Raw genomic sequence first — 72,089 nt, forward strand, 5'->3', positions numbered from 1 at the left:
TGTCAACCTTAAAATGACTCCCTTAATTAAGATATATACTTCCCTGCTCCCATATCCACCCTTCCTCCATCCCAACCACCTCATTCTCCCAATCTCTCCCCATGCTCTCCACACTTCTCTCTCTCCATCTCCCTTTAGTCCCACCCCACCCCACCCCCAAGCTCCCATATTTTGCCTGGCATTCTTATCTTAATAGCCTGATCTCACCCTGTCTAAGATTCAGTCAGTAACACGTCACAGCACAGACATGAATGCTACCTCTCAGCTTTTGGTGTTCTTGCTGTTCTGGATTCCAGGTAAGGAGAGACAATGATAATTTGTTTGTCCCTTTGTATTCAGTGAAATGGGAACTTCAGAGAAGACATTTCTATCATGCCTAACCAAGAATATTGATTGTCTGTTTTTGAACACAGGCATGATATGTGACATCCAGATGACCCAGTCTTCATCCTTGTCTGCATCTCTAGGAGACAGAGCCAGCATTACTTGCAGGGCAAGTGAAAACATTATATTTGGTTAGCCTGGCATCAACAGAAACCAGGCAACTCTCCTAAACTCCTCATAAACAATGCAGTCAGTTTGGAATCTGGGGTTCCTTCAAGGTTCAGTGGCAGTGGATGTGGAATAGATTTATTCTCACCATTAGCAGCCTGTAGCCTGAAGATGTTGCTCCTTATTACTGTCAAAAGTATTGAAGTACCCCTCCCACAGTTAAACAAGCCATGACATAAACTCATGACATCCTGAAGGATGTAGCAGAGGTACCAGTTGGCCCTCTGGTTACTTCCATTTGTTAATATATTTTTGAAAAGACAATCAGACTGAGAAAGTCACAGTGACAATAAGGTACAGCTGACTATAGAGTTTTTTCCCAAATGTCTTTCTTCCTCTTTATTTTAAGCTGTACATATTTTAATGAAATTCTCATATATTTAAGATCAATATGTTGAAAATTATAAAATAAAACAGAAAAGTCTATAGAGATCCCTAGTAGCTGTTTCATATACAGATTTGTCTTCAGAATTATATATTCTGACCCAGAACCATAAAGACAAATACAATATGTACTCATTCAAAAGTGGCTTTTAGACATAAAGCAAAGAAAAATCAGCTGACATTTCACAATCCCTGGTAATCTAGACAGCAAAGAGGACCTTAGGAGAAACATATATGCATCCAATCTACATGGGAAATCGAAAAAGACAAGGTTTCCTGAGTAAATTGGGAGCATGTGGATCATAGAAGAGGGTAGAAGGGAAGTGGGAGGAAGGGAGGAGAGTGGGGAATAATACATAGCTAAATAAATAATTTTTAAAAAAAAAGATCTATAGTTTCTGGGTGGTTTGTCAGGTGCCTAGTTTGAGACTGAAATATCTGCTAAGGCTCCAATGTTTAGTAATTGTTTCTCAGTTTTTGAAAATAATTTTGGACCTTTGGGAAACTTTTGTATTTATACTAAGTATAACAGTTCTCAACAGGCAGAATTTGGTAAGTATGTTGTCACCTCCTTTCATACTTTTGTTTACTTTTCTCATCATACTACGTTCACTAGGTATTCTTGACATGATTCTCATTACATTATGAACTGTAAGTCCTGAAAACATGAGCCAAAATAAATATGCCATTTCTCACATTCCATCCATCAGATATTTGTCACAGCTGTACAGAAATAACTAAGGAAAGAAGTTTGCTATTTCAAAGAAGTTGATGATAGATATAGGGGATTTTCTGATGCTTCTTCAGAGTAGATCTACCCCAAACCAGAGGCTGCAGTGCCTACTTTCCTAGAGCACTTGGAATTGAACAATCCAAAATACAGTAAGGAAAAAAAAAACAACTACACTAAAGGATATTCTGGATAGCAGGTGGTAGGGATCTTCAACATGTTGATATTTATAATTTTAGTTAGAAAGAGACTAATATCTGTTATAGATTACAATGGGGAGTATATAATATTTTAGTATGAAAATCAGTATGTGGTCAGTAGATCCAATTCAAAATGTATGTGAAGATTAATGGAAAAAATAATGCTGATGTTCAAGTTCTATTTGATTGGTTGTTTGAAGATGTAGAAAAAATGACTTTTGGAGTAAACTTAAATAGTATGAAGGGTGTGGCCATCACATCCTTATATTATTCTCAGATGATTCCAGTTGATATAACAGATTTGTGTTATTTAATTTATAAGAATGTAAATCTTTATAAATGATAATGATATGAGGTTAACTGTAGCTTCATAAAAAGAATTTGGCAATGACCTTCCTGTTTCTATATTGTGAAATACATTAAGGAGTATAGGTATTAGCTCTCCTTGGAAGTTCTGTTATGGTATGTACTCACTCATGAGTGGATTCTAGCCATAATTAAAGGTCTTTGAGCCTATGGTTCATGATCCTAGAGAAGCTAAATAAGAAGGTGAACCTGAAGAAAATCATATAGTTATCCCCCTGGATATTAGAAGTAGACAAGATTGCCAGCAAACCAGGGTGCATGGGGGGTGGGGGGTGGAAGTAAGGGGAGATGGTTAGAGAGAAGGGAGAAGGGAAGGATGGGGAATAGCTTGGGGGAATGGGATGGAGAGAGGAAGGATGGATATGGGAACAGGGAAGTATATATCTCAACTAGGGGAGCTATTTTGGGGTTTGCAGGAGAGTTGATTCTGGAGGGGTTCCCAGGCCCAAGAAGAGGTACCCAGATTGTTCCCTGGGCAGCAGAGGGCTGAACTGGCCTTGGCCCATAACCATACTAATGAATATTTTGCATATCAGCATCCAACCTTCATCTGGTGATGGATGGAGATAGAGACAGGGACCCACATTGGAACACAGGACTTCACTCCCTAGGTCCAAATGAGAAGCAGAAGAAGGGGAACGTGAGCAAGAAAGTCAGGATCAGAGGAAACCTTCATCTGATGATGGATGGAGATTGAGACAGAGACCCACATTGGAGCACTGGACTGAGCCCCCAAGGTCCAAATGAGGAGCAGAAGGAGGGAGAACATGAACAAGGAAGTCAGGACCGCGAGGGGTCCTTTCACCCACTCATACAAGGGGACTGATCTAATGAGAGCACACCAAGGCCAGCTGGACTGGGACTAAACGAGCATGTCATCTAACTGGATTCTCTGAATGTGGCTGACATGGGGGCTGTCTGAGAAGCCATTGATGATGGCACTGGGACTTGTTTTGTCTGCATGTACTGGCTTTTTGGGATCCTAGTCTGTTTGGATGCTCACCTTCCTGGACCTGGAGGGAGGGGAGAGGAACTTGAACTTCCCACAGGGCAGGAAACCCTGACTGCTCTTAGGACTGGAGAGGGAGGAGGAGAGGGAGTGGGGGGACTGGAAAAGTATTGGGAGGAGGGGAGGAAGTGGAAATTTTTATATATTAATTAAAAAAACAATCAAGAGTGCTCACTTCGGCAGAACATATACTAAAATTGGAACGATACAGAGAAGATTAGCATGGCCCCTGCGCAAGGATGACACACAAATTCGTGAAGCGTTCCATATTTTTAAACACACAAACTCTACTACACACACAGACACACAAAAAAAATAATAACCGGAATCAACAACCACTGGTCATTAATATCACTTAATAGTAATGGACTCAACTCACCTATAAAAAGGCACAGACTAAGAGAATGGATACGAAAACAGGATCCAACATTCTGCTGTTTAGAAGAAACACACCTCAACCACAAAGATAGACATCTACTCAGAGTAAAGGGTTGGGAAAAGGTTTTCCAAGCAAACGGACCTAAGAAACAAGCTGGTATGGCCATTCTAATATCTAACAAAATTGACTTCAAACTAAAATCAATCAGAAGAGATGGAGATGGACATTTTGTACTCATAACAGGAACAATTCATCAGGAGGAAGTCTCAATCCTGAATATCTACGCCCCTAATATAAAAGCACCCACTTATGTAAAAGAAAAACTTTTAGAACTCAAGGCAGTCATCAAACCACACACACTAATAGCAGGAGACTTCAACACACCTCTCTCACCAATGGACAGGTCAATCAGGCAGAAACTCAACAGAGAAATAAGAGAATTACTAGAGGTAATGAATCAAATGGACTTAACAGACATCTATAGAACATTGTACCCAAAAAGGAAAGAATATACCTTCTTCTCTGCAGCTCATGGAACCTTCTAGAAAATTGAACACATACTGGGTAACAAAGCAAACTTCCACAGATACAAAAAAAATATTAGTAACCACCTGTGTCTTGTCGGATCACCATGGAATAAAGTTAGAATTCAATAACAATTCGAACAACAGAAAGCCTACAAATGCGTGGAAGTTGAACAGTCAACTACTGAATCATCACTAGATAAAGGAAGAAATAAAGAAAGAAATTAAAGTCTTCCTTGAATTTAATGAAAATAAAGACACAACATACTCAAACTTATGGGACACAATGAAAGCAATGCGAAGAGGAAAGTTCATAGCACTAAGTGCCCACATAAAGAAAATGGAGAAAGCACATATTGGAGACTTAACAGCACACCTGAAAGCTCTGGAAAAAAAAGAAACAGACCCTCCCAGGAGGAGTAAAAGATGGGAAATAATCAAACTGAGGGCTGAAATCAACAAAATAGAAACACGGAAAACAATCAAAAAAATCAACGAAACAAAAAGTTGGTTCTTGGAGAAAATCAACAAGATGGACAAATCTCTAGCCAAACTAATCAAACGGCAGAGAGAGAACACTAAAATTAATAAGAATTTGAAGCTGTTATCAAAAGTCTCCATACCAAAAAAAGCCCAGGACCAGATGGTTTCAATGCAGAATTCTACCAGAACTTCCAGGAAGAGCTAATATCTATAATCCTTAATGTATTTCACAAAAGAGAAACAGAAGAGTCATTGCCCATCTCTTTTTGTGAAGCTACAGTTACCCTGATACCAAAACCACATAAAGACACAACCAAGAAAGAGAATTACAGGCCAATCTCACTCATGAACATTGACGCAAAATTCTCCACAAAATACTGGCAAACCGATTTCAAGAACACATTAGAAAAATTATCCACTATGATCAAGTAGGCTTCATTCCAGAGATGCAGGGCTGGTTCAAAATATGCAAATCTAGCAATGTAATCCATCATATAAATAAACTGAAAGAAAAAAAAACCATATGATCATTTCAATAGATGTTGAAAAAGCATTTGACAAAATCCAACATCCCTTTATGATAAAGGTGTTGGAGAGATTGGGGATACAAGGATCATACCTAAATATATAATAAAAAGGTACTTACAGCAAGCCAACAGCTAACATCAAACTGAACGGAGAGAAACTCAAAGCCATTCCATTGAAATCAGGAACAAGACAAGGCTGTCCACTCACCCCATACCTCTTCAATATAATGCTAGAAGTTCTAGCAGTAGCAATAAGACAACATAAGGAGATCAAGGGGATTCGAATTGGAAAGGATGAAGTTAAACTTTCGTTATTTGCTGACGATATGATAGTATACATGAGCGACCCCAAAAACTCTACCAAAGAACACCTACAGCTGATAAACACATTTAGTAATGTGGCAGGATACAAGATCAACTCCAAAAAACCAGTTGCCCACCTATACACAAAGGATAAAGAAGCAGGGAGCGAAATCAGAGTAACTTCACCTTTCACGACAGCCACAAATAGCAAAAAATAATAGCCAAAATAGAATGAATCAAACATATTTGGATCATGTTTTTTAAACAAAATAACCATAGTAATAGACATGAAACACATCATTGCAATACTTGTGATTAAAATTTCATTACCTAACTTTATACAATATAGAATTATTATTATTTCAAAAGGTGTTATATGTGGGTATCAAAACTGAACGCTTTAATTTAAGATATACACAGAGAAATCTGTAAATTAATTTTGAATATGGAACATACAACTGGATAATCTACATGACAAAATAAAAAGCCTGTATTAGGATAGGCTAACAATTTTTGAGATGTTGGCCAATATCACATAATGTGAGTATCATAAACATCTTGGATATGGCTAAAGTGATAAATCACATTGATATTTTATTTAATTAATTAATCCCAACTGCAGTTTCCCCTCTCTCTCTCCTCCCCCACCTTCTCTCTGCATTCACATTTTTAATAAATTCATTGATTTAGTAAAAAAAAAAATGGGGTACTGATCTGAAAAGAAAATTCTCAACAGAAGAACTTTGAATGGCCAAAAGACACTTAAGGTCATGCTCAACATCCTTAGCGATCTGGGAAATGCAAATCAAAACAACTATGAGATACCATTTTACACTGGTCAGATTAGATAAAGTCAAAAACACCAATGATAGCCTATGCTGGAGAGGATGTGGATAGAGGGGAACTCTCATCCATTGTTGGTGGGAATGCAAACTTGTGCAGCCACTGTGGAAATCAGTGTGGCGGTTTCTCAGGAAACTTGGAGTCAACCTCCCTCAAGACCCAGCAATTCCACTCTTGGGAATATACCCAAGAGATGCCCTATCATACCACAAAAGCATTTGTTCAACTATGTTCATAGCAGCACTATTCGTAATAGCCAGAACCTGGAAACAACCTAGGTGCCCCTCAATAGAAGAATGGTTAAAAAAGGTGTGGAACACATATACATTAGAGTTTTACTCAGCGGTAAAAAACAATGACATCTTGAATTTTGCATGCAAATGGATGGACATAGAAAACGCTTTACTGAGTGAGGTAAGCCAGATCCAAAAAGAAGAATATGGTATGTAATCACTCATAAGTGGATTCTAGCCATAATTAAAGGTCTTTGAGCCTATTATTTGTGATCCTAGAGAAGCTAAATAAGAAGGTGAACCTGAAGAAAATCATGTAGTTATCCTGCTGGAGATTGGAAATAGACAAGAGTGCCAAAAACTTCATCCGACGATGAATGGCGATACAGACGGAGTCCGATATTGGAGCACCGGACTGAGCCACCCCCAAGGTCCAAATGAGGAGCAGAAGGAGGAAGAACATGAAAAAGGCAATCAGGACCTCGAGGGGTGCGATCACCCACTGATACAAGGGGACTGATCTAATGAGAATTCACCAAGGCCAGTTGGACTGGGACTGAACGAGCACGTGATCCAACCAGATTCTCTGAATGTGGCTGGCCAGGCGTCTTTCTGAAAAGCCATTGACAATGACACTGGGACTTGTTTCCTCTGTATATACTGGATTTTGGGGATCCAGTCTGTTTGGATACTCACCTTCCTGGACCTGGAGGGACAGGGGAGGAACTTGAACTTCCCACAGGGCAGGAAACACTGACTGCTCTTAGGGATAGAGAGGGTGGAGGAAAGGGAGTGGGGGGAGTGGGAGGGTGTTGGGAGGAGGGGCGGAAATGTAAACTTTTATAATTTAATAAACTCTGAAAATAAATAAATAAATAAATGGAATGTAAGTGGGAAAAAATAAAATGTAGATTACCTTTAAAAAAGTCAAGAAAAAAGATAATGATAAATCAGTTTGAAAAGCAAACTTAAAGATATGCTTAGCATTTTAATGTAGCTGAAACATTCATTTTGTTTCCTATTGTCATTTGTAAATGATAATGGGCTGGATACAAGCTCTCTATTATGGTTTATTAGGAGTTGGGTGAGTCTGGTATGTGTATACATTTGGTATCCGTATGAGAAGATGATACTGTGACTTTTCTGTGAGCCGATTCATAGGAAGCACAGAATCAACCAGGGGTAGCTCAATATACTCCTGCGTTTGCCTATAGCTGTGTAAAAATTTCCCTTATGTTACTGTACTATAATCTGCATGGCTATGACAACTATTAAGAAATGATTTGCTTAGCTCCAAGATTTAGAGGATGAGTAAACAATATTTTAGGTAACCCCAATACAGAAAAACAATTATCACATGTACTCATTCATAAGTCTTTTTTAAACAACCTACAAATCACAATCCCAGAGAACATAGACAACAATGAGGACACTAAGAGAGACATACATATATCTAATCTAAATAGGAAGTAGAAAAAGACAAAATCTTCTGTGTAAATTTGGAGCATGGGAACCTTGGAGGAGGATTGAAGGGGTTAGGAGAGAAGTAGGGGGGAGTGGAGAAAAATAAATATAGCTCAATAAAAATCAAGTAGAAAAAGAAGAAAAATAAATAATGTTTATGGTCATGAAGTTTACTTAAGAGAAGAAGAATAACACATTTCCACATCAAAATTTATGATGATGAGATGCCATTTCTAACGACTCTACACACATTTTCCAAAGGATGTGGAGAAATCAATTCACTATTGACTAGGGAGAAGGAAGACCCTGAAGACTGAAAGGTGTTATGTGAGCAGCTGAGAAGTAATAAATATGAAAAGTCTTACAAGACTTTAAACTATGTGACGCACAGCAGTGACCTTGAATGTAGTATAAGATTATGTGACACAGATTGGCACAGATGTTATGGAGTTAAAAAATAGCTTTTCAAAATTAAGTTTAGTGAGAGCTTCAAAGGATGGAACTCATTCCTCATCCTGCTGGTAAGACTGAAAACCAAAGTTTGAGAAGTTGATAGACCCTAGAAGTGAACCTACTATTACTATCTATCTAAATGAATTCATTGTCTAACTAGTCTCTAAGTTAGTTTCCTTTTAAACATAGATTAGTACAGCTCACAGTTCACATTAGTTTGTGCAATGCATCATGGCTAGTACAGAGACTCAAATACTCAAGTGCTGAGAATACGTATGAGTGCTGTGTTCAGCCATAAATCAGGCATGTAGAACGCATCTCATTTCCAAAGTTCAGATGTCTTTATAGTAGAGGAGGCAGAAATATTCTAAGAGTCAGAGGTTGTTTAATCTTCTATGGTATTTTATTCTGTGAGAGCTACTTGTCATTTTATTAGCCCATTTATAGATTTCATTAGATTACTTGTTTAGTTTGACTATACTTTTTGTTCTATATGTATTATAGGTAATAATCCTCATGGAATGCATAGGTGCCACTTCTTCTGAGAACTGAGTTCTTCATCATTGCCAAATTTTCAACATCTTTTTACAGAGCCTGAGGAAATCTCCCATTCTACATTTCTTGAGGTCACATAATGTCCCCCAATCTAGGCTAGGAAACATGTTCTCAATCAGCCAATTTGACAGGAAAAAATCAAAAATAGAAATTTTATTTAAAGTTGTCACATTGAAAAGTGACAAATATATACAGAGAACTATCTGAGTCTTCTGTGGTCCTGGAATGAGATTAAATATTTAATACATAAATATGTACATAGAAACATCCCTGTTCAAGATGTGGATATGCCTAAAATTAACCATAGTTTGCTGTACTTTTTCCAACCTGTATGTCACCATGAAATCTCCTTCCAGAAGAGGAGGTTAAGGTCAGAGAGAATAAGTGTCTCTTAAGAATATATTCATTTGCCACACAAGTTGAACTCATGTTGAACTCAAAACAGGGAATTAATATGGTTGCTTTGATTCCTCAAGCAATGAAGCTTTTGTTTGATTGTATCACTTTGGGAGAATACGCTATGTATTTCTGACAGTAATAAACCCTATCTATATCCTCAGACTTTGTTCTACTGATTTTCATTATGAAATCTGTTCCTTTCCAACAGCTGTTGAAAGTGTCCGGGACTTTATTAAATCATTTAGAAATCAAATAGATCAGAAGCTCTGGATTCTTGGCTGATCTCTGTGTGAATGAATGCAAGTAAGTATTCGCATAATTGTGTAGTAGACTCTTACTAGACCTGCAGGAAATAAAAGCTGACTCTTCAAGAGTGACAGGAATGGAGAATGCAGCCTGGGTGATCACAATATACCTAATAGCACCTTAAATAACAGAAAGAAAAGGTTATGCAAAAACTTAATTCATATAGATATTAATAATTTGCATTGGTATGGATTTTGCTTTATTGATATAAATTTAAGGTCAATTTTGTTATATGTATATTTATGCTCTTGATTAAGGTATTGTAATTGTGTAGTTCAATTAAAAATAATGTGTAATTAGAAAATATAGGTTGTTAACAGATAATCATCGACAATAATCAAGATTATAGTTATGTTAGTTACATTTTCTAGAAATATAGAGATATATTTCAGTTAGATAGGCATTCTTCATATCTTTAAAACAGTATAGAATATGGCATTTAAAATGTTTTAATAACTTAGGGTTTTTCATGACAATGAGACATGTCTGCTCCTGGCAGCACCAGCTACTTCAAGAGGAAAATGGGCATCAAAGAGGCTCCTTAAGGAGTTTGATAGCCATTTGGGCAAGAAACTACTCTTGCTTGGACTGTTACATAAACTGGACACACAGTATCCACAGAGAGCTGACTGTTGTACTTGCCTAAAGGTAAGATGGTCCTTTAGGGTTCCTGCTGCATGAAAGAGTCTGCAAGACATTTTGCATTACACAGAAAAAAGTGACTGAACTGTCTTTAAAATTTCCTGCTTCATGGAATTGTTTGCTGCATACTATGGGCCTGTAGGCTGAAGATGGAGGCCCCAACAATACATCCACTTGGGTGACTGTCCAGGCAGCAAGATGTCTCTGTCATTTCTAGAGTTTTGGAAGTTGCTTGCTTCTTGTTTACTTAGGTAATATTATATCCTTCTGGAGTTTTTGATGAAGTTAAAGAATAGATAATTTTAGCTATAGTTTTCATTGATTATGATAAAAATAAAGTAAATATAAATATTATATCTGTAATACTTGCTTGATAACTGTTTTGTTACATGTAATTTTAGTATGTTAAAGTTAAGGCCTTAGTTTTTGTTTAAACAGAAAAAGGGGAATTGATGTAGGAGGTTTTTCTGTCTATGTGTTGCTTCCATTGATTAAATAAAGAAACTGCCTTGGCCTTTTGATAGGGCAGAACTTTGATAGGTGGGGAAAAGAGAACTGAATGCTGGGAGAAAGAAGGCAGGCAGAGAGAACTGTCATGGAACCTCCAGGTAAGACATGCTGAATCTTTCCCGGTCAGCCACAACCTAGCGGTGACACACAGATTATTAGAAATGGGTTGAATCAAGATGTGAGAGTTAGCCAATAATAGGCTAGAGATAATGGGCCAGGCAGTAATTTAATTAATACAATTTCTGTGTGATTATTCCGGGTGTAAACTAGCCAGGCGAGATGCAACAAAGGGGCTCTGTGTGCAGGGCGGCTGGGACCAAAAGCAGGCCCTCTCCAATAACAGAATGGCTGCCCAATGTGGCCACCTCATTCCATGTAAAACCTGAGAGGGCTTGAAAAGACATTCTAGACACAGAAATATAGTTTAACATAGCTTTTGCTGTTTGCTGGTGGGGTGCCGCAGAGAAAATTTGCTCACTCAACAGCCACAGGGAAAAAAGAAAGTGGTGGTTTTAAAACACAGGCTTTCTGGGCTTTTCCTCCATTGCAATTTCTGACTCTTCTGGGAGATGGAATATTTGGACTAAAGTGCTACGGTTTGCTTGATGGCAACTGGATTGGCTGTGTGCCTAAAACTGGGCACTACTCATGGCTCAGAGGCACAAGTGATTCATAGGCACAAGCAGTTCTGCCATGCTAGTGGTGTGGTGCACACAGCTCGAGCAGCTCTGCCACGCTGGACTGATAAGGACATAGCCTGCTCTTCTTACAACACTCAATAATACTTTAAACAATTGGTCTTTATCATTTATTTCATACTTATCCTATTCATGACTTTCCTTCATAATGTAAAATGTTCAACATGAAAGACATATGTAAAGAGAAGATGGAGCCTCCCTAGAAATCACCTAGACAGTCCATTTTGGTACTGTCAGAGTTGGACAAGAGCATGATTTTTCTTCCTTTCGCCCACTAAAGCTCACAGGCCTATTCCTGAAGAAGAAGATTAGTAGTCTCACATGTGAAAAGAACAAGTGCATGAATCAGCGGGACTCCAGGAAACCCTATCCCTCCACATTCTTCTTCATCATAGTTTCTATGCATATCAATAATCCAAATAAAAATCAGCCCCAAGAACTAAGCAGAGAACCTCATTCTGAAAACTCCATATGAAGAGTCCTGTGTACTCAAGAGAAAAAGAAGGGTTAGTTTTGTCCTGGACTTAGACGAGGTCCTCCGTAGAGAGCATAGCAATATGTAAACCCTGTACTTGGTACAGCTATGTGTAAAATACTATGGGGTGTCTTTAAAGTCTAATCTTAAAAATCAAATGACATAAAGTGTTTCCTCTGATTGTAATAAATTGGCTACAGTTCACGCTTTCTATAGCAGGTTGCAGTTGGGCTTCTACGTGAAAGGCTTTTTCTCTGTGAATGGACACATACATGATCTGTGAAGCCAGGATATGCTTTCTTATGAGCTCAATAAGTTCATATTCTTAGTTATTAAATAGTCCCTTCTGACAGTGAGGTTACAACCAGCTGAAATGATATATATCTTAATAATGGCAACAAGATAGCAATAAAGGTAGCAAGTCATTTACATAAATTCTTAAAAAACAATTTTAAATATATTACATAGTTTTTTTAAAAAAAGATTTATTTATTTATTATGTATACAGCATTCTATCTGCAGGTCAGAAGAAGGCACCAGATCTCATTACAGATGGTTTTGAGCCACCATGTGGTTGTTAGTAATTGAACTCAGGACCTCTGGAAGAACAGCCAGTGCTCTTAACCTCTGAGCCATCTCTCCAACCCCTTATTACTTAGTTTTAAAAGAATGGCACAATAGGGGTGTTGTTGTTTCTTCTTATGATCAAGAAACTCACATAAACATGTGAGTTTAAGATGCTGCTGTTCAACATCAAGGGAAAATACTGATGTCACACCACTTTGTATAACAAACAAATACTTATAGTACAAAATCAAGTTTCCATTGAAAATGCAGGATTTTAGGCACTTTATGAGGGCAAAGTTACTTAGCTGAATCATTTATTATAGAACCACATTACATGCATAGCATGAAATTCAACAGGACAACAAGACTCATACTGTTGTTGTTTAAATGTTGACAACCTTTATAGAAAATGGAATCTGAATTGCATAGTATCTTCATTCTAAGGTATTCATAGATGGATAAATCGATGACACTAAAGAGGTTCAGGTGTGTGTATCATCTGGCTAATCAATATGGCATCCTGACTTTCAGTGGTACTCAATTCTCTGTAGCTTGTATTAGAAGGAAACATCCATCCTATTGACTTTACTGTTTTGCTTTGGTCATCTTGATGTCACATCTCGTTCCTTAGTTTAGAAATACACATCAAACACAAAGCATATAATATTAAGCCATAACTTTCCTGAAATGCCAGACCCAAAGCTACGAATATTTCTGATATTGTCTCCCTTAAATGGAAGGCAGAGCATCAGCAGTTACAAAAGCTCAACTGGAACCATCTATCCTATATCCTGACAGACTCAGTATCATAGTCTCATAAGAAGTCACAGGAACATGAGCTGTTTTTAAAATTATGTGGGGTCTGGTATTCAGCAGAGCCGATTTGACTCAGTAATTTAATATGAACTCATGTTTCTTCCAGTCTCAGTACTAAGGTGGGCTGTACACATTTTGTGTTTTGCTGGAGAAGCAGAAAAATGTTAACCAAGTGCCCATGTGAATAGTGCATTGTTTTGAGTATCAGTTTTTGCAATATTTTTCTCAGTGTAGATCCAAATAATACAAGAACTTTCCACTATGGCATAGCCTTAGACCTAAAAGACATGAAAGATTGAACATACGCTCCACTTTAGGGATATCTGGCAATAATGTTGGTATCAGAGTGTCTTCCTTTTTCTACCATTTCCACAATCTTCTTCCTATGAATTAGAAGAGATACCACAAAGCAACTACACATCATACACAGTTTTGACATATAAAGAACAGACTAACAATCATTGAATTTTTATCAGTATGTAGTAGATGTGACTTACTGTATTCATGACTGATCTGCAACATTAGATGACTCTTTTTCCCATGTAAGAACCATGAAGTTAAATCCTACCTCTTCTTTTGGCAATATATATCTGGGCCTGAAGTTTTCAAGATCACTAATGTAGCTATTCCTATTCCCTCTCTAGTAAGAACCCTAAGCAGTATCATACGTAGAGTCCCTGTCTCTACTATGTGGTCATTCATACCCTTGAATGTTTTATGATCCTTACATACCTTAAACATGAACATTCTTTTTATTTCCTTCTCTTCCTGTATTTTTAAAAGCATTTTTTATTTTATGCATAGCAATATAAGTCATATTAAATAACATATAATAGAGTGATTAGAAATAGTTTTAAGCAGAAGAAAAGGGGGAAATCCCATGTTAAAGAAACCTTCTCATTGCTCACAAATAAAACCTCCTTAATGAGTCAGTGCAGCAAATGAATTCATGTGACTAGTAAATGTCTAATTATTCAAATACATGACAAATGTATAAAAATAGCAAAAATAGTTCTTGCTACTTCCATATGCCAAATTATGAGTTAACTTATCTAAGCTACTGTAGTCTAAACATGTTATATAGAATGTTGTAAATTTTTCAAATGAGAAAGGGGAATGAGAGAACTCAGATCATAATAATCCACCTTTTTGTTTAGAGCTCATTTTATTGCAGACTGCATTAACATAGAACAAATGAACAGAGGAACACATGAACAGAGCAAAGACTCGGTGAACTGAAGATTGAACAGCTATGGAAAACCCGATGCTCATTTGAAATAAACAAAGAAAGATCTGTAGGTAAGAGAATATATTCAGTGAAGGAAGTTTACTACAGGTCAACTAAAGTGAGTTGTCCTAAAGATCTCTAGATTGTGTTTGTGTTTTTGTTGTTTCTTTTTTTTTTAGCTGTATACCACTGAAAGGCTCACACATAACTCTTCAAAAGCTGGGGAGCAGGAGGAGACCAGTACCTCCACTGGAGTCAGATATATTATGTGACAGTGGGTAATGAGATCCTCACCTGCCCCTCTTGAAACCCCTACTTAAAGAAGTCAGAAGAACCTCTAGATTTGTTCTTTCTCTGACCTGTAAGTGAAGTTTTTTGTTTTTTTTTTCTCTTCTTGCTCTGAGGGAGCAAGAATGGTTAAGAAAAATCCAAAGAAACAGTTGTATTTTTAGTAACATCAAAATTGGAATAAATATAAAATACTTTGTCATTTTCCTACGTAAAATTTAAAAAATGTATATGAAATATGAAAATAGACCATATGAGTTTCTTGAACACCAAAAAATATTGGGCTGGAGACATCCTTCAGTAGTTAAAGACCTTTGTTTCTTTTACATAGGAACTGGAGTGGTTTCCAGCACCCAAATGTGGTTGACAACCAACTATAATTCAAGTTCCAGAGTTTTGAAACCCTCTTCTGACTTCCACTGGCATCAGACATGCACTTGGTGTACTAGCACATATGCAGTCAAAATATTCATACGTATAAACTGAAAATAAAATAAAACAAATCATGAGTCAGAGGTTTAAGACAGAATGTGGACTGATGATATACTTGATTATTGCTGATTATTATTGGTTTGTGAGCAGGTTGGACTTTCAACAAAACTGTCTTTCATCATAGGTGTGAAAGTGAGATAAGAAGGAGATATTATTGATGTAGACAAAACCAACAGTCCAAACAGGATCAATAACTAACAAGAATAACAAAAAAGTGAGAGAAACTTATTTTCACCAGAGAACTAATGCACAATTTTTAGTTGTGAAGAACGAGGAAATAGACAGTTATATATTAAATTTAGAGTTTATAAAAATTGCCCCCTCTCTGTCTTTTTTTTTGTTCCAATCATGTGTTCATTCACAATAATTTTCATTATTTATAGACATCAGAATAATGATAGCTATGTGGAATGAATATATTTTTCATATAAAGTCTTGTTTTATGTTTTTCCCAAAATTGAAGTGGATAACCTTGATTTTATCAACATTATAAGCATTCTGCATTTTTTCAAGTACTACTCAGAGAAAAGAACAACAACCTAAATGCTACATGTTAATATTTAAAATTGTAGAGTGTTTGATAAACTTCATATGGTAGACCCAAAAGAAATGTAATGAGCATGTGCCCAGCAGGAACATGGGTCCTGGAATGATTACAATGAATTAAATAGCATGATTAACTATGCTATTTAAATTTAAAATGTGATATGACCATGATGAATTAATCTTAATAAGCAAGAATGGGTGAGGGTAGAGGCAAGTGGTGACATGGGCTACTCCTCTGACCGAACACCACAAATGTGGGAAGAAATATTATGTAAGACAGTGCTTGTCAAGTAAAGAATGATAATGATGAAAAATCCAGTTATGAAATAAAGACCCACAGTAAAAATGAAGAAAGTCTGAGTGAGGTGCAATCACCAGAAAAGGAAGTTTGAGTAGTGAATGAATTCAAGAAATTGTTTTGCATCAAACATTGAGGAGTTGGAAAGCAAGCATCTGAATACTAAATCTTGAGACTGGCAAAGTGCTCAACATATATGATCATGGTAAATTAATCAGCAGGGAAGAGTTTGTTAATCTGTGAAGGAGTCATAGCCCTATACACATTACTGGTGCAACCATTTGCCAGGTAGTGTGCATCTATTCCTGTCAGAAACCAATTCAGTGATGCAGAAATTCATATACAAAGAAAAGCAGGTCCACGACAGTAGAACACCTACTAGCCACGTCTCTTTTATTAGATGGCTGTGGACAGGCTCTTCTAGTATTCACTGTCTCTGAAGTAGTCACAAACACTACATAGAATGGGGCATACCCAGGAGTTAATAGACTTTAAAATGGATCCCTGATTCTGCTGGCATCAAGGGAACAAATTCTGGTTAGATCGTCATAAAATATGAACTGATAGGTTTATATATTCTCCAGACCATACTGGTCAATTTTGGGGCTCCATAGACACTATCAATTTGACATGGACATTGATCATATACTGCAATATTCACTGAAAAATATGAAACAAACATTTTTCTCACTTATTCAGAGTCACACTGGTTGATACCACTTTATATTAATTGTGTTAAAGTCATTCCACTAATAAAAATGTTCATTTGTGACCATAAAATCAGCAATAGAGTGCTAAATCTCAGGAAGAAATATCACCAAGAATCAAGTACATTACATAATCTGTTCACAGGTTTTAAAATAATTCCTTAAGGTGGAACCTTCTAGATGAGTAGCAGGTGCAAAGAAAGCAAAAGTTGAGCATATAACTTTCAAAATTGTATGCACACTTTTTATAAATGAACTTCTGTTTCTGAAGACATTAGCCCTTATTAGAAGGGATAGAGATTTTAAACAGTCTTGATCTCGTAGGGGAGGGGTATATGTAACTACAGCTGCTATGTTTCTATGAATGAAGCATCTATGTATTGTCCAGAAGAAAGCATTTCATAGTTCTTCTCCTCATTTTGGCCCCAAACTTCTTTCTTCACACTAGGTTGAGATACATCCTGAACCTTGTAAAGAGTTGGGTGACAGAAGACTCTCATAATGTCCCATCCATTGAGAAGGAACTACTGCTGTTGATGGCTATTAAGTGAATGATAGTCTTTTACTTTTGGAGCTATAGATACTTGTGGGTTACTTAAACTCCAAGGTATCACTTTTATGCAGCAATAAATGGATAGTGAAAACTATAAGTGTAAAAAAAAAGGCAACTTCATGATAGAGACCTGGGGAGATGGTTTATTAGTAAAAAGCACACACTGCTCTAGCAGAAAGCTCAAGTTTTTTCTAAACACCACACTGGGTAGCTCACAACTTGCCACAACTTTGGCTCTTATGAACTGATTCCTCTCGCTCCTCTAGGCACCTCCATTCACATCTACCTACCATCAAACTCACACTTACACGCACATGCATAATTAAACAAAAATAAATGAACCAAACAAAAAGACTTAAAATTTTGAATGAGGATATGCTTTATGATATTCAGTGTGGGGGTTCCATACATGATAGGGGTGTGTAGGAGCATAATATGTTGTAAACATGTGTGCAATTCAAAATCAGTAAATATAATTGTTTTGTAACAGAGAGACACAGAGCATGAACTCTTGGTAGAAGCATATAAGTAACACCAGGTACGGGTAGTTACTATTACAAAAATGTCCAGGGGCATTCACACTATTCTAACGAATAGAAAATTGTTTGATATTGGTTTAACTAATTTGGAAAAGCTTTGATAAATTCAGAAATAAAGACAATTTATCTAGAGGTAATTTCTATACTTCTTGTAAACCACTTTGCCCAGGTAATGATTAACCTGTGAAAAGAAAAAAGAATCATTTTCCTTGTGTAAAAAAAAATAAAAGACTGAAATTTGAATCTCAGGGAATAAGAACCAGAAGAAGAACTTGTCCTGCTTCTGATAGCCTGTCAGCTTGCATCAGAATCCTGTGATCATGTCTTCCAGACATCCCAGATTGGAGATCCACTTCTCTGCTGAGGCTGGCCCCCAGCTGTCAGGAAAAGACCTTGGTAGACAGTTCTGTTCCATAGCACACCTCTTCCCTTTAACTAGAATGTTCACCTGAACTTCCAGAATTGGAATGTCCTTTAAAAATGAGAAAGGACTTGTCAGGGTTTCCTGCCCAGTGGGAAGATCAAGTTCCTCCTGCCTCCCTCCAGGTCCAGGAAGGTGAGTGTCCAGACGGACTGGATCCGCAAAATCCAGTATATGCAGAGGAAACATGCTCTTAGGGATGGAGAGGGAGGAGGAGAGGGCGTGGGGGAGTGGGAGGGTGGTGGGAGGAGGGGCGGAAATGGAAACTTTTATAATTTAATAAAATTGCAAAAAATACATAATTAATCCTTTGAAATGTAAAAAAAAGGAGAAAGGACAAACTGTTGCAATCATTGAGTGGTTAGATTTCTGGGTAAATTTCTAGAGGACGTGAAATTGTCTGTTCTCTTATTGAAACAATTGACAGAGAAACCTAAAACATTTCCTTAATTATTTTCACTAACTGTCCCAATCACCTGTATCTTTTAAGATGACTCAGAAAGTTTAATCAAAACATAGATTTAAACAAACATCATTGCTCTTAAAAAATTATCTTGCACAGGAAGGAGATGCCATTTTCCATGAAATAACCACACTCTATTAGATACAGTGGTAGTCTTTAACAATATAATGATGCCAAGCCAAATACAGCAGGAATGTGGCAGGAGGAAGCACTTTGATTCAAATGGAATAATTCTGTATTGATGTGACATGAATACAGAAACAAAGGACTATACATTTGTGTTTATATCCAATGTATTGCTGAAACTATTCATCAAAATACTTTTTGTAATAAAGTATAAAATTAGCACAGTGTTCAACAAAATCTAAAACATTCTGGTTTAGTTTGGGACACCTGCACATCAACCAGCTAAGTGACAAACATAAAGCATCCCTGCATCTTTGTCCAGCTCTGCCCAGTTCCTGGTTATATGCATGTGTTCACTCACTTCACTCACATGTTCCTCAGAAATTTAGTTTGAAAAGACTTTTTAAGTGATAGCTTGGCCTCTGGTGTTTTGGCAAGTGGCATGCCACATGTCAATTACAACTCAATTGATTTATATGAATTAAATATGTATAATATTTCATGTAGTGACTATAGTGAATTGATCTATTAATACTTATTAGTTAAATGGTGTGGGGGTTATATTTAATCAATTCCTTTCTATGGCACACCTGTGAATTACAGAGGAAAAATTGAATATCAGTACTCTCCTAACAATGATGCTCAGGAAAAGCTTTTAATTCATGCAAATAATGAAAGAATTGCTGTGTTTTTAATGCTTGTGTTTGGAATGAGGACAGATTTATAACATAAAATTTCTTCTGATCTCTGTACAAGACATCACATTGATTTTTATATCTTCACAATGTAAAACTGTCCAAGCAGCTGGAGATTACAGAATGAACAGTTAGAGCAGACTTGACTCTCACTTGTGCTTACAGCAGTAGTTTTGTCATGGCTTGCATCACTGTTTGAGGAGTACTGATATACTATCTTCAGTATACAGGCCAACGATCTTCAGAGAAAACTGTGTGCCAGAACCACTGCCACTGAACCTTGATGGTACCTCATTTGCCAAGTTGCTTGCAGCATAAATCAGGAGCTTGGGAGATTTCCCTGGTTTCTGCAGATACTACGCTATAACATTGTATATGTTCTGACTTGCATGTCATGTGATGGTGACATTGTCTCCCAGAGATGCAGACAGGGATGCTGGAGATTGGGTCATTTGGATTTTACATCTGGCACATGAGGATGGAAAATTGAAAACAAATTTCCACACAATTAATTACATTAAGAGAACTTTCCTTGAGACCAGGCATGACCAACCATACTAAACTGTATACATTTACAATGATGACTTCCTTACCTGTTAGCCATAGCAGAAGCAACCCAAGGAGATGAGTGGATGGCCTCATTTCTGTGCTGTTATCTGTACAAGACTGACTCCAACACAGGGTTTGACCAGTCAATGAAGAAGTCCTCAGGACAGTGGGCTATTCTTTGGGCATATGCAAATCAGCAATGGCTTGGCACAGTCAGGACTGCTCAAATGATTCCTTATAGGAATGTGGTCCTCAAATGTCTTATATCAGACAGGGAGTCTAAATTTATTTGGAGGAATTATGTTCCTCTACATAGTGCTACTAGGGATAGCTCTAGTCTATGAAGTGCAACTTTCCTTTGATGCTTGTTATGTATAATGTAGAATTTCCTTTTTATGTTTCCCTCAATGGCAAGGACTGTCATTTATAATATAATTCTAGGAAGTACATAAATCATTACAACATTCTTTTACAGGTAGCTATACTTGTAATTGTGGACAAGCAGCTTCTTTTTTCTACTTATTTGCAAGATTCTATTTACAATAAGGCATTTTCTCTTCCTTTCTGCCCTTTAAATCCTCCCATATACCCCACTTCTCTCTACTTCAAATTCATGATTTATTTTTTCATTACTTTACTATTTTATGCATTTATCTATTTGTATATACACATATATCTCTATATATCTCTAAATACAAGCTGTGAAGTTCTTACAATGATACTTGTATATTTATTTTCAGGGATAATCCTTTGGTCATGAGTAATTAATTGATGTGCTTTCTTGGGGAGGAGTACCTCACCTGCTTAAAGTGTGACTAGGTTATTTTAATTTTTTTTCCAGAGATTTGAGGTCTTGTGGGCTTTCCCCTGTCTGTTTGATATGTTCTTGGTGTTTTCCCTGTTCAGCTCACATTTAGTTGAAAATGTTGGTGAGACTTTACATTTGTATCTGCTAATATTACTAGGAGGCAAAAAAATCTCACGGCAAAATCCTTTTTTTCTATGGCTCTTACAATAATTTAACCCCATTTTCAAAATGTTATCTATGTCTTGGGTGTTGGCATGTTGTGTCGATGTATCCATTGGGACTCAACTTCTCACTCACCATGCATTCTCTTCCTCATAATTAATACCAAAAGACCAAGAAAATTCTACTAGAAGAAATAATTTGTAAGGAAAAAAAGGACCTCATGTAACAAACAAATATTTTCAGGTAAACTATATAACTTTATTTATTTATGATTGATTAGTTACATAAGAGCTACATCTCTCTAGAGAAGACAAAGTCATGGAGTTTCTCCCTTTTCATCTATGCATATGAATTTCCTTCCTAGATTCTGCTGGGATTATATCTATGCTCTATGTTTCCTTGAGACTTCAGATTATTGTACATGACTTCAATCCCCCTTAACAGAAGTAACTGTATTTAAGGAAAGTGAGATTTCTCTCAGAAAGCTTCATTGTTTGTCCTTAAACGTACAGGCTTCTTAAAGTTGGAAATACTATGATCACTATATCTTCTAGATACTAAGAAGATATGTACCTTAGTTTAGTTTAAAGGCAGCAAGATGAAAACTCTTTGGTAAGAGAAACATGGTAAGAAAGTGAAATTGGAAGCCACACATGGGTATTTAGAACCATAATGATATTCAGAGTATATAAACTCATTGGAAATAATGATATTATGGACTTGGTGTGAGTTTCCATGAGGGATTAAATGATGGAGTTTTACATATGCAAACAACCATTCTGTATGAGATAGAGATCAGACTGGATGAGAAAGTCACACACTCAGAGCCTGAAAATCATGATGAAGATGGAGACAGGAGAGTTGTTAGAAATAACAAGTAGATGCAGACATTAAGAAACTGATTACCCTGACATTCAATGACTAATGTGACCTTGAAGTTTGTGTGATAAATTTTTTTTGAGGGGTCCATCATAGAGACTACAATAGACATAAAAAGTATGAACTATGCTCTAATTCTGGTAAGTAATATTGATGTATTACATGTACTAACAAGATATATGTATGTTTTCATTAAGGAAAAAATGTATGCTTACAAAGAGTTTATCAAAATGTTAATTTATTAAACAAATGACAACACTGCCTTGAAAAATACATTTGACATGCAAATGTTTATTATTTATGTACTATTCTGTATATTATTGAAAATTATAATTAAGGTTTTTTTTAAAGTTTTCTTTTAATCGATGTGACTGGTGTGCCTGCATGTGCAGCACATGTGTGGTTGTACTTATATTTGAGTTCTTTGGTTCCACCCCTGTAACTTGTTTGATTTAAAGTCACCATGTAGAAGCTGATATAGATCCAGAATCCTTTACAAGCTTAAGAAAAAATATGAACAGCTGAGCCACCTAAAATCCAACCACAGAATATTTTATTTTTAGGGGGTTATGGTCACCTATATAATTTCATTTATAATTTCTCCACTTTCCATTAAGTGTCTGTAACACTCACACCAACCACATACTGACTTTCACATGTTCTAATGCATTGCAGAGAAACAGAACATTCACATGGACAGTGATTATATGAAGTGCATTTGTTCTCTACAGACATGCAGAAGTGAATTCATTGTTACCCAGGTTCCAGATTAAGAAAGTTTCTGGTAGAAGATAGTCTTCATGTGATCTGTACCTGCCTCATACCTGGGAAAATCAACAGAAAATTTCTTAATCTCCAGAAAGTAAGACTTCACTTATAATACATTGATTTTACTGTTGGAGTGACAACGTCTGGACTTTTCAGCTGGCTATCACTGTTTCACTTTCTTCATTAAGAATTATTCTCAGAACATTCTACAGTCATTAACACAACATATGTCAATTTCATGTCAGCCTAAATCACTTATCCCTCACAGTACTATACAAGCCCTTTTTCCAATACACTTCATTGTCTTAAATCAAATAGCACTACAACTCTTTTTCATGGAATGTTCATTAAATCTTCATAGGATCTGCAAAGTTCTATGCATAGATCTGGAGGAAATGATAGGATTACTCACAAAAAAGCACATTTTCAAGAAAAAGAATGACCTAATTTTAATATTGTGGGTTAGTACCCTTGAGAGTGGTATACAAACTGACTCCTGATGAACACAAGAAAACTACACATTAAGGTGCTGCACATTTGAAGTAGAAGTTGTACAGAACCTCAGATCTTTTACACAACTATTGAAAAAGGATTTGAGATATGAACTTTTTAAACTAACATTGGCTTACAACCCGTTTGTTTTAGGTCTCACATATAGGATTGTTGTGATCTGGTATCTCAATAAGTGGTTTTCATTCGTTCATGTCATTACCAATATTCAAGATTAAATAAAATGAAAAAAAGAAATGGACTCCTTTACAGTCGACGTATATTGCTTTTGCTGTTTTATTTTTTTACTTTCTAAAATGACTCTGAGATCAGACTGCAGTTGTCAATGTCAGATTTACTAGATAAAATATTTCTTCTCAGAATTACTGTTCTGATTTCTTCATTTGGCCTTTATGTTTTCTTTTTGTTTTTTCTTTTAATCAATATTACATTTTATTTATATCCTCAGCCTGCTTTATTTACTCGAACTCTGCACTGTGGCTCAGTTATGACCATATTATCCATATTAAATTGTTTCATGCTTCGTAATTTCAAAATGTATCTGTAAATACAAAATAAAACTTGCTATTGATATAGTAAAACATGAAATCCAAACAATCATTTCTATTGATAAAAAAAGTGGATATGAATCACATATAAGAACTCGTAAGTCTTTGATAACTCTTGAGTCTTATATCTGTCAATCCCAGTTTGAGTTTCAACAACATAAGACCAGAGTCAGTTTTACAAACATAGGGGTTCAATATATTCAAAAATTGTTAAACGGAAGCTTGTTTGACTTCAGTAGGTTATCGTCATGGAGTAGTAGCATACTTCATATAATGTCACAAATTAAACTTGTAAAAAGTTCTTATTAAATTTTATCTGTTAAATTATTCTTTATTTTGAAAATAGTTACATTAAGAAATATGAAAAGGTTCCATGAGCTGCAGAGAAAAAGGTATATTCTTTCCTATTTGGGTGGAGTGTTCTATAGATGTCTGTTAAGTCCATTTGATTCAATACCTCCAATAGGTCTCTCAATTCTCTGTTTGGTTTCTGTCTGATTGACCTGTCCATTGGTGAGAGAGGAGTGTTGAAGTATCCTACTATTAGTGTGTGTGGTTTGATGACCGCCTTGAGTTCTAGAAGAGTTTCTTTTAAATATGTGGGTGCCTTTATATTAGGAGCATAGATATTCAGGATTGAGACTTCCTCCTGATGAATTGTTCCAGTTATGAGTATGAAATGTCCATCTCCATTTCTTCTGATTGATTTTAGTTTGAAGTCGATTTTGTTAGATATTAGAATGGCCACACCCGCTTGTTTCTTAGGTCCATTTGCTTGGAAAACCTTTTCCCAACCCTTTACTCTGAGTAAGTGTCTGTCTTTGTGGTTGAGGTGTGTTTCTTGTAAACAGCAGAATGTTGGATCCTGTTTTCGTATCCAATCTCTAAGTCTGTGCCTCTTTCTTCAAACTTTTTGTTATACTTCTCGACCAGTTCCTTAAGGGAGTTATTCATATCCTGTTTAAGGGACTCTATTGCTTTCATGATGGCACTTTTTTCCACTTCATCTGGGTTAGAGTGTTCAAATCCTTCTGTTGTAGGGTCATTGGGATCTGATATTTTCATGTTGTTTTTCAGATTGTTGGAGGAGGTCTTGCCTTGGCGTCTGCCCATCTCTTCGATCAAATGCTCTCTATTGGAGCTTCTGGTATCGGGTCAGGTTCCCTTGTTGGGCAGGGAGTTCACTGATAGAATGCCTACCTTTCCCCAAGCAGGGTATTGAACCACAGGCACTGCCTCTTTCCGGGATGCCCCTATAGAGCAGGCCCAGTGTGCAAGGCAGCTGAGCTGGGGAAATTTTATGGGCTCAGTGGGAGGGGAGAAATATAGAAAAATATTAGTAACTACCTGTGTCTTGTCAGATCACCATGGACTAAAATTAGAATTCAACAACAATGCTCCCCCCAGGAAGCCAACAAACTCATGGAAACTGAACAGTCAACTACTAAATCACCCCTGGGTCAAGGAAGAAATAAAGAAAGAAATTAATCTCTTCCTTGAATTTAATGAAAACAAAGACACAACATACTCAAACCTATGGGACACTATGAAAGCAGTGCTAAGAGGAAAGTTCATAGCACTAAGTGCCCAATTAAAGAAAGCGGAGAAAGCACACATTGGAGACTTAACAGCACTCTTGAAAGATCTAGAAAAAAAAGAAGCTGATTCACCCAGGAGGTCTAGAAGACTGGAAATAATCAAACTGAGGGCTGAAATCAACAAAATAGAAACAGAGAAAACAATCCAAAGAATCAATGAATCAAAAAGCTGGTTCTTGGAGAAAATCAACAAGATTGACAAACCCCTATCCAAGTTAATCAAACGGCAGAGAGAGAACATGCAAATTAATAAGATCAGAAATGAAAAGGGGGACATAACCACAGACACAGAGGAAATTCAGAGAATCATTAGATCTTACTATGAAAGTTTATATGCCACAAAGTTGGAAAATGTAAAAGAAATGGACATTTTTTTAGATAAATACCATATACCAAAGTTGAACCAAGAACAGGTGAACAATCTAAATAGACCTGTTAGTCGCGAAGAGTTAGAAGCTGTTATCAAAAATCTCCCTACCAAAAAAAGCCCAGGACCAGATGGTTTCAATGCAGAATTCTACCAGAACTTCCAGGAAGAGCTAATACCTATACTCCTTAACGTATTCCACAATATAGAAACAGAAGAGTCACTGCCTAACTCCTTTTATGAAGCTACAGTTACCCTAATACCAAAACCACACAAAGACACAACCAAGAAAGAGAATTACAGGCCAATCTCACTCATGAACATCGACGCGAAAATTCTCAATAAAATACTGGCAAACCGAATCCAAGAGCACATTAGAAAAATTATCCATTATGATCAAGTCGGCTTCATTCCAGAGATGCAGGGCTGGTTCAACATACGCAAATCTATCAATGTAATCCATCATATAAATAAACTGAAAGAAAAAAACCATATGATCATCTCACTAGATGCTGAAAAAGCATTTGACAAAATTCAACACCCATTTATGATAAAGGTGTTGGAGAGACTGGGGATACAAGGATCATACCTAAATATAATAAAAGCAATATACACCAAGCCGACAGCTAACATCAAACTGAATGGAGAGAAACTCAAAGCCTTTCCACTAAAATCAGGAACGCGACAAGGCTGTCCACTCTCTCCATACCTCTTCAATATAGTGCTTGAAGTTCTAGCAATAGCAATAAGACAACATAAGGGGATCACGGGGATTCGAATTGGAAAGGATGAAGTTAAACTTTCGTTATTTGCAGACGATATGATAGTGTACATAAGCGACCCCAAAAACTCTTCCAAAGAACTCCTACAGCTGATAAACACCTTTAGTAACGTGGCAGGATACAAGATCAACTCCAAAAAATCAGTGGTCCTCCTATACACAAAGGATAAAGAAGCAGAGAGGGAAATCAGAGAAGCATCACCTTTCATGATAGCCACAAATAGCATAAAATATCTTGGGGTTACTCTAACCAAGGAAGTGAAAGACCTATTTGACAAAAACTTTAAGTCTTTGAAGAAAGAAATTGAGGAGGATACCAGAAAATGGAAAGACCTCCCCTGCTCTTGGATTGGGAGAATCAACATAGTAAAAATGGCAATTCTACCAAAAGCAATCTATAGATTCAATGCAATCCCCATCAAAATCCCATCAAACTTCTTCACAGACCTTGAGAGAACAATAATCAAGTTTATATGGCAAAACAAAAAACCCAGGATAGCCAAAACAATCTTATACAATAAAAGAACTTCTGGAGGCATTACCATCCCTGACTTCAAACTCTATTATAGAGCTACAGTATTGAAAACAGCTTGGTATTGGCATAAGAACAGAGAAGTCGATCTATGGAATCGAATAGAAGACCCAGATATTAACCCACAAACTTATGAACACCTAATTTTCGACAAGGGAGCTAAAGGTATACAATGGAAGAAGGAAAGCATCTTTAACAAATGGTGCTGGCATAACTGGATGTCAACCTGTAAAAAAATGAAAGTAGATCCATATCTATCACCATGCACAAAAATCAAGTCCAAATGGATTAAAGACATCAACATTAATCCGTCCACTTTGAACCTGATAGAAGAGAAAGTGGGAAGTAGTCTACAAGATATAGGCACAGGAGGCCTCTTCCTAAGTAGGACCCCAGCAGCACAGACAATAAGAGAAACAATGAATAAATGGGATCTACTGAAACTGGGAAGCTTCTGTAAAGCAAAGGACACTGTCAGTAGGACAAAAAGGCTGCCTTCTGACTGGGAGAAGATCTTCACCAGCCCCTCATCAGACAAAGGTCTGATCTCCAAAATATACAAAGAACTCAAGAAACTAGGCACTAAAACTCTAATTAACCCAATTAAAAAATGGGGTACTGATCTTAACAGAGAATTCACAACAGATGAACTTCGAATGGCCAGAAGACACTTAAGGTCATGCTCAACCTCCTTAGCGATCAGGGAAATGCAAATCAAAACCACTTTGAGATACCATCTTACACCTGTCAGAATAGCTAAAGTCAAAAACACCAACGATAGCCTATGCTGGAGAGGATGTGGGGTGAGGGGAACACTCATCCATTGTTGGTGGGAATGCAAACTCGTGCAGCCACTGTGGAAATCAGTGTGGCGGTTTCTCAGGAAACTGGGAGTCAACCTCCCTCAGGACCCAGCAATACCACTCTTGGGAATATACCCTAAAGATTCCCTAACATACTACAAAAGCATTTGTTCAACTATGTTCATAGCTGCACTATTTGTAATAGCCAGAACATGGAAACAACCTAGGTGCCCCTCAATAGAAGAATGGTTAAAAAAGGTGTGGAACATATATACATTAGAGTTTTACTCGGCGGTTAAAAACAATGACATCTTGAATTTTGCATGCAAATGGATGGAAATAGAAAACGCTTTACTGAGTGAGGTAAGCCAGACCCAAAAAGAGGAACACGGTATGTATTCACTCATAAGTGGATTCTAACCATAATTAAAGGTCTTTGAGCCTATTATTCGTGATCCTAGAGAAGCTAAATAAGAAGATGAACCTGATGAAGATTATTTAGCTATCCACCAGGAGGTAGGAAATAGACAAGAGTCCCAGGTAACCTCGGGTGCATGGGGGGGTGGGAGGGTCGATGGAGGGGGAGAGGGCTAGAGAGAAGGGAGTAGGGGAGGAACGGGGAAAGCTTGGTGGCCGGGGATGGGGGGGGAGGGAGGTAGGATGAATATGGGATCAGGGAACAATATATTTCAACTAAGGGAGCCATTTTAGGGTTTACAGGAGACTTGATTATATATGGGATCCCAGGTCCAAGGAGAAATCCCCCAGATTGCTCTCTGGACAGAGGAGAGGGTGCCTGAATCGGCCGTGGCCCATGACCATACTGATGTATATTTTGCTTATCACCATAGATCCTTCATCTGGCGAAGGACGGCTATGCAGTCGGAGGCCCACATTGGAGCAACGGATTGAGCCCCCCGAGGTCCGGAGGGGGAGCGGAAGGAGGAGGAACATGAAAGACGAAATCAGTACTGCGAGGGATGCTATCACCCACTGATACAAGGGAACGGATCTGATGAGAATTTACCAGGGCCAGTCGGACTGGGACTGAACGAGGACGTGATCTAGCCAGATTCTCGGAATTTGGCCGGATTCTCTGACTGTGGCTGGCCCGGGGTCTTTCTGAAAAGCCATTGACTATGACACTGGGACCTGTTTCCTCTGCATATGCTGGATTTTGGGGATCCAGTCTGTTTGGACGCTCGCCTTCCTGGACCTGGAGGGAGGGGGAGGGAGCTGGAGCTTCCCACAGGGCAGGAAACCCTGACTGCCCTGGGGGACAGAGGGGAAGGAGGGGGGGAGTGGGGGGAGTGGGAGGGTGTTGGGAGGGGGGGCGGAAATGGAAACTTTTATAATTTAATAAAATTTACTAAAAAAAAAAAACAAACAAACAAACAAAAAAAAGAAATATGAAATTTCATTAGAAATTCTAATAAACTATCTTTAAGATATAATATTTATTCATATTTAATTTATTTCAAGAGAGATACTCATTGATGATTCATTTCAATCACTTAAATTAATGAAATATTTATGTTTTAATTATAAGATGTTATCAAGACAGTAGTAATATTGTAAAATTGATTAACATTATTTTGAATTATACAACAGTATAATTAAAAACATGCTCTTCAGTAACAACCAAGACATTTTAAGTAGGTAAAATCAGAAATGTTTAAAGTCTTAACTTCCATTAGATCAAACTAGGTAAACAAAAAGTAGAAGTTGTCTATTCAAAGAACTGTATTTGAATTCACACAGCTAATTGAATTAATTCCCATGGCAACTACAGCTGCATTAGGCCTATTGTGCATCAAAAGCATGCTTCTTTGTGTGAATCCTTCAGTCTATTTTATATGTTTTCTTAAATGTTACTCATGAAAAATTATGTTTCCATGCTTTTAGTACCTTTTTTCCTGTCCTTTCTCCTTCAATATAGGATCTACCCTATGTTGCGTCAAATTTATACTCTGATTTCTGTGCATGATACAAAGCATTCAATGTTTGTGTGTCTAGATATGATACACTGCTGTCAACATAAAAATCCATTGTTTCAAGGGAAGTGATACCTTAATTGAGGGAACCATTATAGAACTATCAAAACCCAGGCAATAGTGAAATTTGCAGGAATCCACAAGAATGATACCAGCTAACACCCTAAGCAATAGTGGAGAGGGTGTCTGAACTGGCCTTGCCCTGTAGTCAGATTGATTAATACCTCAAATGTCACCATAGAACCTTCATCCAGCAACTGATAGAAAAAGAGGCACAGATCCAAAGAGAAGCACTGAACTGAGGAGGCGTTAGAATAGGAACAAAGAGGTGAAGACAATGATGGGAATACATACTGAAACAGGTTTCCTGAGCTAATGAGAGCTCACCAACTCCAGTCATACAGCCGGGAAGACTGAGGGGCCACTGGCAGTGGCACCAGGATTTATCCCTACTGCTTTTTTTGGGAGGCTATTCTATTTGGATTGATACTATGCTCAGCCTAGATATAGTAAGATGGGCCTTAGACCTTCCTCAAAACAATGTGCTTTATCCTCTCTGTGGACTGGATAAGAGGGTAGGTAAGTGGAGGGAATGGGAGAAGGGGAGGGAGTGGGAACTGGGATTGGTAAGTATAATAAAAAAATAGTTTGCTTTCTTTTAAAAATAAATAAATAAATAAATTGTGTGTGTGTGTGTGTGTGTGTGTGTGTGTGTATTGGGGTGGGAAGGGGAGAGTGTAGAAAATGGGAGGAGAGAAGGAAGTAGAATATGGAATTGATATGTAAAATGAAAATTCATTTTTTATTTTGTTACATTTTTAAAATATTTGTTGTTCCTTTCTTTTTAACTATGTTAACTTTTATCTTCTTTCTAGTCTAATAAAACTTTTTGTTTGTGTGTGTGTGTTTGTGTGTACACATGCACAATTAAAATAGTTTTAATCTTATATTTTAATAAATGATATTACTTTATATTGTATATACTTACATATACATTTATTTATACATATTTTATATATTCCACACAAAATAATTGACAAGGACTTGAGATTAAACCTTAATTTCTTCCATAATATGCAAAATTAATGGTGATTTGCCTATTGTGCATTACTGTGATTCAGTGTAAATATGTATGAACCTATAATGTGTATTGCCTAATTTCATTATGTAAACTCATGAAAGTCATATAGCTTAAAGACATGGTTTTCAGGAGTATTGTATCTTATGATACTCATGAGAACAGTTTATAATGGTATAATGTATGCATCAGATTTGATGGCTATATATATTTTATATATCCACTACTCAAACTACTAAACATACAAAGTAATGAATAAGTTTATTTTATTTAATAATTATGTAATGTGTCGATTTATATATTATATGCTATAATACAACCAAATGATTTTAAAAAGTAAATCAATATCAGTTATCTACATGGGAAAATTCACTATGAAATAATGACTGAACAATATTGATGAAGCAAATAAAGTTCCTTGAATAATAATGGTCTCATACATACAATAGTCAAAAATAACTCAGTCAAAAACATAGGCAGTCAGTAAAGGGTTAATACAATTATACTCTTACGGCAAACAAATCACATGTAATAAATATTACTAATTAATTAATGTTAACCAATAAGCCAGCACCTGAGCCTTCTTCCTTGGGATTTTAACATAGTTTGATTTTAACATAGTTAGATATTAATATCTTGAAAAGATTACCTCAGCTGCATGTGATTGTATGTATGTTTATGATTGTGTGTGTGTGTGTGTGTATGCACATGTGTGTTTTAACATCTCTATTGGATGAATTTTAGCTGTTCATATTTTTCTGTTACTCAGGAAAGCATTTTTTTTTCTATTTTTTACGGAGGTAATGCAAAGAAGACCCATGATTTTAGTGTTCGTGTTTGGAAAGAGGACAGAGATTTATGTCATATAAAAATTCATCTGACCCCTGAACAAAACATCACATTGATAAAAAGAAACAGCAGATGCAGAAACAAGAAGGAACTATTTGGTCATCTTAGGCTCTCACTTCTGTTTTCCTGGGTGATTTTTGTCATGACTTGAATCACTGTGGGTGGGTAACTGCTAGACTGTTGACAGTAATAACTTGCCGCATCTTCAGACTTTAGGCCACTGATCTTGAGAGAATACTGTGTCCCAGATCCACTTCCACTGAACCTAGTTGGGACCCCATCATCCAAGCTGTTTGTACCATAGATCAGGAGTTTGGGAGGATTTCCTGGTTTCTGCTGATACCATGCTAAACTACGATAAATGTTTTCACTGGCCTGGCATGTGATGGTGACACTGTCTCCCAAAGACACAGGAAGGGAGGCTGGAGACTGGGTCATTTGGATGTCGCATCTGGCACCTAAGGTTGGAAATTGAAAACAAATTTCCCACACAATTAATTATGCTAAGAAAACTTTCACAGCGACAATGAAGGACTGACCACACTCAAATGAATAGATTTCCAGTGCTGTCTTCCTTACCTGAAAGCCAGAGCAACAGCAACCCCAGGAGAGGACTGGGGATCATCGTGTCTGTGTGTGATGAGTCTGAGGCTGAGTCCAACACAGGGTGTGACCTGTCTATGAAGAAGTTATCGGTCCAGTGGGCTGTGCTCTGGGCACATGCAAATCAGCAATGGTGGGGCATAGCCACAGGACTGCCCAAGAGAATCATTATAAGTCTGTGGTTGTCTAAGGTCTCAGATAAGAGGGGCAGTATATGTTTATTTATAAGGAAAGAACTCATCTTTGGACAACAAAGAACAGCACTAGTCTATTACTTGAACTTTATTTTGATTCCTGTTTTAAATAATGTAGAATTTGCTTGTTATGTTACCCTTGATGGCAGGGGCTGTCAAACATAGTACTATTCTAGAAAGAGCATAAATCATTACAGGGTCATTTTATAGGTAATTGTAGGTATTAATGAGCCAAGACAGGCACGTATTTTTTCTATTTATATGTGGGATTGTATTTTAATTAAGGCATTTATCTCTCTGCTTTCTTTCTTTGAATCCTTCCTACAACCCCCTTTATTCTTTTACAAATCCATGGTTATTTTTCATTACATATTTTTGTGATTTTTTTGAGACAAGGTTTCTCTGTAGCTTTGGAGACTGTCCTCCACTAGCTCTTGTAGATCAGGCTGGTTGCGAACTCACAGAGATCTGCCTTCTGCTGCCTCCCAAATACTGGGATTAAAGGCATGTTTCACCACCGTCCGGCTACATTATCATTTTATGTTTGTAGATATTGTGGATACATAAACATCCATAAATAGAAACTAAAAAATCCATTTAATTATACTTGTATGTATGTTTTTAGGGATGATCATTTGGCCATGGGAAGTCAATTGGTGGGCTCTTTCCTGGGAAGTAGTACCTCTACTTCTTCCAGAATTACTCTATATCTTTAATTCTTTGTGGAGAAGTAGGGCCTCATGGACTTTCCATATTCAGTTTGGCATGTTCTTGGTGTCTTCGCTGTTCAGTTCACATTGGGTTAATAATGTTGCTGATACCTTACATGTATTTCTTCTGAAGTTATCACGAGGCAAAATCTCACAGAAGACTCTGTGGTCTTATGGATCCCACAATCTCTTCACCATCATTTCCAGAAAAATTTCCTGAGCCTTGGGTATTGGAGTGCTGTGTTGATGTATCCATTGAGCTCCACAACTCGCCATGAAGTTTCTTGCTTATAATGATTCTTACAAAAGTTATGGAATACTTCTTGAAGATGTTATTTGTCAGAAAGACCAGAATCTCTTATATTTAAAACATCTTTTTGGGTAAACAATGTAATTTTACTTATTTATGACCACTCAACTGTACAGAAATTACTTATATCAAGAGTATCCAAGGTCGTGGAGATTCTTCCTTTCCATTTGTGCATATAAATTTTCTTCATAGATTCAGGAATTATATCTAGGATTATGTCAATACTGAATGTTCCTCCGAGTTTCCGATTTTTTAACTGACTCCTCTTAACAAGAGTTACTGTCTTTAAAAAATATAAGTTTCTTTTGGAATTGTCATTCATTGTTCTTGAATGGCAAAGGGTACCTAAACTTGGAAATATTGTGAGCACCAAATCTTTCAGATGATAGGATATGCCTCCTAGTTTAGTTTTATGGCAGAGTGATATCAGCTGTGTGTTAAGAGAAGTATGTAAGAAAACAAAGCTAGAAGCCACACAAGGGAATTTAGAATCATAATATGATTCAGAATATATATATATATATATATATATATATATATATATATATATATAATGAAATAATGAAATATATATATAATGAAATAATGGCCTTAGTGTGAATTTTTATGGGAGATGTTAGGGTTTTACAAGCACAGACAACTATTCTGTAAGTGATAGAAATCAGGCATGGTTAAAATGAGATCCATTCAGTATCAGATAATCATGACAGACACAAGAGATGTGTTAGAAAGAATAGGAATATGGAAATATTAAGAAAATAATTAACCTGAAAATCAATGACAAGCATGACCCTAAATTATGTGGTAATAGTATTTTCTTTGAGGGAGTCACCAAAAAGACTACAAGAGAGATTAAAAAGAATGCATAATGCTTTAATTCTGTCCACTAATACTGGAAGAAGTCATAATATATGATGCTTTGAAATATGATATTTTTTAAAATTTTTTCCACTGAATCACTGTGTATAGGAGCATATCCGGGTATGTAAATGTATGTATGTATGTTTGTACCTCCAAACTCTAAAATTTAAGACTAGATTATATAACATTGTAGTATGAGGGGAGCAGGCCACATCCTGCTCCCAACCAGCTTATACCCAAAATAACCACATAGAAATTGTATTAATTTAATTACTGCCTGGCCCAGTATTTTTAGCCTCTTATTGATGAACTCTCACATCTTGATCTAACCCATTTTTAATAATCTGTTTAGAACCACGAGGTTGAGGTCGTGGCTTTCTAGGACAGATTCTAACCTATGTCCATCTCAGGCCAGAGCTGCATGGTGTCTGCCACATTTTTTTTCTTCCCAGCCTTCTGTTCTGTCTACTCCACCCACCTAAGGGCTGTCCTATCAAAACATCAAGGCAGTCTTTTTATTTAACCAATGAAAGGAACATAAATACAGAAGAATCTTCTATACAATAACATCTCCATCTACTCGTTAGGTAGTAGAATGAAATCCATCTGTCATAATTTGAACATTTGACAGCTTTCTTATTTTAATGCTTATTTGTTAGGCACATTCAATCACACAGTGCATCATATTATAAAAAATGCATTAAGATACTATCTCAATATCCACGAATCTAAGAAGTGATTGAGAACTCTGTTTTCATTGTGTAGATCTTTCCCTAGAGACACATAGAGCCTCTGATGAAGGACTCTTCTGTGTAACATGAGGGCCTGTTTGTTGGGGATTCTGTCCTGCCCAGTTCCCTCAGCCATTTAGTCCCAAGGAAAATTGCACAGAAGTCTCCATAAGTTATAAACTGATTGGCCCATTAGCTCAGGCTTCTTATTAATTCTTATAACTTATATGGCCCATTATTCTGGTCTATGTTAGCCACATGGCTCAGTTCCTTTTTTAGCAGAGCAGGTCATATCTTCCTTCTTTGGTGTCTGGACAGAACTGGTGAAGAATGGGATTCCTCCTTCCCAGAATTCTCCTATTCTTATTGACACACCTCTACTTCCTGTCTGGATGTTCCTCCTATACTTCCTGCCTGGCTACTGGCAAATGAACATTTATTTAAAATATAATGTACAGATTACAAACCACTTCCCACACCACTTCCCCTCTTTTTTTAAACAAAGGAAAATATCCATTGTCTAATTTTGGGAATGTGGGCATACTGTTTCAGGCTAGTACCTGCTGATGGGGCACTGATAATCTTATGGAAACCTAAAGAAAATTAAGGAGTATGATCAAATCCTGACTGGAGTATCCTGTGAGTCTTGATCATCTCAGGCAGCAGTCTTGAACCTGTTCTGGATATAGAACTCAGACATTTGGACCATCTGCTCCTACCAAAGATTTCTCAGGTGGTCTTCCATGATTAAACATTATTTTCTTAACTCAAAATGAATCCACAGCCTCTCATTTCCTGTGGAAACAAAAGCAAATCCTCTTCTCCAAAGTAACATACATTTTGACCTCAATTTTGAAGCCAAGGTATTTTCAAAATACCTATGTTGGATTACTTTAGCAGCACTTATAAATAAATATCTTTTAGCAACTGTTGCTCCTTCCTCAGCAATCAAATAATTCAAAGAAAGCATGGTAACATACAGTATCTGGATTCTCTGTGTATTTTCCATATTTATATGGCTTTTCTTTTACCTCTATTTTTTATTTTTAATTTTAATTTTTGAGACAGGTCCTCTGCATATCTTTGGCCTGGAACTAACTCTGTAGACCAGGCTTCCTTGAACTCAGAGACGTTCCTGTGTCTGCCTCCAAAGTGCTAGGATTAAAGGTGTATGCCACCACACCTTGAACTGTCTGCCTCTGTCTTCAAAGCATTGGGATTAAAGACTTGTGCCACCATGCCTTGAACTCAGAGAGTTATGCCTGCCTCTGTCTACCAAGTGTTGAGATTAAAGGTGTGTACTATCACACCCAAATACCCTCTTTCTCTCTTTTTATTTTAAGGTCTTTAACCTTTAGTTTGCATATACTTTTAACATATTGTAAAACATTTAGAAGTTTACTTCAACTTTGAATTTGTCTTTTACTGTATATCTTTCTTTTTCTGACCACATGAGTCTTGATTTGCTAAGCAATATGCAGAGTATTAAAGCTGTCAGTTTGACGGCTGGATCCAACCCATTCCTTAGCTATCTGAGATTTCAGCCTCATGGCGGAGGTACTGGCTGTAGTCATGTTTATTGCCACAACTATATGGTGTTTCAAGGTCCCTGCCAACAAACCAGTTGCAAAAGTATGCTCACAAGCCCCACTCAAATGCTCTGCAGTCAGACTGCCTGCCTGAAAGAGTCAGAGTTAGCCCTAGCAGGATGGCCTAGAAAGCTAGCATTTTAAAACAGCATAACTTTTTTCCTGCTATGGCAACTTTTATCAATACCATTTAATTGTTTCTTGGAAGGACCTCTTTAAGAGCTGCAAGGTTTTGCAGCTAATGTTCAGTCAAGAAGCCTCTTTTAAATGAGAGTGCTTGCCTCTAGCAAGCAGATCCCCCAGAGAAATTGCTGCTATCAATAAGCCATGCTTCACTCTATTCTTTTCTCTCTAGAATTATTTCCCAAGCTCTTTTGCAACATGTGGATTCATTTGTCCACACGTTGGTGCCATTATGTAACATGAGGACCTGTTTGTTGGGGATTCAGTCCTACCACCATGTCCCTTAGCTGTTTAGCCTCAAAGAAAATCACACAGAGGTTTCCATAAGTTATAAACTGATTGGCCCATTACCTTAGGCTTCTTATTAACTCTTATAACTTACATAGCCCATTATTCTTATCTATGTTAGTCACATGGCTTAGTACATTTTTCAGCAGGGCAGGTCACATATTTCCTTTTTGGTGTCTGAACAGGGCTGGTGAAGAATGGGCTTCCTCCTTCCCAGAATTCTCCTGTTCTCATTGACCCACCTCTACATCCTGTCCTGTCGTCCCTCCTATACTTCCTGCCAATTTAAAATATAATTGACAGAATACAGACCATTGTCCCACACCACTCCTGGGCCAGAAGCTATTCATTCTTCATAATTTGGAAATGCAAATTTGTACAGATGTAACTGCATAATAAAAATCCAGAGACAAAAAGGCAAACTTTACTAATTAAAACATAAATAAAATATCACTATACACAGTAACTTTGCAAATCAATGACTTGCTTTATCAGAAAATCTGCAATCGACCTAATTCAAGACTCAGTGATACAACCCTTGGGCATATGCCCAAAGGATTCCTAATCATACTATATGGACACTTGCTCAACTATGTTCATAGCAAATTTACTTGTAGTAGCCAGAACATGGATACAACCTAGATGTCCCTCAACTGAATAATGGGTAAATAAAATATTTTACATTTCACAATGTAGTATTATTTAAATATTAAAAAAATGACATCAGGAAATTTAAAGACAAATGATTGGAATTAGGAAAAATCTTCTTACATAATATAATACAGAGCCAGGAAGACAAACATGATATGTAGTTACTCATAGGCGGATATTAGTTGAAAAGTAAAGGGTAACCATGTTACAATTCACAGCCCCAGAGTGGCTAGGTAAGAAGAAAACCCCATGGGGTGGGGTGAACACAGGCATCTCCATAGGAATGAGAAATAGAAGGGAACTCCTGGATGGATTGGGGGTAGGTGGAGATGAAAATTTTAGCAATTGCATTGGCTTCATCAATGAAGAAGAGATAACTGTAAACAGGGGGCCTTAGGGGGTCAGATAGAAACATAATTCATGGGAAATTCCCAGGAATCTACAATTATGATCCCAGCTAAAACTCCTCGCAATAATGGATTGGTACCCTGAACTGGTCGTCTCTTGCTATGACAATTGTCAACAGAGAACCTTCACCCAGTAAATTATGGAAAAATATGCAGAGACCCACTTTAGGCTGAACTCAAGGAAAACCACTGAAGAAAAAGAAACGATTTTAAGAGCCAGAGGGGTCAAGAACTTCACAATAAAACCCACAGAAACAACTAAAATAGTTCACAGGAACTCACAGAGCCTGAACCCACAACCAAGGAGCCTATATGGGACCAACCAAGGCATCTAGATATATGTGACAGTTGTGTAGTTTGTCTATTTGTGGGAACTTATTCATCATGTTAGATTGTCTTTACCAGACTAAATACAAGAGGTTATGCTTAGTTTTACTGCAACTTGTTACTTGTTACCATGCTCTGCTGATACACATGAGAGGTAAGCACCTTTCTGAGCAGAAAGATAGGAGGAGTTCATTGGGGAGAGGAGCAATGGGGAGTTTGGGGAAAGAAATGGGAGTAGAGAAGGGAGGTGAAACTGGTCTGAAAGTAAAATAAATAAATAAAATTTAAATATATGTAAATAATATAATTAAGAAAAATGAAAAATACAAATTCATTCACATCTTTGTGAGTTCGAGGCCAGCCTAGTCTACAAGAGCTAGTTCCAGGAAAGGCACCAAAGCTACAGGGAAACCCTGTCTCGAAAAAAAAAAAAAAAGAAAAAGAAAAAAAAATCATACTAATTTAAAAGTCTCAGGTTTTTCACAAATGAATATACAGAAAGGCATTTAGGTGAATACAGAGGCTTATATTCAATGAACAATTTATGTTTTGCATTCAAAGTACAATGAATGTTTAGTGTAAAATTTCAAATAATGAATTAAGTGAATATAGTAACACAAGGTAGAAAAAAGCATTCGTGCCGTATTTTTATGATGAAGATCAACAGTATATGCACAAATTTCAAAAGTTCTTTTTGATAATTTTTCTTTACTGAACACATCAAGCAAATCCTGAACAGTTTGTTTTCACTCTGGATTAATGGTCCTTTTTAATTTCTAGAATCTCATATTACATGCATTCTTCTCTAGATGAATATATTATTAGAACACTTTTGAAAAAATGTAAAAAAGCTATACTTTGTTATGGAATGATTGTAATAGAGGTCTATATTTCTAGGACATAGAGAAACTGTGGCCATAACATAATGATAAATACATGAATGGGGAAATATAAATGATTATCACTCTTCTTGGTACTAAACAAGCATCAATTATAAGAGGATATTCAGAAGTGGAAAAATATTTCTTTCTAATAAATTATTTTCCATTGATTAAGGTATAAAAAGGGTACACATTTATTCTGTCAATTCTTGATCAACTTACAAATACTTTTTACAATTAACTGCTTCTTGTTTACACTATTTTATAAAGAAACTCTTACTAAGTACACAAGATTTCTTTCTTGTTTGCTTATTATTCACTTCATTGATTATCAAGTGGTAGTTCAAATTGCTTATCCAAAGGGTTTCACTTACAATTTATGTCACATACTTTCTTATTTACATTATTGGTTTTGGTTCTTCTGATTGTAATGAAATAAATTTGCTGAAAAACATCAGATGACAAATATAGCATGTATTTTATAAACATAAGGAAAATTTTAGTTTCTTTCATAGAATCTGCAGCTGTCTTAGTCGCAAGTTCTTGTTCCCAGTAAATGTTTCAGGTATGGATTTTGTTTTATGAAAGGATACTTAAGTCCAATATTTGGTTATCCTCATCATTTTGTAGCCACTACTGTAACAATGGGTCTGTCTAATAGGACTCATCATTGTTTAGTGGTTCAGAGGAAAAATAGAAAGTAATATGTCATTTAACTTTTCCTATATTGTTGAGATTTTCTTTGTGTCCTAATGTGTCTAATTTATAGGGAAGTTTTATGGACTTCTGAGCATGTATACTCATTAGTGTTAAGGTGGAATGTTCAGTAGACTGTCCTTGTGTCAGTTTTGTTTAATTTCATTTGTTTATTTGGAAATTGCATTCTGGTAATAAGAACACTGCTTATTACAAAGTCAAGAGAAGCAATGTCCTGTAGTTCTATGTCATAGTTATTGCTAATGTTCATCAATATTAAAAATATTAAACATAAGCTACTCACTGTGTACAAACTGATCCCAATCCAATGTAGTATATCCAGAATACATCTGAAAAAATTTCCACAAGAAAAATTATCATTGTATAAACTAACCAAAACAATTAACATAGGTGACATTTCTATAATATTAATAGATATCAAACTATAAAATTAATAATAATAAAATACAAGGTAAAAACTTATTTCTCTGAAAGAAAATCATAATTAATAATCTTAAAATTCAATACTTCAGTGAATCTTCAAAAATATAATGGAAACCAAGATAAAAATAATATGCTACAGAGTTAAAATGTGCTGCCTTCTTTTGAGAAAAGTAACACATTTGACAATTGGGCTACTGTAAACAATGAGGTTTTTTCTGAGTTTCTCACTGTATGTGGAAGATGAGTAACTTATATGAAGTAATAAACTTCAAGAACCTCTGTTTCCTCCCTGCTGACTTTCAATGTGAAGCATATCTCTGACTCTCACTGATATAGACAGGAACCCTAAATTCCTGATTCAAAGCCTCATAGACAAGGAACCATGGTGACTTGCTTGGCTTCTGTACGTATCAATTAAAAATGGTGTTGCCATAATTGTCTAACTAGAGTTTCTAACTAGACCTGCATGAGATAAGGGCTGTCTCTTCATGAGAAATCATCAAGGAAAAGGAAGTCTGGGTCATCACAATCATCACTATTTGAAGTTGAGATAATAAGAGAGTAGGAAATCTTGGGGAAAATTCATGAGAAAATATTTAAGACTACCTTCATGTTATTTATTTCAACTGAAATCCTTTCATATTTTTGATGAAATATTTGTCTATATATCAGAAAAACTCTTGGCACAAAATGTGAGAACATGATTCTGAAGGGATCCTTAAGGTAATATAGACCAGCCCATCTATTTATGTCTGGGCCAAAATCTTCCCAGTTTCAGAGACACTATCCCATCTGACATCCTACTTTCACAGATCTGAATCTCACAAGTCCATTCTGGTAGTCAATACCTGCCATTTGTGGGCAGAAAAGTGTGAGACCACAGCAACCTATAGCTTACCCTCTCTCTGCATTCTCCTTCTCCATTTTCTTTCTGTCTTTACCAGCAATTCAGAATATTAGCAGCTTCATGAGCCAAATACATAACTTTATTTTGAGAAGATAATATTTGGAGACTGAGAAGTATTGGAAGCTTACTGCTTAAGACTCTTTGTAGCCAATGAATAAAACAAGCCATAGAGGCAATATTAAAACACTAGTGAAAAGAAGAGGAGTGATACTGTGGGTTCCCTGGCAAGTTGGTGTCAGAGATGCATGCTTCTTGGGTACACCATCCTGGCCAGGAAGACATTATGTTTTTCAATTAAAATGAATGAAATGATGTTCTGCACCTACAAGCTTGAATTTTCTTGTGCTAGCATGAAGCACTCATAATTTCATTTGGCCCTACAAAGAACAGTGACCCTGCATTATGACATAAAAAAGCCACTAGAAATGTTGGGCATGAAAGAGCTCCATCTGCATTCTGTGTGATAACATGAACATTTGTGTGATCAACAATGCAATCTTTTCATTCAGTTCATGTCATTATGATCAGAAGCTAAAGAAGAAAACACCTCTCTTAGAAGGAAACATTTGTGACTAATGTAAACACAGTGAGAATGAAGCCCTTCCCTTCTTCCTTACCAAGGTCAGAGTGAAAGAAAAAAAAATTGGCAAAGATGTTCTAATGAACAGGAGGGACCTTCTGGTGCTAATCTGGACAAGGTGATTTAAGATGATACACTAATCTGAACAGAGAATTGGAACCCAGAGGCTTAAATAACACAAATTCATTTTCTTAGTATATAGGAACCTTAACAGTCCAGATTGAAGTACTAACAGATTTTCATGATATATGTGTAAATCAGACCCTAATAGTAGTTACCTATTCCATGCCTGATTCTCATAGAATCTTTCCTAATACCTGGCATCAGTGAGACAGAGATTGTTGTGAACTCTTTTGTTCACATCACTAATAATGTGGAGTTAGTTGACACCTGTAGTATTCATCATGAACATCAATCCTTCTTAAATAGGTTTTCCAAATAAACTCACATTGATGGTAAGAATTCAGAATATAAATGAGAAGACATAATTTAGTGTATACACACACTCACACACACACACACACACACACACACAGAGAGAGAGAGAGAGAGAGAGAGAGAGAGAGAGAGAGAGAGAGAGAGATACTTAGTAATCCAGAGAAGCCAGAGGAAAGAAAGGTTTAAAATCAAACTACTTTTTCCAACAGTAAAGCACAAAATAAAGAATGAGATTTTGTAAAATCTTAGTCACTTAAATATCCTTCTATGTGGCTCTGGTTAAGCTGCAGACCCTATTCAGTCTCATGAAACTAATTGGGAAGCAGTTGCCAATGCCGCATTGATGTAGGATTTCCCTCTGTGTGCTGTGATTACCATTAATGAGTAAAGAAAGTGTTTTGGGCCTATAGCAGAACTATAGGGGAACAGAGCTAGGTGGGGAAAACTAAACTGAATAATGGGAGAAAGGTGATAAGTCAGAGAGAAGTCATATAGCCCTGCAGGAAACAGACTTTAGGTGGTAAGCCACAGCCATGTGGTAATACACAGATTAATGGAGATGGGTTATATTAATATGTAAGAGTGAACTAATACAAACAAGAGATCTTATATTTTTGGAGTACTATGTAGCAGAAAAAAATAACGACATCTTGAATTTTGCAGGCAAATGGATAGAGCTAGAAAACATCATTTTGTGTGAAGTAACCCAGACACAGAAAGAAAATTATCACATGTACTCACTCATAAGTGATTTTTAAACATAAATTAAAGAAAACCAGTTCACAAATCACAATCCCAGTAATTCTAGAGAAAAATAAGGACACTAAGAGAGACTCACATAGATCTAATTTACATGGGAAGTAGAAAAAGACAAGATCTCCTGAGTAAACTCTGAGCATGGTGACCTTGAGAGAGAATTGAAGGGGTGGGGGAAGGAAAGGAGGGAAGCAGAGAAAAATGTAGAGCTCAATAAAAGACAATTTAAAACAAAAGAGGCTAGAGTTAATGGGCCAAGCAATGTTTTAAATGATATAGCTTCTGTGTAATTATTTCGAGGATGAGCAGCAAGGAACTAACAAGCCTCCTCCTCCAGCACCACTTAGTTTTCTCAGGTACCTAACATGGATATTCCTCTTCTAGTATGGTTTGTCCGCCATCTTCAGGTCTTTCTCTGTCATTGCCAAATTATAATATAATTACAATATTTCTCCCTTCCCTTCCTTTCCTCTAAACTCTCCTGTATAACTCCTTATTCTTTATTAAAGCCATCACCATTATTCTTCTATTGTTATAAAAATATATGTGTATATACATGTGCATATATACTAATATTAACATATATTCCTAAATACATAAGCATAACCTGCATCCTCTTTATCATATTGCTTTTGTGGATCGTTTTGGAATGATCATTTGATATTGCCTAACTAATTGCAGTATTCATCCTTGGGAAGAGAATCTCTCCCACAGTGAATATTTCTTAGCTGTTCATGGTTCTTACCCTACATAAAGGACAAACTTCTTTGAAACAGAGGGAGACCTTAACAGAAAACTAAAACTAGTTAAAATTCAAAGTTGTAAAACAGAGACTCAAAGTGTTACTCTCCAACACCCAACATCTCAGAGGTCATTGCACTAGAGAGAGTATAATGATTGCAAAACCAAAGGATAGGAAGTTTATTGTGAGGTTTCTTCTTCTCGGAGTGTTAGAAGTTACACCGTGTGTGCTCATCAATCTGACTGTTAATTAGGGGACAAAACTGAAAAACAACAATAGACATGTTAATTTGAATTGTCAAAGCCCCCAAAGCCTCAAACCTATACTGCTCTTTGTTTTAGAGAACATTTCTTATGAACCACAGATCATACTTCAGGAGGGGTTTTTTATGACTCAGTGATATCTGGATTGTGTCTATTGGGGAAGCCTCATTCCTCCCAATAGAAAACTTTGCAGTAGCCAACTCTGTGAACAACAGTAGCTGAACAACTTAAATGATCATTTGATATCACCCAGTCTTTTACAAAACCACCTGGTGATTTTGTGCTCTAAAACTAATAATGATCAAAGTAACATTTTAAACTATCACTGCTTTATATACTCTTCTTCATTAAAATGCCATTAATCACAAGGTGTGCATGATCATTGAGTGATTGAAATACAGCAAAGGCAAGGAAAGTTTGATATTTACAATGTAATCAAAATTCCTAATGTTAAGTGTGGAAAAACACTGATTTTACAACATTATTTAGTAGTTTCATGTGTTTCATTGAGACAACTAGATTGGTAATTGTTCCACAGGGTTTCCTTCATAATCACTTTTATGATTTTTTTAAAAAATGCTCCAAGATGAGAATTTGTTGGATTTGCTGTTTTCTTTGGTCAGAGTGTTTAATTTCTCTATGGTGTCCTCAGAGTCTGAGATTCTTTCTTCTATCTCTTGTATTCTGTTGGTTATGCTTATTTCTGAAGTCTCTGTTCATTTACCTAGATTTTCCATAGCCAGTCAGACCTTGGTTTGTGATTTCTTCATTGACTCCATTTCAGTTTTCAAATCTTGAACTGTTTCTATTACCTGTTTGATTGTTTTTTCTTGGTTTCCCAGAATTTCATTTACGGATTTACTCATTTCTTCAAACTTTTTGGTATATTTCTCTTCCATTTCTTTACTCATTTCCTCAATCTTTTTGTTATACTTATCTTCCATTTCTTTACAGCAGAGTTTCACCTCTTGTTTAAGTTCCTCTATTATTTTCATAAAGATCCACTTAGAGTTGATTTCTTCTATTTCTTCTGGAGTAGGGTGTTCAATTCTTCTAGTTTCAAGCTCCCTGGGTTCTGGAGATGTCATGTTGCCTTTCAGGTTGTTGGAGGAATTCTTGCATTGGCGCCTGCCCATCTCCTCCACTCTGGATGAAACTCCTCAGCACTTTCTGGATAGAACTCTTCAACACTCTCTGGTTAGGACTTCTCAGCACTCTCTGGATAGAGCTCCTCAGCACTCTCTGGGAAGAGCTCCTCAGCAGTGCAACAGGGCTAGCTGGTCTAGCTGGTCTTCCCAGGACCCAGGAGACAAAGGGCCAGCAGCAGTGGGGGCAGGGAGGGGTCCCATGGAACACTGAAGACCCTGCCGCAAAAGCTGAGGGGGGAGGGGCTGTGCTCTATTCCCGGACAGGCAGGCCGCCCAGGCGAGCACCCACTCACCTCTCTGGAAAGAGCGAGAATTGGGGATGGCTTGGGGGAATGGAAGAGGGGAGGGAGGAAGGATGGTTATGGGAGCAGGGAAGTTTATATCGCAACTAAGAGAGCCATTCTAGGGTTTGCAAGACACTTGATTCTGAAGGGGTTCCCAGTAAAAATTAAATAAAAAATAAATAAAAAATAAATAAATAAATAAATAAATAAATAAATAAAAAGAAAAATAAAAAAAATAAAAAGAAAACGCTTTTCTGAGTCAGGTAAGCTAGACCCAAAAAGAGGAATAAGCTATGTATTCACTCAAAAGTGGATTCTAGCCATAATTAAAGGCCTTTGAGCCTATTATTCGTGATCCTAGAGAAGCTAAATAAGAAGGTGAAGCTGAAGAAAATGCAGATAGTTTTCCTCCTGGAGATTGGAAATAGACAAGAGTTCCAGGTAACCACGGGTGCATGGGGGGGTGGGAGGGTAGTTGGAAGGGGAGAAGGTTAGAGAGAAGGGAGCAGGGGAGGAATGGGAAATGCTCGGGGGACTGGGAGGGGGGCGGGAGGAAGGATAGATATGGGTTCTGGGAAGAATATATCTCAATTTTGGAAGTCAGTTTAGGGTTTACTAGAGACTTGACTGTAAATGGGATCCCAGGTCCAAGGAGAGATCCCCAGATTGTTCTCTGGACAGAGGAGAGGGTGCCTGAACTGGCCTTGGCCCACAACCATACTGATGAATATTTTGCTTATCACCATAGATCCTTCATCTGGCAATGGATGGAGATAGAGACGGGGACCCATGTTGGAACACTGGACTTAACTCCCTAGGTCCAAGCGAGAAGCAGAAGGAAGAAGAACGTGAGCAGGGAGGGCAAGATCAGAGGGAACCTTCATCCGGTGATGGATGGCAATGCAGACGGAGACCCACATTGGAGCACCAGACTGAGCCCCCCAAGGTCCAAAGGAGGAGCAGAAGGAGGAAGAACATGAAAAAGGAAATCAGAACCGCAAGGGGAGCGATCACCCACTGATACAAGGGGACTGATCTAATGAGAGTTCACCAAGGTCAGTTGACTGAGACTGAAGGAGCACTTGATCCAACCAGATTCTCTGGAGGAGGCAGGATTCCCTGAATGTGGCTGACCCAAAGTCTTTCTAAAAAGCCATTGACAATGATTCTGGGACTTGTTTCCTCTGCATATTCTGGATTTTTGGGGATCCAGTCTGTTTGGATACTCACCTTCCTGGACCTGGAGGGAGTGGGGAGGAACTTGAACTACCCACAGGGCAGGAAACCCGGACTGCTCTTAGGGATGGAGAGGGAAGAGGAGAGGGAGTCAGGGGAGTGGGAGGGTGTTGGGAGGAGGGGCGAAAATGGAAACTTTTATATTTTAATAAACTTTTAAAAAAATGCTCCAAGATACCCAGCGGCAGGAGGCAGTAGAAATGCTATAGGTCGCAAATGGTGGTAGTGGACCATGTGGCGGCAGACAGTGGGCCCTGATAATAACCAGTCCCAGGCAGAAATGGCTCCTGGTCCCCAAGCAGTGGCTAGTCCCAGTCAGGAAGACACATGGTGGGAGGGCAGGAGACAGAGACATGGATAGACAGGACATGCAGATTGAGGTTGAATATTTATTCAGTGGGTTATGGAGGGTGAAGGGAGAAGGGGGAGAGAGAAAGAGAGAGAGAGAGAGAGAGAGAGAGAGAGATAGAGAGAGAGAGAGAGAGGAGGAAAAAGAGACAGAGATGGGGGAAAGCAGAGAAGTGGGGAGAGAGGCAGAAGCAAAGCTGCCTCTCCGAGAGGAAGATGGAAAAGAAAGTGAGCTCAGGCTGGAAGCTGAAGATCAGCCTGCCTCAGCAGATGGTGGAGTGAGTGGGCATGGCTTGTCTCTTAAAGAGACAGAACAACCATTACATTCCCATCTCTTTTTTTATAATAAAAAAGCGGGCGGTTAGGCACCACAGGTCAAAGGAATTGGGGTGGTAGATTCTCAAGACTGCTTCCTGCTTATTTGTGGGTGTCATCTTTGGGGGGAACCTGAGAAGGCTGGGTGCTGATCACATCCTGGCATAACTGGTCTTTTTGCTCTTGTCTGGTGGTTGTGGCATGGAAATGTCTGATGTCTCTTATTCTGCTTAAGGTATTGACAGAACAAAGAACAAAGTTAATTTAAGGGAAAAAAAATTAGGACCATGGAATTGTGGGGGATGTATCTGACCTGTTTAAGGTGGGTTCTTTAATTTAGCTCCTGGAACTCACAAGAACTCCTTGGGTTTATAAAAACAGAAGTTTTAGACACATACATTGTATAATAACTGTCACATAATTTTATGAATAGTATTTTTTCTTTGGTGAGGTAACCTGGCAAAACCACTCAGCTATCAAACTGTCAGAGATCTTTGAGAAGGATAAGATTTTATTTGAGTTACGGGAGGGAATTGGAGTGGCTTGTCTCTTAAAGAGACAGAAAAAAACATTACAATCACAGCTCTAATAATCAGTAGAGGCAACTTCAGGTCCCATTACTTTAAGACCTGAAGTGAATGGGACACTGCTATATTTTGTGAACACATGGTAAGATTTAATTGCATATGATTTGTTCTAATTGCAACATTACAAGAGAGCTTTTCTTTCAGTGACTCTTTCTCTTACATTAGCCTCTTATGTAATGGGAAGTCTTGCAGCAAGAATGATATCTCAGTTTTTACCATGTTAAAGGTCTTTTTTTGTTTTCAGGAAGGAGGGCCTCCAAGCTGAATTTCACTTAGGAATTTTGCATTGTATTAAGATAATCTTCATAAAAGCCCTTAGCTTTATCTGCATTCCATTATTTTTAATGTTTTATGTTTTCATTTTTTTCTGCATTACAATATTTTACAGCTTCTTTTTTGATTTCTTCATCTTCCCCATTTAATAATAAGTGTACCTTTCTGTCATATTTATGAGGTATTTTAGCCCGCTTTCTGCTTTGACTTGTAATTACATATCTTTTCACCAAAGATGAAAATATGAAAACCTCAGGTAATAAATTACTAGGTATTCAATTTGAAGACAAGAGTTTGATCCCAAGGATTCATTTACAAACTTGCATGGCACAGTGGCAAGATATTGTAACACTCGTCATTGGAGAGCAGATGCAGGACCATACATGTGGATCACTAGCCAATATTTCTTACTTAGACAGTAAGCTCCATGAAAGTGAAAGTCTCTGTATCAAAAAGAAGACAAAACTAAAATAAGGTAAATATCCTCTGAGCATCATCACTCAAGGCTGACATGTGACCTCCACATTTGCAGGCACAGTCACATATGTATACACCCAATATTCATAAAATCCTTCCCCACTATGTCCACATAAAAAGAAGATAATTTGCATGTTTTCAGTCTTTTAAACTTCTTATGACACTGTTTTTTGTGAATTATGTGGAGAACCAAAGAGGCCAAACTTCATAGAGTTTGGGACTTATTTTTAGTTCACACAAGTTATTGTGTTTCTTACTCAAACAAAGGTCCCACCTGCTTGTGAAACAGAGTTCTACTCTCTCAAGCCTATTGTCAACAGATCTGGCTTGTTGCCAGACCTTCTGCTACTGAAATAGGGAAGTAGCTGTTTCCTACCTAAATCAAAAGTCTAAGGATCCAACTAAGTTCTAGTTCCCTTTATGGAAATAACTTGGGATTCCACCAAGGGACTGGTTTGTCTTCAGAATATTTGATCTATGGTGTGAGTCAAGGACGTGAGCAATGACGGTAACATGAGACTTTCAATTTGTTTGTTAAAGAAGTCTTTTGTTTTACTCCTACCTTTTGAGGTCAGAGGTGTGTTAACTAGTTGAAGGCAGTTGCCAATACTCACTGAGAAATTCCCTGCAAATACTATCCTATACATCTCTGCATTTATTATTTTCTTTCACATCTTCATATTCTTTACTATATTTCTAAATTCTCACACCTCCACTATGAAAAAAGGTATTTTTGTGTGAGAGAGGCTGGTGCCTGACAGAGTTATACATACTGTAACTTAGAGAATATCTCATGTGCTCTTGAGAAAAATGTGCTCTTTGATTTTAAAGGTGGAGTGTTTTATAACATTCATATAAAATAGAACTGGATTTCTTGAGGTAGGTGTTAAAACTAAATGGTGCACACTGATAAAGATCTATTGATACCCCACCTCCCATTACTTTTGTATTGTTCAATACTGTCCTATTTTCACTTCTAAGAAAAATAATGAAATTTACTAATATTATTATATTGCTGCATATGTCTCTGCTTAGTTATCCCAATGTTTATTCCTCACATTTCAGAGAGCTGAGATTTGTTTCAAAGATCTTCTCAACTATTTGTTATTACTGGAGAATATTTTTATATTAGAAGCAGTGAAATGTTGTTGAATTGGGTGTTTTAACCAGTTGTTGATATACCCTCCTTTCTTTTCCTCTTTTCTTTTTAGCAGGGTCTAATATTCAAGTTGAACTCAAATTTACACTTCCAAAATGCTTCTCTCCTGCTCTTCCTCAGGTTATTGCTGCTTCTGTAATCATCTCAATGGGCTGAACTTTGGATACCTACCCTTAGAGACTGCTTTTCCTTCACTTGACTGTCACATGAGTTGCAGTAAAAAAAAATCTTGTTTCCTGTCAAAGTTAGTTTGTCTCAAACATTTTCAAACACCTTATTGTTTTCTCCCCTGTGATTCGGGTCATGATTTCTGCTGTATACTGGGAATCCAAAAGATTTAATCATGAGTTTCTTGTATATCTTGCTTGCGTATTTTATTAAAAAAGGAAATGATTGCACTTAGAACTAGTGTTTCATCTATTGTTTTTTACTCACACAGGTGTTGGCATTGTTTACATAACCTTAATATCTCTGAACCACTCTTCTTTTTATCAGTTGCATAATCTGTATTGAATTTTCTTCATTCTCGGTGGTAAATATTGTCAGGATATCTCTTCTAAATTATTGGAATTAGATATAGGTAATAACTGATTATAGTTAGCACACTATGCAGAAGCTATTCAGAGGTTATCCCTTTCCTTTAATCCAAATATCAGTAGCCTCATATACACAAATGATAAAGAAGCTGAGAGAGAAAACAGAGAAACATCACCTTTCATGATTGCCACAAATAACATAAATATCTTGGGGTAACACTAACCAAGAATGTTAAAGATCTATTTGACAAGAACTTTAACTCTTGAAGAAAGAACTTGAAGAAGATACCAAGAACCCAAAAGAACTCCCATGCTCTTTGGAAAGGAAAAATCAACAAATTAAAAATGGCAATCCTACCAAAAGCAATCTATAGATTCAGTGTAATCCCCATCAAAATCCCAACACAATTCTTCACAGATCTTGAGGTAACCATAATCAACTTTATATGGAAAAAAACAGGATATCCAAAACTATCCCATACAATAAAGAATCTTTCAGAGACATTGCATCCCTTACATCAAGCAATATTATGGAAATACAGTAATAAAAACAGTTTAAAATTGTCATAAAAACACACACATTGACCAATGATATAAAATTCAAGACCTAGATATTAATCCACACACCTATTAACACCTGATTTTTTACAAAGAGGCTAAAATATACAATGGAAAAAAGAAAGCATCTTCAACAAATGATGCTGGCATAACTGGGATGTCAACATGTAGAAGAATGAAAATAGATCAATATCTATTGCCATGCATGAAGCTCCAATCCATATGGATTAAAAATCTCAATATAAATCCAACCACACTAAACCTGATAGAAGAGAAAGTGGAAAGTAGCCTGCAAGGCATAGGCACAGGAGGCCACTTCCTGAATATAACCCCATTAGCACAGACACTAATGGCAACAATAAATAAATGGGAACTCCTGAATCTGAGAACCTTCTTTAAAGCAAAGAACACAGTCAATAAGACAAAAAGGCAACCTACTAAATAAGAAAAGATCTTCACCATCCCCAAATCAGACAAAGGACTGCTCTCCCAAATATGTAAAGAACTCAAGAAATTAGACAGTAAAATTCTAAATAACCTAATTTTAAAATGAGGTACTGGAGTAAACAGAGAATTCTCAACAGAAGAATTTCAAATAGCCAAAAGTTACTTAAGGAAATTTACAACTTTCTTATTTATCAAGGATTGCAAATCAAAAAAACTCTGATATTCCATTTTACACCTGTCAGAGTAGAGAAAAGGAAACACTCAAACAATGCTGTTGGGAATGTAAACTTGTACAACTACTTTGAAAATCAGTATGACAGTTTCTCAGAAATTTATAATCAACCTACCTCAGGATCCAGCAATACCACTCTTGGGAATATACCCAAAAGATAATCATACTACAAAATCATTCGTTCAACTATGTTCATAGCTGCATTATTTGTAATACCCAGGATCTGGAAACAAACTTAATGGCCCTCAACTGAAAAATGGATAAAGGAAGTGTGGCACATGTACACATTAAATACTACTCAGCAGTAAAATAAAAATGATAGAAGAACTTTGGGTCACTATTCAGGCAGCAAGATGTCTCTGTTAATTCTTGAGTTTGGGGTAGCTGATCTTGTTTCCTGTTACAACACTGAAGGTATTCAGCAGCTATAGGAGTTTTCTAATAGAGTGTTTGGTGTCACTTATGTACACATAACAAAATAACAAAAGTTTGACTTCTTCCTTTCCAATTAAAATACCCCTTCATCTCCTTATGCTGTCTTATTGCTATTGTTTTAAAATTTAAGAACTATTTTGAAGAGATATGGAGAGAGTCAACAACCTTGTGTGCTTCTGATTTTAGTAGAATCAATTTTAGTTTCTGAACACTTAATTTGATGTTAGCTGTCAGCTTGCTGTATATTGCTTTTATGATATTTAGATATGATTCTTTTATCCCTGCTCTCTCCAAGATCTTTATCATAAAGGGGTGTTGGATTTTGTCAAATGATTTTTCAGAATCTAATGAAATAATCATACAATTTTTCTTTCATTTTATTATATGGCATATTACATTGATAGATTATCATATGTTTAACCAGCCCTGCATTTCTGGGATAAAGACAACTTGATCATGATGGATGATTTTTTGATATGTTGTTGGATTCAGTTTGCCAGTAATTTATTGAGAATTTTTGCATTAATGTTTGTGAGTGAGATTAGTCTGTAATTCTCTTTCTTGGTTGAATCTTTGTGCAGTTTTTGTATCAGGATAAATATAGCCTCATAAAAAGAGTTTGGCAATGTCCCTTCTATTTCTATTATGTGGAAATTTTTGAGGAGTGTTGGTATTAGTTCTTTGTGGATATTCTGGTAGAATTCTGCACTAAAACCATATGGCCCATTGTGTAGGAGGTTTTTCTGCCTATGTGTTGCTTTCATTGGTTGAATAAAGATCCTGGCTTGCCCTTTTGATATGGCAGCACTTAGGTAAGCGGAGTAGGCACAACTGAATCCTGGGAAGAAGGGCAGATGGAGAGCCTCCATGGAGCTGCCAGAGACAGACATGCCACAACTTTCCCAGTAGGCCATTGCCACATGATAATATGCAGATTAACAGAAATGGGTTAAATCAAGATGTGAGAGTTATCCAATGAGAGGCTAGAGATAATGGGCCAGTCAGTGATTTAACTATTATAATTTCTGTATGATTATTTCAGGGGTTAAGCTAGCTGAATGGCCAGCTTAAAAGCAGACCCTTTTCTCCTGTTACAGGCACTGGGCTTTATTTAGTTGGGAGGTTTTTGATGACAGGTTCTGTCTGTTTCCTTGCAGCTTATTGGTCTATTAAAATTGATCAACTAGTCTTGATTTAATTTTGATATATGGTATCCATCTAAAAAATTGTCCATTTCTTTTATATTTTTCAGTTTTGCGGAGTATAGATTTTTGTAGTAAGACCTAATGATTCTCTGAATTTCCTCAGTGTCTGTTGTTATGTCTTTCTTTTCATTTTTGATTTTGTTAATTTGGATGTTCTCTCTCTGCCTTTTGGAAAAGGGTTTGTCAATCTTGTTGATTTTCTCAAAGAACTAGCTCTTTGTTTCATTGATTCTTTGTATTGTTTTCTCTGTTTCAATTTTGTTGATTTCAGCCCTAAATTTGATTATTTCCTGTCTTTTACTTCTCCTGGGTGCATCTTCTTCTTTTTGCTCTAGAGCTTTTAGATGTGTTTTTACGTCAATAATATGAGCTTTCTCTGTTTTCATTATGGGAGTACTTAGTGCTATGTACTTTCCTCTTAGCACTGCTTTCATAGTGTCCCATAGGTTTGAGCATGTTAAACCTTCATTTTGTTTTTAATTCAGTGAAGATATAATTTATTATTTTACTTCTTTATTTACCCAGGGGTGGTTCAATAGTTTGCTGTTCAATTTTCATGAGTTTGTATGCTTTCTGTGAGTTGTATTGCTAAATTATAACTTTAATCCTTGGTGATCTGATAAGACACAGTTTTGTTACTCCATTTTCTTGTATCTGTGGAGGTTTATTTTGTTACTGAGTATGTGATCAATTTTAGAGATGGTTTCATGAGGTGCTGAGAAGGTATATTCTTTTGTGTTTGGGTGGAATGTTCTATAGATGTCTATTAAGTCCATTTGATTCATTACATTTGTTACTTCTCTTATTTCTCTGTTACATTTCTGTCTTGTTGACCTTTGTATTGTTGAGAGTGGAGTGCTGAAGTCTCCTACTATTAGTGTGTGGGGTTTGATGTGTGATTTAAGTTTTAGTAATGTTTCTTTCACATATGTGTGCGCTTTTGTATTTGGGGCAAAGATGTTCAGGATTGAGATTCCATCTTGATGAATTGTTCCTGTTATGAGAATAAAGTGTCTTTCTCCCTGTATTCTGATTGATTTTAGTTTGAAATCAATTTTGTTAGATATTAGGATAGACATACCCCCTTGTTTCTTAGGTCCATTTGATTGGAAAACCTTATCCCAACTCTTTATTCTGAGGTAGTTTCTGTTTTTGAGGTTGAGGTATGTTTCTTGCATACAGCAGAAGGCCAGATACTGTTTTCAAATCCATTCTCTTTGCCTGTGTCTTTTTATAGGTGAATTGAATCCACTGATATTACACAATATTAATGACCAGTGATTGTTAACTCTGATTATTCTTTCGTAGTAGTGTTTGCATGTTGCTCTTCTTTGTGTTATGTTGGTGGCAGGTTATCAGAAGTCTGTGTTTTTGTGGGTATAATAGTTAGTTTCGTTGGGTTTGGGTTTTTCCTCTAGTATTTTTTGTCAGGTTTGATTTATGGCAACTTCCCAGCTTTGGGCAATTGAATTCTGACTCCTTTAGGAGACTGAGCCTTTGGATGGGCCTTGCTGGGTGACAGCAGTGGGATAGGCAATGGAAACTCCAGAAAAGGACACTAAAAAGTTTAGTGAGTAAGCCACAGCCACATAATAATACACAGATTAGTAAAAAGGGGTTAAATTAAAATGTGAGAGGTAGCCAATAAAAAGCTACACCTAATGGGCCAAAAAATGATTTAATTAATATAGTTTCTGTAAGATTATGTTGGGTCTAAGCTTGCCAGGCAGCCAGAAACCCACAAGCATCCTTCTTCCTCCAACAGGACAGAGTTTTATCTGTGAAAACCCAATATAAAGCTTCTCAGGAGCCACCTATATTGCTTTTATTGAACTTATGATATGGTTATATGTGCTTAAACATTGAAACTCAGTTTTTTTTCCATGTGAGAAAAGGAATATGTGAGATTCTGAGCTTTTCAATAAAGCACTTCTCCCACCCAGACTCTTGAAACCACAGACATGTCATGATATTCTACCTCAATTTATGACTCTTACATTCTGACAAACCTGTTGTGTCACTTTAGGTTTCCCATAAAACATCCACAGTGTTCATTCGAACATAAAGTTAGAGAGGGGCTCAGAGTCTCCTAGCTGCTGCTGAAGATCTTCTGCATGGACCCACACTTCAAATATGAAAATGAACCTTATTCTGCTCTTGTTCTTCCAGAAGAAATACATTACCAGATTCCTTGCTATTGATGACTGTGTTCGCTTAGAAGATGGAACACATTCTATGAATGTAGAATACGGCAAGAACATAGGATATCTAATAGTCAAATAGGCAACTCTTAGGTTCTTCATTACTGGAGGAAGACAAAGATTATTTTGAAATGAAACAGAGGGCAGAAGCAGTGACACATAAACTCTTTTCAGGGTAAGACATGTGTAACTCTAAGTTCATTTCATTTTAATGAGAAATGGGTAAGTTCTTAATCTGAGATGTCTTTGATGAGACTATTTGGGTAGAGCCTTGAAAAATGCTGACTTAGGTGAGCTGGATAATAGATCTGTGCCTTCCTTATTGTTAACAATTCCTTGTGTTTTTCTTCCTTTCTTCCCTCCTTTTCTGTCTTCCTTTTTGTTTCCTTTTTTTACTTGTCTTTCTTTTCTTCCTTTCTCTCTCCTTTTCTCTCTCTCACTTACTTTCTCTCTCTGTCTTTCCTTTTCTTTTTTTCTTCTTTTTATGTCCCTCCCAATAGTAGCACTGTATCAAACCTCAATAAATTCATCAAATTATAGAAGTGAATTAGACTTCCTCATATTTTTGGAATTGCATTAGAAGGATAGTCAAGATCTGTAGTAGAACTATAACAAAAATGCATGAACAAGACCAGAATAAATATCAAAAAATTTTACACTACTATTTTTTGAAGATTTTTCACTGACATTTCTTTCTTTGTTTTGTTTTTTTGTTTTTTTTTTTTTTTTGAGACTGGGTTATTCTACAAAGGGCTCTCTTGGAACTTACCAAATAGGCAAGGGTGGCCTAAAACTCAGAGATCTGCTTGCCTCTGCCTCCCAAGTGCTGAAATTAAAGGCATGCATCACCACTTTCCAGATATACTGACACTTATTAGGCCACAGAAAGGAGTGTGTTCTCAGCAGATTAACTTGTGCAGCTCTTATATTTCTTGAGAAATGTTGGATCGCTGGGACTGTGTTGAATCACAGATACGGGAAAAGGCCATACTACCACTATGCCCTGTCCCCTTTTGCCTCTGCTAATTTGCAAGTGTCAACAACACACCATAGGGACCAAAGACTATTTAATGGCCTGGTCAAAGTTTTTGTAGAATTCAGTCCCAGACAGAATAAACAGGTACAAGAATAATCCTGCTCAACCACAAGACTCCTAATGCTCTGGTTTTTCAGGTAAGAGAGGATGGCACTTGGAAACTTTGCATCTCAATATTTTATACATTGTTTGGGTTTTCATGGATTAACCATATGTATTTGTTGCATGTTTCTTTAATCAGGTGTTAAATGTGACATCCAGATGACCAGTTTTCTATGTTCCCTATCATTAACTCTGGAGAAAGAGTCCCTATCACTATCCAGGTCTTGCCTGTTATCAGTAGAAACTAAGAGCTTCTAAACTTCTTATCTGTAAGGAATAAAATGTGTAACCTGTTATGAAACGTGTTCAATGAGAGTGCATCTGAGGAAAATTATACTTCAACAATCAACAGCCAAAAGTCTGAGAACAATGCATTAGAATATCCCTTTCAGAGAGGTGAATTAGACATGATCCTCCACCCCAACCCAGAAGTTTTTTCCAGTTGACAACTGCTCACAAAGAAAATTTGATTTTTCTCTGATGCAGCTTTCTCTGTTTATAAATCCCAATCAAGCATCAGACTCATCCCAAGCAGTAAGTGGACAACACAGAAAAAGACACAGTGGTACTTTGTTTTATTATATTTGTTTTGGCATGTTTGGTCTTTTGGGTTTTTGTTTGTTTTTGAGTGCCTTCTTAAGAATTTTCTTGCTGTGACGAGATACTGGAAGCAAAAAAGCAAATATAAAAGAAAACATTTAGCTGGTTTGTCTTACAGTATCAGAGTTTAATCAAGACAAAAAGTATGGCAACATGCAGGCAGGCATGGTGCTGGAGAAGGGATTCAGACTTTTATATTGTGATCCAGAGGCAGTTGAAGAAATTTGTCTGTTTTCTAATGAGAGAAAGAATGAAGGTGTGAAGTTAGAAACTCTATGAAAGGAGATAAGAGACTGATAACATGATCATAATATATAGTATGGAAAAATGTACTTTTTAATAACAAAAGAGTATTTTTCTATAATATGTATGTGTTGTACCATAAACATCCCGTGGAAGGAGATATAACAGGCCAAGATGCCCATTTGCTCCTCCCTGGGCTTCAGTCTGCTAATTTTTTGTTTGTTTACCTAAGTAACATTTACTTCTTTGACAATTATCATTTTGTTTTAGGTGTTTGAGTCCAAGGTTATATATTTGTAACACAGATAAGAGTATCTTCAGTTGAGCAACTTTGAAAAGTAGCATAAATAGTAAAACTATTACAGCCCTCACATGTGAATACTAATATGTAAACCATTTGTAAATACTTGACAATAAAAGTATAATAATGTCTATGTGCAGATATGAGGGTGCATAAAAGGACAGTGAAGCATGAGGGAGGGAGGAAAAGAGAAAGACTAGGCAGAGCTTTCAGGGAGTATTGAGGTAAGCTGAAGGTAAAGAAAACCACTAGAACAACTTTTTGTTAGAAAACTCCATAATGATATTGGATACTTTATATGGCAATTAAAAATTAAAATGATAAACAAATATGATAATAAACATAGGAGAAAAGACAAAATAAAAATGAAATAAAATTAAAAATAAATGAGTAAATGATAAAATAAAAACAAAAGACACAAGGGAATTCCAAAAATGCCACAATTCAGATTACTCAAATATGAATAGTAGTGCTTTTCAGGATATTCTGAGAATTGTCATGCTTGTGCGATAAGGAACAGCTTCAGGGGCAAAGGAGACTCTCTGGGCCTTTCACCTGAATTTTCCTAGAAATATTAGAATCCAGGTTATGTTTCCCTTGTGTCTCTCCTGTCTCCTCCTCTCAAGTACTGGGATAAAAGGCATGTGATGCCAAGTGCTATGATCACCTTTGTGTGCGCTCTCTTTCTCTGTTATACTGGATCAGTTTCTGTAGCTCCTAACAGAGCTTGAACTAATAGAGATCCTATCTGCCTCTGTCTGGAGTCCAAGAAATAAAGATGTGTGGCTTCACTACCTGTCCTCTATTGCCTTATATCTCCACTCTGATCTTTAGGCAGCCTTTATTTGTTAAAACACAGAAAAAGATCACAACAAACTGCCTTGGAATAGTTATTCCTACTATGCTAAATTTGTTGAGTAGATAGATTATTTAAGCATTTATATGAAATTGTGGTGAGAAAAACAGTCCAAGAACAAACTTATTTTGGGAATTTTTTATTTTGATTATTTACTTATGTGTATACCAGGTGTATATGCCAGTGCCCAGAGAGGCAAGAAGAAGTTGTAAGACCGTCTGGAATTAAAGTGTCACAGTTGGTTATTAGCTACTACGTGTCTGGGCTGGGGACAAATTTGGGTCCTCTTTAAGAGCTGGTTGTCAATCCATGTATCTCTGACGTTCCAATAAACCCATCTGGATGACTGGTTGAGAGTGATAATCACATAATTTGCAGAAATGCTTCATATTCTTTCTACCAGAGTTTTATTCTATCTAGTTGTGAGCCCACAGCAATAGCCATGTATACTTTGTGAAATATCAGAAATGGCCCAGACTAAACCAATTCATGTGAAGTTTTATATTTTTATTGGATCAATTCTTTCTCTTTTGAGGGATTCTTATGGATTGATACCATTATACCACACTGCATTAAAGATGACTTTGGTTCTCTGTAGTCTGTGATGTATAGTAGATACATATTGGCTTGTCATGAGGTGATGTCTCTCTGGCTAAGATTTAGAAAACTAATCACAATCAATCCAGTACATCTAAAGACAAGACAGTTATATTCTATAACAGGTTTTACTAATATATCCTGGTAACTTAAAGTGAAAATCTGATTCTTATATGAGATAAATTTTTTCAGATGACAGTATTTCAGTCCTCACTACAGAAAGCAAGTAACTAGAAACTAGATTAAGGCTTCACCCACTTTTATATCTGCAATTTCATATTGATTTTATTTAATCCACATGAATATGAGCATTTTACAATTTTCAAAAGAGGGGGTTGAGTGAAATACCAGTTCTCCTTGGATAGAGTCTCTTGGAAAATTTATAGTAGAATTTAATTTTTTGTTATTCCTCAGGCATCCTCATGAGAGTTAAATTGGAACTAAAATGAAAATCTTCTGTTTTTTACAAAGCTCTACTCCACTCCAGACAATCTGTTGGTCCTCTAAGAAGCCAATAACAGCAGCTGTGAGATGTGTGGGATCCCAGGGAGCGTTATGCAAATCAGATTCAATTATAATTAAAATTATATGGTTTTTGCAGAAGACAAGTTCAATCTCTGTTCTTCTTCAAGAGCAACATTATTAGATGAGGTAAATGCGCTGTTCCTAAAACACAGGGCAAAATGATTTACAGGGGACCATGAACTAATCCAAAAAGACTGGTAGCATCCTTGCATCCTTACTGACCCTAGAGATGTCAAATAAAATGGATCAATGAAATCCAATACAATATTAGTGAAAAACACTTACAGACACAAGAGTAGAATAATAAGAAACATATAGAAAGAGGTCTAAGAAATAGAAGATACAAACAAGATGCCTATGTGCACCGAGAGGAACAGTGACCACTGGAGACAAAGGCCTCAACTATAGGAATGGGAGGAAGAAATGGGTAGATGTTAGTATAAGAATACATTCAGTACAATAAAGAATAATAGGACACCACCAGAAACAAGTGATTCTACAACAAGACCTGAACATTCCAAAGCAGATGAAATAGCAGAAAACCTGTGACAGTACAAGGTCTTCCAAAGGAATGCAGGTTTTCTATTTAGTAAAACGGAATCATGTGATCAATTTATTTCAGCTTTTAAACATTATGTAAGTGTATGCACAGTGCTCAGACACGAGTTTGCTAGATATCATTATGCAGGTGATAAAAATAGTAGCATAACAGAAAAAATATGGATTTTTTTTTAAAAAAATTGTGCAACTGTAAGTTCCTTGTGTTTTATTCTGAAGTATCACTTACAGAGCAGGTTTACAATCAACATTTGAACATTTATTTATCTAATGGTTTCATTCATTGGATTTTATGTAGAAAAAATAAACTCAGGCTTTATTTTTCTAATGAAGACTTTTAACTTCTACCTAATATTATCTATTGCATACACATTCACACACACACACACATACATACATAAGCCTATGTACTTGTGGGGCTGTATCTCTTTCTTATACCTTTGTTTGGCACAAATGAGACACTGTCCAAGAAAAGGAGCACAAATAGAGCTTCAAAAGATTTCACTCTCTTACCCTGAAGAAAAGATGAGAGCAGAAAGGCGTCTAAATCAAAAGTCTCTTAATCTTGACATTAAAAAGAATATCCAGCTAGATCTCAGAACTTTTGGCAACTCTCAGGGAATACTTGGGCAACTGAGCTTCACAAATAAAAAGGTGAATATATAATCCAAGATCAGGGGATACTGCAGTTTCAGACCATATTCACTATGTACCTTCATGAAAAGCCACTTTTCAGTAAAACCAAGTATAAAACAAGTATAAAGCTTATATGTCACAGAAACACTGAAAATACATCATAAGTCTTAAGACACAGCAAAATACTCTGAATTTACTAGAATATAAAGAAGAAAATCATAACAACCTTCTGTAGATGATAACTTATTAAATAAAATGTCAATGTCACAATATACTGTAATGCAAATGAAACATGTTAGATATACTACATTGATATGTACAATTTGAGAAAAAACAATAATCATCATGCAATAGGGTCCTTACCCACTCATCAATAAGTTTTCTTTTTACACAGGAGATGAGGGTCAAAATGGTATAAATGATTAATCATTACTTTTGATTATTAACCAACCCTAGATATGAGCTAATGACAATTGGACTTCTTTGAATTTGTGACCTTAGCTATGTGTCCTTGGGAATTTTAGGGTGTTTTCAATTTCAAAGGTATCATCAAAACATCTGTTCTAACCTGAAGTTATTTTAATAACTTATTTTAGATGGTGATGCACAACAAAATTTGTTACTGCATCTTTCAGCATTAAGATTGATGGGAAATGGTGCAAGCCTTGTTCCAGGGACTAAATTGTTTTTCTTAACCATTAACTGAGCTGTGATCTATGCAGCTTCATAAGTGAAATTCATAGGCATTATCTGTGTAACATATACTTGCATTTATTTTTATTCATCATAACTCTATATAAACTAACATTATTATTATCAATTCAATATCATCTTCATATTAATGGGCTGTAAAAATTCCAAGGAGAATGGGGGTATTTCCAAGAAACAAATTATACTATATTACTGGGAGTGAGAATCTCTTCACTCTCTTTCATACCTTGTGAGACACAAGAGAAAGACAGTAGCAAAAAAAACACGTAAATGCACAGCAGAAAGAAAAGCCATTCTGAATGCTGGGGTCTGAAATTCTTTCCTATCCAAAATTTACCCATCATGGATTTGCTTCCTGGTTGATTGACACCCAGAAGTCAACTGCCATCTGCTGAATTTTAAAGGAAATGGTTCAAAGAAATGAGAGATCTTGAAGTGTGAAGAGGTAGGAAATGATGAGAACACCGGACTATATATTTATAGACACTCCAAAAAAGTCTCCATATCTCAGAAACATGGAGAAAGGGAAGATCCAGATTCAAAAGCAATAGTTTACTGACTCATGCTATCTTTTCTTTCTACCTCACAGACTTAATATAATTGTATTAAGTCATTGCTAATATACTAACTCTTTGCATCCTCCCAAGCACAAATAGAATACTTGTTCATTTCAAATTTCAAATGTCAAAATTCAGGATGCAGCAAATAATGTTTTGTCTTGATCCTTGTTTACTTCTTCCCACTGCGCTCACTCAGGTTTCCTCTGATTTGTCTTTACCTGTGGCACTTAGGTTCTTGGTGTCTTATTCAAAGAAAGGAAAAAGCACACATATAGTAAAGCAGGAATTGATTCTATTCATAATCAAAATGAAGAACAAGAGAAAAACATTGACAGGAAAACTGATATAAAATTTGCTCAATAGATAATTTATCCAGAAGAAGGTGGTATTGGTTGCTGAAAAGTATGATGTATATGGTTGTCTGTTTCTATTGAATTGCTTTGTTCAGTGTTAATGTCTTTTCCCCTGATGCATTTGATTGCAATAATATTTATGATATACCAAACATATTAATAGAACAATATATAAGGCATTTTCCATAAAATGGAAAGATAGCTCAGCAGCTTAGAGCATGGTCTGCTGTTCTCAAGGTCCTGAGTTCAATTCCCAGCAACCACACCATTACTAACAACCACATGTAATGAGATCTGGTGCACTCTTGAGAAAGGGACCTGGTCAGTTGCCCTGATCAACTTACAACATGAAACCCAATATAGGCAGGTTCAACAAAACCGCCATATACAGCGTGCCCATGTATGCTTCAGCATTGCAAGAACATAAATTTTATTTTCAAATTTTATTCTTACTACACAAAGTCAGCTGTAGGATAGATTGGTTAACTATTCTTGCCGTGTTCTCTCTTTCTAGATATACTTGGCCACTCTAGAGGCTTCCATGAAGCCATGGTTAGAATGAACTGCTTTCTTTGTTTAGAGAGTGTTGCAAATGTAACTTTTTGAAATCATAGTTCTAGTTGATAAGTATTTTATTTGGAAAGAAATGTGCTTGTAAATCATTTCCAGTTTTGACCATGTGAGCTAAGCTACCAATACACCTATGTGCTCCATGTGTGTGTTTGTGTGTATGTTAACTATTGTTGCATGAATTTTAAGTGCTCACATATCTCTGTTACTCAGGAAAATATTTTCTTTTTCTTTTTTCATGGAGGTAATGAAAAGAAGACCTGTGATTTTAGTGCTTATGTTTGAAAAGAGGACAGATATTTATGTCATAGAAAAATTCCTATGATCCCTGCACAAAATATAACACTGACCTTAATAACTCAGAAAAGAAAAAAACAATCTCAGCATCTGGAGACCCGAGAAGGAACAACTTGGGCAGCCAGGGGTTTCACTTCTGTTTACCTGGGTGGTTTTTGTCATGACTTGAATCACAGTGGGAGGGAAACTAAGACCCTGTTGTCAGTAATATGTTGTATCATCTTCAGATTGCCGGTTGCAGATCTTGAGAGAAAACTGTGTGCCAGATCCACTACCACTGAACCTCGTTGGGACCCCATCTTCCAATTCGTTTGCACCATAAATCAAACGCTTGGGAGGTTTCCCTCGTTTCTGCTGATACCATGATAAGCTACTGTAAATGTTTTCACTGGCCTGGCATGTGAAGGTGACAGTGTCTCCAAGAGATGCATAAAGGGAGGCTGGAGACTGGGTCATCTGAATGTTGTATCTGGCACCTGAGGTTGAAAATTGAAAACAAATTTCTTACACAACTAATTATATTAAGAAGATTTTCACAGAGACAATGAAGGACTGACCACACTCAGATGAATAGATTTCCAATGCTGTCTTCCTTACCTGAAAGCCAGAGCAGTAGTAACCCTAGGAGAGGTGTGGGAGTGATCATGTCTGTGTGTTATGAGTCTGAGACCGAGTCTCATCTTTGGGCAACAAAGAACAGCACTAGTCTATTACTTGAACTTTATTTTCTTTCCTGTTTTATATAATGAAGAATTTCCTTGTCATGTTCTCTTTGATGACAGGGGCTGTCAGATATGGTACAATTCTATAAATCATACAGGGTCTTTTTATAGGTAATTTTAGATATTAATGAGCCAAGGTAGCTACTTCTCTTTTCTATTTATATATGAGATTGTTTTTTAATTAAGGCATTTATCTTTCCCTTTCCTTTCTTTAAACCCTCCCAACACCCCTCTTCACTGTTTTTTAAATCCAAGTTCTATTTTTTCATTACTTTATCATTTTATGTGTATTTATACTTGTGGATAAATAAATATTCCTAAATACAAGCCCTTAAATCCATTTAATTTTACTTGTATATATGTTTTCAAGGCTAATCATTTGGCCATGGGAAATCAATTGCTCCTTCCTGGGGAGTAGTACCTCTCCTACTCCCAGGATTACTTGGATATCTTTAATTCTTTGTGGAGAACTGTGACCTCATGTACTTTTCTTTATTCAGTTTGGTATGTTCTCGATGTCTTCCCTGTTAAGTTGATTTGGATAATAATGTTGGTGATACTTTACATGTGTTTCTTCTGAAGTTACTAGGAGGCAAAACTCTCACAGCAGACTCTGTGATCTTATGGCTCACACATTCTCTTCAAGAGCATTTCCAGAATGTTTCCTGAGCCTTGGGTATTGGAGTGTTGTGTTGATGTATCCATTGAGATCCACAATTCACCAAGCAGTTTCCTGTCCACAATGATTCTCACAAGAGTAATGGAATACTAATTTAAGATATGATTTGTTTGGAATGCCAGGATCTCTTATATCTAAAACATCCTTTTGGGTAAACAAAGTAATTTTACTTATTTATGACCAATCAACTATACAAAAATTACTTATATCAAGAGTATTCAATGTCATAAAGTTTCTCCCCTTCCATCTGTTCATATAAATTTCTTTCCTAGATTCAATAATTATATCTGGAATAATATCTATACTGAATGTTCCTCTGAGTCTTTCGTTATTTTTACTGTCTCCTCTTAACACAAGTTATTGTCTTTAAAAATATGAGTTTCTCTCAGAATTGTCATTAATTGTACTTAAATATGCAATGATTCCTAAACTTGGAAATACTGTGAGCAACAAATCTTCTAGATACTGATAGGACTTGTCTCTTAGTTTAGTTTTATGGCAGAGTGATACCAGCTATGTGTTGAGAGAAGCATGTAAGATGGTGAAGTTAGAAGACACATCTGGAAATTTAGAATCATAATGGAATTCAGAGTGTATATATCAATGATATAATGGCTCTAGTGTGAGGGAAAATGGTGGGGATTTACAAGAATAGACAATAATTCTGTAAGTAATAGAAATCATTCAGGATTAAATTGACATGCACTCAGTACCTGATAATCATGATGGACAGTGGAGATGTGTTAGAAAAAACAGGTGTGTGAAAATATTAAGAAAATGATTAAATCTATAGATTGCTTTTGGTAGAACTGCCATTTTTACTATGTTGATTCTCACAATCCAAGAGCAGGGGAGGTCTTTCCATTTTCTGGTATCCTCCTCAATTTCTTTCTTCAGGACTTAAAGTTCCTGTCAAATAGGTCTTTCACTTCCTTGGTTAGAGTTACGCCAAGATATTTTATGCTATTTGTGGCTATCATGAAAGGTGATGTTTCTCTGATTTCCTTCTCTGCTTCTTTATCTTTTGTGTATAGGAGGGCAACCGATTTTTGGGAGTTGATCTTGTATCCTGCCACATTACTAAAGGTGTTTATCTGCTATAGGAGTTCTTTGGTAGAGTTTTTGGGGTCGCTTATGTACACTATCATATTGTCTGCAAATAAGGAAAGTTTAACTTCATCCTTTCCAATTCAAATCCCCTTGATCCCCTTATGTTGTCTTATTGCTATTGCTAGAACTTCAAGTACTATATTGAAGAGGTATGGAGAGAGTGGACAGCCTTGTCATGTTCCTGATTAACAAATGGGGTACTGAACTGAACAGAGAATTCACAACAGATGAACTTCGAATGGCCAAAAGGCACTTAAGGTCATGCTCAACCTCCTTAGTGATCAGGGAAATGCAAATCAAAACGACTGAGATATCATCTTACACCTGTCAGAATAGCCAAACTCAAAAACACCAATGATAGCCTACGCTGGAGAGGATGTGGAATGAGGGGAACACTCATCCATTGTTGGTGGGAATGCAAACTTGTGCAGCCACTGTGGAAATCAGTGTGGTGGTTTCTCAGGAAACTGGGAGTCAACCTCCCTCAGGACCCAGCAATTCCACTCTTGGGAATATACCCAAGAGATGCCCTAACATATTACAAATACATTTGTTCAACTATGTTCATCGCTGCCCTATTTATAATAGCCAGAACCTGGAAACAACCTACGTGCCCCTCAATAGAAGAATGGTTAATAAAAGTGTGGAACATATACACATTAGAGTTCTACTCAGCGGTAAAAATCAATGACATCTTGAATTTTGCATGCAAATGGATGGAAATAGAAAACGCTTTACTGAGTGAGGTAAGCCAGACCCAAAAAGAGGAATATGGTATGTATTCACTCATAAGGTGATTCTAACCATAATTAAAGGTCTTTGAGCCTATTATTCATGACCCTAGAGAAGCTAAATAAGGTGAACCTGATGAAAATCATGTAGCTATCCTCCTGGAGATTGGAAATAGACAAGAGTCCCAGGTAACCTCGGGTGCTTGGTGGGGTGGGAGGGTTGTTGGAAGGGGAGAGGGTTAGAGAGAAGGGAGTAGTTGAGGAATGGGGAAAGCTCGGTGGACTGGGATGGGGGGGAGGAAGGATGGATATGGGATCAGGGAAGAATATATTTCAACTAAGGGAGTCATTTTAGCGTTTACAGGAGACTTGATTATAAATGGGATCCCAGGTCCAAGGAGAGATCCCCAGATTGTTCTCTGGACAGAGGAGAGGGTGCCTGAAACGGCCTTGGTCCATAACCATACTGATGAATATTTTGCTTATCACCATAGAATCTTCATCCGACGATGGATGGAGATACAGACAGAGACCCACATTGGAGCACCGGACTGAGCCCCCCAAGGTCCAAATGAGGAGCAGAAGGACGAAGAAAATGAAAAAGGAAATAAGGACTGCGAGGGATGCGATCACCCACTGATACAAGGGGACGGATCTAATGAGAGTTTACCAAGGCCAGTTGGACTGGGACTGAACGAGGAAGCAATCCAACCAGATTCTCTGAATGTGGTAGGATTCTCTGAATGTGGCTGGCCCACTGGCAAGAGAGGAGTGTTGAAATCTCCTACTATTAGTGTGTGGGGTTTGATGTACAATTTAAATTATAGTCATATATCTTTTATATATGTGGGTATTCTTGTATTAGGGGACTAGATATCCAGGATTGAGACTTCATCTAGATGAAGTGTTCCTGTTATGAGTATAAAGTGTCCTTCTCCATCTCTTCTTATTAATTTTAGATAGAAATTAATTTTGTTAGATATCAGGATAGCCATTCTTGCTTGTTTCTTAAGTCCATTTGACTGGAAAATCTTTTCCCAACGTTTTACTCTGAGGTTGTGTCTGTCTTTGAGGTTGAGATGTATTTCTTGTAAACAGCAGAAGGCTGGATCCTGTTTTAATCTGTGAGTTGAATCCATTGACATTAAGTGATATTAGTGACCAGTGGTTGTTAACTCTGATTATTTTTCGATAGTAGTGTTTGTGTATTTCCCTTCATTGGGTTATGCTGGTGGGGGGTTATCAGATATCTGTGCTTTTGTGGGTGTAATACTTTCTGTAAGTCTGGGTTTGTAGATACATGTTGCTTAAATATGTTTTTGTCATGGAATATCTTTTTTCTCCACTGATGATGAATGAAAACTTTGCTGGGTATAGTAGTCTGTGCTTGCATCCATGGTCTCCTTGTGTCTGCAATACATCTATCCAGGACCTTCTGGCTTTAATGGTTTCCATTGAGAAGTCAGTAATTCTGATAGATTTACCATTATATGCTACTTGGCTTTTTTTTTTCCTTTGTAGCTCTGAATATTCTTTCTTTATTCTGTACGTTTTGTGTTTTGATTTTTATATGGCGAGTGAATTTTTTTGTCGAGTCAATTTGGTGTTCTGTAAGCTTCTTATACCTTCATAGGGATATCCTTCTTTAGGTTGGGAAAGTTTTCTATCATTTTGTTGAATGTATTTTCTGTGCCTTTGATCTGGAATTTTTCTTTTTCGTCTACTCCTATTATTCTTATGTTTGCTCTTTCATGGGGTCTCTGAGTTCCCTAATGTTTTGTGCTAAGAATTTGTTGGATTTAATGGTTTCTTTGACCAATGAGTCTATTTCCTTAATAGTATCTTCAGTGCCTTTCTGAGATTCTTTCTTTTATCTCTTGTATTCTGTTGATTATACTTTTCTCTGTAGTTTACACAGGTTTTCCATATTCAGAATTTCCTTGGTTTGTGTTTCATTACCTTTATTTCAGTCTTCAAGTCTTGAACTGTTTCCCAAACTTTTGATTGTTTTTTTCTTGGTTGTCTTAGGTTTCTTTGAGGGATTTATTAATTTCTTCCAACTTCTGTTTGCCTTCTCTCCCAATTCTTCAAGGGAATTTTCACTTCCTCTTTAAAGGTCTTCATAATTTTCATAAAGTTAACTTTAAAGTCAGTTTCTTCTACTTCTTCTGAGTTAGGATAAGCAAGTCTTCTGGATGTGTGTCTGCTGGCTTCTTGTGTTACAAGGTTGCTTTATAGGATGTTTGACAAATTTTTGTATTGGCGTCTACCCATGTCTTTCTTCAAATGGAGCCAGCAGTGTCTTGGCATCTTGGTCTAGTCCTTGATGTGATTGTCTCTTAGGTCCCCTCAGTATTGCAACTAGCTCTGTTTCAGGGTTCCTAGGATTTCACAGGAAAACAGGCTTGTTTGGAGGCGAGGTGATTTGGGGGATAGCCCAGCAGCAGGAAAACTCCCTGCTGGCTAGCTAGAAAAGCCCAGGGAGTTGGGAAGGGGTTCCTGGGTTTTGTCCCACTGGCAATATTCTAGAGAATGGGGCATCTTGCTGTCCAGCCCTGTGGCTTGTGATACACCTACCAGGTCCCCTCAGTATTAAAGCTGTAAAACTTTCAAATAATGATAAATGAGCTTCATTTCAATACCTATAATGTAGATTGAGATGTAAAATCTAATATTTATTTTAAAGTCTGAAGTAACACAATACATATATTTATTCACAAACTGAGTTATGTTCCTACATAACAATAACCCAAATAAAAAAATTCAAAAAATATTTCAAAGATATTACATACTCGACAAAATGCTTCTTTCAGATTTCAGAGTTTGCCACAAAATCTAGTGGATGCCAATGTTTTTGATTGAACATGATTGAGGTGTAACAGCGGCGGCAGCAGAAGCAATACCAGGCATCCTCATGACCAATATAAACAATATAAACACTAATACCACAAACCATATGTATTAAGCTGAATGACATAGTCTGCAACATGTTATAAAAGTATGTCACAGTTTATCTTGAGTGAAATTGTCAAAGTATGGCTAAATAAGTGTTCTAATCCTTTATAATATGTCTGAAGTGTTGCAAAGAAAAGACATATTAACTCTTTTCTTGGCAAAACTAGATTCAATCTATGTGGTCTTATCTGATTTACTCAAATGTGAATTGAATGTGTATGTTTCAAGTAACAAATTCTCTACTAATTAACATTTGCAACTTTTTTTTTTGGTTTTTCGAGACAGAGTTTCTCTGTAGCTTTGGTGCCTGTCCTGAAACTAGCTCTTGTAGACCAGGCTGGCCTAGAACTCACAAAGATCCACCTGCCTCTGCCTCCCAAGTGCTGGGATTAAATGTGTGCGCCACCACCGCCCGGCTTTGCAACTATTTTTGATGTATTGCTACAAAAATTACCTAATAGGTTTGATTTTTTTTAGTCCTGAAAAAGCCTTGGTCTCATGCAACTCAATCTGGCCTCAAATGTGTAGTGGAGGATAATTTTGGACTTCTGACACCTCTTCAATTCTCCAGACTTGAACTGCAATTATACAAACAAAGCCCATTTGATTCTATGGATGGGGATCTAATATATGGTTCTTTAGAAACAGGTGGATAGAATCCCATGATTAACTGCATCTCAAGACAATATTTTCTGACTTATTGGTAGCAAGAATTAGACTGTATATGTGTGTTTTCCTGAATATGATTGATAGCCTATGCAGAATTCTTGCTAATAGAGATAAACACCCATAAGAAGAAACAAATTTTGGTTGGTTCAATATTTTCACTTAAGTGAATTATAATTTTATTAATCAGTTTAAAGCATTTTCTGGATTCCACCTTGACAAATCCCACGCCTCTCCTCATTTTGACCTTCTCTCCAGCATGGGAAAGCAATAATATATATCTACACAGAAATGATACCCAATCTATTCACTGCCAATTACTGTACCACTAGGAATAAAGGAAATTTCTCCCTTCTGATTCACTTGGCATCCAGCATTATGTTCTGTACTTTACCCACTACTGTGAGAGTTACATGACAGATTTCAAAGCCACAGTTAGTCAGTGAACACTCTAGGGTGTGAGAGTTCTTTGTGGAACAGATGAAAGCAAACTTGTCCTAAGATTATGGTGCTGATCAATTATCATTCAAGGATTGAAATATCAATCTCAACCTGTTTCCTGTTATATTCATCCAGTGCAGAGCTAATTCAGATGCTGGATTACATATCCTTACAACCTTAATGGGGTGTTCTAGCTAGCATCCTAAAAACTTTCCAAAGTTGAAAACATAAAGGACATATGAAGAAATCACAACAGTATGTCTGAGAGGGAATATTTTGTCTAATGAATCAGACATCAATGTCTCCAGTATGGTCTCATAGTCATTTTAAAAGTGAAAGACTGGTAAGGAGCAGTATGACATTGATTAGTGAGTCAACGCATTTTTATTTTCTGTATTGTTCAATCTTGAATATTGCTAATGGTCTGAAAATGAACTTTTGTGACACTAGACCACAGCAATCCTATATTTAAGACCAAGAAGAAACTGGATGTGAATCAATGTTAGTGTTAACTTCATACCTCAAAGCCTCTTTTGGCAGCTTTGGGAAAGATCTGAGAACTTGTACTGTTTTTACACTAAATGTACTCATCAGGAGTAAGTTCATATACCACACTCAAGGGCACTAGTCAACTATATTAAAATTAGGCAAGCCCTTTTGTTGAAAATGTGGGGTTTTTGTGTGTGAATAGTCCTATCATTTCATACAGTTCTATAGAGCACACTTTATAGATACTATGGAGGTTTAATGATCACTCTATGAATAGGATTTTAGTTGGAATGTAATGTTATTTGATTTAAGATAATGGAAAATGAACTTCGAAAGTGCTGTGAAGGAG

General features: G+C 36.7%; 1 non-coding gene and 1 pseudogene across 1 annotated transcript; one reads left to right on the forward strand and one right to left on the reverse strand.

Moving 5' to 3' along the window:
• The first annotated feature begins 3,408 nt into the window (after positions 1 to 3,408).
• Positions 3,409 to 3,515, forward strand: LOC148121777 (U6 spliceosomal RNA). Its single transcript, XR_015738228.1, has one exon. It is a non-coding gene; the product is annotated as a U6 spliceosomal RNA (small nuclear RNA).
• A 28,584-nt stretch (positions 3,516 to 32,099) lies between these two features.
• Positions 32,100 to 32,625, reverse strand: LOC148121778 (immunoglobulin kappa variable 1D-13 pseudogene; annotated as a pseudogene).
• Between the last annotated feature and the right edge of the window lie 39,464 nt (positions 32,626 to 72,089).

Source organism: Myodes glareolus, chromosome 6 (assembly GCF_982192425.1).
Source record: "Myodes glareolus chromosome 6, mMyoGla1.1, whole genome shotgun sequence".
NCBI lineage: Eukaryota > Metazoa > Chordata > Mammalia > Rodentia > Cricetidae > Myodes > Myodes glareolus.